Source organism: Pavona decussata, unplaced genomic scaffold (genome assembly GCF_977016875.1).
Source record: "Pavona decussata unplaced genomic scaffold, jaPavDecu1.1 SCAFFOLD_164, whole genome shotgun sequence".
Lineage (NCBI taxonomy): Eukaryota > Metazoa > Cnidaria > Anthozoa > Scleractinia > Agariciidae > Pavona > Pavona decussata.
Window position 1 is genome coordinate 1038967 of NW_028145575.1, and position 71053 is coordinate 1110019.

The 71053-nt window shown below is 38.7% G+C and overlaps 7 protein-coding genes and 1 pseudogene across 8 annotated transcripts in view; 6 read left to right on the plus strand and 2 right to left on the minus strand.

Moving 5' to 3' along the window:
* LOC146464392 (kinesin-like protein KIF1A) overlaps positions 1 to 13711 on the plus strand; it is a 43995-nt gene extending 30284 nt beyond the window's left edge. For both annotated transcript variants that reach the window (XM_085129885.1, XM_085129886.1), the window contains 16 exons: positions 926 to 1010; positions 1094 to 1265; positions 1437 to 1488; positions 1955 to 2037; positions 2220 to 2261; positions 2509 to 2567; positions 3133 to 3278; positions 4495 to 4737; positions 6086 to 6136; positions 6524 to 6627; positions 7056 to 7128; positions 7203 to 7250; positions 7632 to 7691; positions 9075 to 9199; positions 10052 to 10817; positions 10938 to 13711. In XM_085129885.1, coding sequence (XP_084986011.1) covers positions 926 to 1010; positions 1094 to 1265; positions 1437 to 1488; positions 1955 to 2037; positions 2220 to 2261; positions 2509 to 2567; positions 3133 to 3278; positions 4495 to 4737; positions 6086 to 6136; positions 6524 to 6627; positions 7056 to 7128; positions 7203 to 7250; positions 7632 to 7691; positions 9075 to 9199; positions 10052 to 10088 — 1380 coding nt within the window. In that variant the 3' untranslated portion in view covers positions 10089 to 10817; positions 10938 to 13711. The remainder of the gene's footprint in view (positions 1 to 925; positions 1011 to 1093; positions 1266 to 1436; positions 1489 to 1954; positions 2038 to 2219; positions 2262 to 2508; positions 2568 to 3132; positions 3279 to 4494; positions 4738 to 6085; positions 6137 to 6523; positions 6628 to 7055; positions 7129 to 7202; positions 7251 to 7631; positions 7692 to 9074; positions 9200 to 10051; positions 10818 to 10937) is intronic.
* A 2550-nt stretch (positions 13712 to 16261) lies between these two features.
* On the minus strand, positions 16262 to 24500 carry LOC146464393 (protein SET-like). Its single transcript, XM_085129841.1, has 7 exons — positions 24163 to 24500; positions 22310 to 22432; positions 21208 to 21321; positions 20616 to 20780; positions 18351 to 18425; positions 17035 to 17268; positions 16262 to 16561 (listed from the first exon to the last, which is right to left on the minus strand). The coding sequence occupies exons 1-7, from the start codon at positions 24412 to 24414 to the stop codon at positions 16403 to 16405; spliced, it is 1122 nt and encodes a 373-aa protein (XP_084985967.1). The 5' UTR covers positions 24415 to 24500; the 3' UTR covers positions 16262 to 16402.
* Positions 24501 to 25900: 1400 nt separating this feature from the next.
* Positions 25901 to 28975, plus strand: LOC146464394 (grpE protein homolog 1, mitochondrial-like). The gene is made up of 2 exons (XM_085129849.1): positions 25901 to 26261; positions 28448 to 28975. Exons 1-2 carry the CDS (start codon positions 25992 to 25994, stop codon positions 28868 to 28870), a joined length of 693 nt encoding a protein of 230 aa, XP_084985975.1. The 5' UTR covers positions 25901 to 25991; the 3' UTR covers positions 28871 to 28975.
* A 4093-nt stretch (positions 28976 to 33068) lies between these two features.
* LOC146464395 (uncharacterized) lies at positions 33069 to 34588 on the minus strand (annotated as a pseudogene).
* Positions 34589 to 36736: 2148 nt separating this feature from the next.
* LOC146464396 (melanocortin receptor 4-like) lies at positions 36737 to 39501 on the plus strand. The gene has a single exon (XM_085129843.1). The coding sequence runs from the start codon at positions 37235 to 37237 to the stop codon at positions 38171 to 38173; it is 939 nt and encodes a 312-aa protein (XP_084985969.1). The 5' UTR covers positions 36737 to 37234; the 3' UTR covers positions 38174 to 39501.
* Positions 39502 to 46640: 7139 nt separating this feature from the next.
* On the plus strand, positions 46641 to 48620 carry LOC146464397 (adenosine receptor A3-like). Its single transcript, XM_085129871.1, has one exon. The coding sequence runs from the start codon at positions 46952 to 46954 to the stop codon at positions 47903 to 47905; it is 954 nt and encodes a 317-aa protein (XP_084985997.1). The 5' UTR covers positions 46641 to 46951; the 3' UTR covers positions 47906 to 48620.
* Positions 48621 to 61258: 12638 nt separating this feature from the next.
* On the plus strand, positions 61259 to 63435 carry LOC146464398 (histamine H2 receptor-like). The gene has a single exon (XM_085129838.1). It carries the CDS (start codon positions 61312 to 61314, stop codon positions 62251 to 62253), a length of 942 nt encoding a protein of 313 aa, XP_084985964.1. The 5' UTR covers positions 61259 to 61311; the 3' UTR covers positions 62254 to 63435.
* A 5870-nt stretch (positions 63436 to 69305) lies between these two features.
* LOC146464399 (trace amine-associated receptor 1-like) lies at positions 69306 to 70315 on the plus strand. Its single transcript, XM_085129924.1, has one exon. It carries the CDS (start codon positions 69357 to 69359, stop codon positions 70311 to 70313), a length of 957 nt encoding a protein of 318 aa, XP_084986050.1. The 5' UTR covers positions 69306 to 69356; the 3' UTR covers positions 70314 to 70315.
* The last annotated feature ends 738 nt before the right edge of the window (positions 70316 to 71053 follow it).

Sequence of the window (71053 nt, forward strand, 5' to 3'; positions counted from 1 at the left end):
GTAATGTATCATTTCTGTGTCATCTCGTCAGAATTTAACAAAATGGCTGGATTTAGAAATCTGACAAAGGTAGACGATTGAATTGTTTTTTGTTGCGTCGATTTGGAACTAACACATTCTAGATTTGAGCTCCTGTGCAAAAATATACTCATTAGTCATCGACATCGTGATGCTATTAGCTGTGAAGACTCGAAGTAATCATTGACCATCAATTGATAATTCACTATTCAGTTCATCTGTATAACGACTTCAGCTTTTGAAACTCTATCACCAACAGTCTCAGTAGACATATTGTTATTGGAATGTCGATAAAACAACTTGATTGATGCTGGGGAGACGTGAACGGGTTACTACCTACAAGAAGCTCTCTGAAATAAATGTGATGGTATATTTTTAAGCCTGGTAAATAAAGGAAAGTGATGTATTCAGTCAGTTACACAGGCATACTCGGAAAAAAAATCCAAGTTCTCCCAACAGGAGTCGAACCTAAGACCTTCCGATTACTAGTTTGAATGTTCTACCACTGAGCTACCGGAGACTCGTGGGAGCTAAGGCCATTAAACTAGGTACATGGGACAAACATCCTGCATACTGCTAGGATTTGAGTGTCGAACGTGTGGTATATGAAATAAATGTGATGGTATATTTCAAGCCTGGTGAATGAATGAGAATGATGTATTATTCCAGAAAGTGACACAGGCATACTCGGAAAAAAAAATCCGAGTGCTCCTATCAGGAGTCGAACCTAAGACCTTCCGATCACTAGTTCAGATGCTCTACCATTGAGCTACAGGAGACTCGTGGGAGCTAAGGCCATTAAACTAGGTTTATGTGACAAATATCCAAGCTCTCTGTCGAATTTGCCCACAAGAGGCTGGATGTCGAGACCGCTGATATTGCTTACATGTTTTCTGTTTTCTTCCAGGGAATTCAAAGACGACTGGTAGTCACTATGATACACGAGAACTCTCCAGATATTAGAATAAGACGAGTTGTAGACCTGGTTGTCGGTAAGTGCGACACTTACCATTTATTTCAATAAGTTGTAAAGCATTACGGAGTACTTACCATATTCCAATCTGCTTATTCATAGGTCGTGTCCGCACTTCCCTTCTACCTCCCCCCGCGGGGGAAAGCTCGCCCCATACCGTCTCGTTGAACGTGTTGTCGCCTCAGGTCCAGTCCCACCCGGATGAAAACAAATCGGTATTCAGGTTTGAGGCGGCCTGGGACTCGTCTCTTCACAACTCAATCCTGCTGAACAGGTAAGTGCTAAAGACATCGTCGTCGTAATCATCATCATCATCATCATCATCATTATCATCATCATCGCTTTCTTCCCAGCTGGGAAATAAGGCGTTGAAATACTAAAGACATTTGATTATGAATAATCATTTTGATAACAAACTAAACACGTTCTGTATCTCCGTTTCTAGAGTGACACCACCAGGAGAGGTCGTGTTTGTTACCATGTCAGCATATCTTGAGGTTGGTTTGAAACATGTTTATGATATCGAGTGTTTTAGCTTGCGTCACCCACCAACTGTCCACGTTTTCTCCGAGTTATGTACATTTCATTGCTGATCAGGCGACATCTTAAATAGCGTTCACATCGTACATTTTAACGTGAATAATTTGCCAGATACAGTAGATACCACAGACGGGATAAAAGAATTGTGGCCGTGTTAACAGTGTTGGGTTTAACGAGATTTTAAGCTAAGAATTGAAAATTTAAAAATTGTTGTGGTTCAAAACTGGATTTTTAAACCATCACAACAACAAACCAAGGTTAAAAATGTCCGAATTACACGACGTTTCGAGCAGTTTGACTTCCCTTTACCAGGCTCCTTCGATAGTCAAAAGCAGTGATATTCTTCGTATCGTGCTAAAAGGGTCATCGAAAGGTTGGGTTTTACTAAAGTTCTAACGAACGTTTTCAATATTTTTTTTGTAGCTGGAAAACTGTTGCCAAAACTCATGTGTTACTAAGGACATTTCTTTGTGTGTGTTTGGAAGGGACTCCAAAACGTCGTCCAGGTGAGTCCGCAGAAAAGTTGGAAAGCGGTTGGCTTGAACTCTGTTTACACTCGTGTGTTACACAATGTGAATGTTAACAAATGTTCAGGACTGATTGCAGACCTAATCTCGTGCCCAGATCTTCTCACTTTTCGGGAGAGAACATTAATTAATTGCAGACTACATATCGTTACCTTTTGCAGATCTGTTTGGAATTTATTTGGCTCGTCAAGGCGTCCTGAAAAGTAAGTATACAAATTTGAGTTCAAAGTAGTGTCCTTCGAGCCATCTTCCAGAATATTATTTTTATTGACCAATTGTGAGATTATTTTGTATCAAAGAAATAGTGAGACCTACACCCTTTAAACTGTCTTCTTTAGTATTATTGCATGAAATTAATACTTTTTTCACGGTGCAATTGAAAACTGTAACCAGACGTCGTCTTAATCTGCAAATCCCGCTTGATTTCAGTTTTATTTTTCTTTATTCCAGTGATAAACTCAGCGATATATTTGAACTTGTTTTTCATCCTGCTGATGAACATGGCCAACGTAAGTACGATTTCATGCATGCTCGCTGGCGCTAAAGAATAACTGCCTTAAAAAGTGTGCGTTTCTGGATTTGCCGTTGCGTTAATTGTTTAATTGAAAACAAAGTTTATCATGTTACCCCTTGAGGAAATGATGATGCGCGCAGTTAGATTTTATCGTGTGTCCGTAATTGAAATTGTCGTCGTTAGTATTACAGAAGTAAAACCTTTTGTACTTTGTATTTCACGCATTATTAGCGGTAACAAAGTTTAGCGCTGGATACACGCCGCAGTTTAGTAATTTTGGGTTGAGTTTGTTGTTGGTTCTTGTCCCTCCTCCGAGAGGTTTTTCTTGGTTTTCCGGTTTTTCTCCCTCCACAAAATTTAACACTTCCAAATTTCAATTCGACCCGTAACGTCGGACAGCCTTGAAACGAGCTTCGTGGGTAAGCAAATCACGTTTGCGTATTTTTGATGCAAATGCAGAAGAAAAACATACCTTTGTCTCTCTTTTAAGTTATCTAAATCTTGACTCTTTTCCCTTAAATCGAAGGTCTCCTTTTGAATTGAAATGACTTTTATTTTAGTGATGAAGGCAAAAAAGAGGGTAGTCATGGATACGTCAAGTATTTATGTGAGAGGAGAAGAGAACCTGGGAGACTGGAGACCAAGGGGCACGTCACTCATCGACGAACATCAGGCGCATTTAGAAAAAGTGGAGAGAGTCCAAGAGGTGAGAGTACATACAGTACCAGTTGAAAGAAGCTGCTTCCATTTGATTATGCATTGTGATTCCCTGTCGTTAGCTCGCTTGCAATCAATCAATCAATCAATCAATCAATCAATCAATCAATCAATCAATCAATCAATCAATCAATCAATCAACCAACCAACCAACCAACCAACCAACCAACCAACCAACCAACCAACCAACCAACCAACCAACCAACCAACCAACCAACCAACCAACCATTCAATCAATCAATCAATCAATCAATCAATCAATCAATCAATCAATCAATCAATCAATCAATCAATCAATCAATCAATCAATCAATCGATCGACCGATCGATCAATCAATCAATCAATCAAGTAATCAATCAATCAATCAATCAATCAATCAATCAATCAATCAACCAATCAGCCAATCAATCAATCAATCAATCAATCAATTGTTTATTTACCCACTTAACGTGCTGAGTAAAATATAAAAATTACAAGTATAAAGAAAAATATTACAGAGACTTGATATATCAGTAAAAAGTTGAGAATAAAATACAAATAGTGACTGTTATAAGAACTAGGATCACTAAAATAGTTTAAGACTTGTATATAAAATTTAAAATGCTTGTACCCTACTCTCCTGGCCGTTTATAGATACAGTCAGTCTCCATGGAAAAATATTTGACTGATCGTTGTTTTAAGGTGGAGGCCTGGAGTAAAAGAAAAGGGGTGGGGTGGGGCGTAATGTTTGAGAAGAGAAAACAAGTGCCTTCGTTAAATTCAACACTGGTCATGGGGAGGCGTCGCATTCTGGATAGGGAGGGGGTTGTTACAAGATTATTTACCTAAACGATTCGGCGTCGTGACAAAACAGTGGCTGTAAAGCCTACAGACTTGAGGCCCGCTTAAACGGTTTCAACATTTGCCCAACGTTCGTTCAACAAAAGTTGAACGGATGTTGGGCAAATTTTGGTCAAATGTTGAACGGAGTGTTCAAACGGTTTCAACACCATTCAACATTTTAGGGAACAAAAAAATGAAAGTTTAAACCGATTTAAATTGATTCAACACGCTTTCAACAATGTTGAACGACCTGTTCAAACGCCCCCGATATTTGGTTCAACAAAGTGTTGAACGCATGTTGAACCAAACGTTGAAACTGTTTAAACGGGCCTTTAGTGGAGGTTTCTGACTTCTTTGACAACAAATTGGATGCGGATTGCAGGTTGGCAAGGCTCGTCATATCCTGTCCCTTGGGGACAAGCTCATGTCCTCTGACCGCCCTGACACTGTGCTGGTTGATCCGGGCATTTTCTCGGACAGCAGTGCGTATTCTAGCCGAGGTAGCCTGGGCTCTATTTCCCTGTCATCCTCGTTTCTGTCGGTGGCGTCACTTCCGGCTGGAAAGCCTCTGAGATTCACGAGAGATGTGCACCCGGAAAAAGTTAAAGAAAAATTATTAACAAAGGTAGGTGCCTCGTTTAGTTATCAAAGTCTAGTTTGCGCTACCTAAGACGGCGGGTCTAAAACGCAGGTCGCAGGTCGCAGGTTGCAGGTCGCGTTAAATAGTTTAAACAAATAATTTAAACGGCAATTGATTAACAATTAACTTCAACGAAGCATCATTCTCTTCATACTACATCCTGTGATCCAAGGTATGTGATACAAGGTATGCATCTCATTGGGTAACGAAATTAGCTTGACTGCGGTTACAATAGATTATGACTGATTACTCGTTACTTGTACAAAGATAATATAATGCGTATGACGTAAATTACAATTTATCTAACAGGAAAGTTTCATGTTTTGCACCTATATAGGCAGAGAGTCCAGTCCAAGACTTTAATTTACTCTAAACTAAACTAAACTTTTAAATAGAGGTGTCCACTTTACAGCGCGTATTATTTACAATAAATGAGTAGGGAAAATAAATTTTTGGACTTTAGGCTATTTAAGGTGTCCGCTTAATAGCCTTAATACGGTGTCTGATGGGTACAAGATTGACTGTACTTTAATGTTGGATAGCTAAAGCAAATACAAGAAATAATTTCAACATTATGATTACATAAGAACTAATAATCATAAATGAAGATAGCAATGCAGGAAACGGCAAGGCGGGAAAGTGAATATAAAAATAACGAGAGAGAATGGAAAAAAACAACCTCTCCTTATTGTTGATCAATTGCCGTTTAAATTATTTGTGACCTGCGTCCTGCGTTCCCCTATAACTGAATACAACGGCTTGCCACTGCTGCACCTGATCCTGTGGAAAACATAAAAACATGACTCTCCACGCTTTCAAGTATTGAAAATTCAGTCGAAAATTCGCAAATTTATGTGTGTTATGAATAGTTGGATTATAGTATGATTGATTTACTGCAGAAATTCTGAAACTCCTTGTGTGGTTTTCCAATAGACCTTTATCACACGGCGGGCATATTGAGTCTCAGGAGAATAAAAAGCTTTCTTTTTGCACGGCAAGCCTCGCACTGAATTCACGTCTGGCCGAGGCTTGCCGTGCAAAAAGAAAGCTTTGTATTCTCCTGAGACTCAACATGGCCGCCGAGTGAGAAAGGTCTATTGATCCGTTATTGCGAAAAAAAATATCCATCGAAAGTCAGCAGCCGCGTGCAGTGTACGCTTGCCGAGGCTGCAAGATCAATTCTGATTGGGTAATTCCCTACAGTCTCTTTTTTGCCCCTCTATTTGCTGGGAAGTGTATGGACATATCTTGTGATCCGAAGCAAATTAAGAGCAAATTTCTCTGATTGCTGAAAACCCTCTGTCCTTCACTAACTATTTGCGCTGCTCTTTAGTGTCTTCGACTCATGACGTGGAAAAGGGATTTTAGCGAAGGGAAACTTTTGGTGAGTGATAATGATCCTACTTTATGTAAGGAAATCTTTGTGACAGTAATGTCCAACGTATGGCTTTTAAATTCAACCTGAATTATCGAAAATGACGAAATTTACACGCAAAAATTGTGCCGCACACTTTTGGAAAACGTTGGGGAATTCTTTGGCGCCGTTCATTTATTACGCGAAAAAATTGGCTTCAATTGGGGGGAGGGGGTGGGGAGTGACCATATAGAATTATAGGGTGAGTGAGAGTGGTGGGCGAGTAACAATTACTGTTGGATAGATGAAATTCCACCAAACCCTCACCCCCAAAAAAATGAACGGTCCCCAGACGCCCCCGGTGAAAATTAAAGGGGTGGGAGAGATGTTTGATTTTTATCATGTGATTTGTTTCAGAGTCGGACGCCATCATCCGAGGCAAGCATAAACGAGCAGAACAACAAAGAAGAAGAATCAAAGATTGAGTATTATGTACCAGAAGTGACTCAAGTCAGGAAAAAGTAAGTGCTGAGTATTGCCGTTTACGCACGAAAAGAGTGCAAATACGAAAGTTTGTAATCTAGCAAATATCCCCCCAGAAATCAGTAAAGCGTCAACATCCCACGAGCGCTTTCAATGAAATATTTGATAGATGACAAACACAGAACCCTACAGTTTCCTCGAGTTTCTCTCTCGGAAAACAGGTGAGCACACGGCCCACAAATAAACTGTTCTGAATACGTTTCGTTGCCGGACCTCTTGTAGTAGAAATGCACGTACCAGACGTCACTTTACGTGTAAATAAACCAAACTGATTGCAGGGCTAACACTACGGCAAAGGGCTTATTTATTTGGGCCAATATTTCAATTAGTACCTCTGGTCTTCTTCAGGGCCAAAGTTACATAGTTAAAAAGCTTTCATAGTCTAACAACTGTACACTTTTCACAGCCCAGTAATCAGCAAACGAGGCTATCTTCACATCATGGACGACTGCAGCTGCAAATGGAGCAAGTGTTACGTGGTGAGTACATCATGTCTTTCCTCCCTCATCACAGTTTCCTAGCTCATTCCACGTGAATTTTATTTTCCTTGTAGGTTGTTAGAAAGCCCTACGTCTTGCTCTATCGCCACGAAGGTGAACCGGTAAGTTTAATCAGTAAAACGCTTGTAACTTTCTCTAGATCTTGAGGTCTTCACTGCTGCATACAGCCTGCGTACGTTCAAAAAGAAACTTAGATTATTCCTTTTTAAATCATTTCTGGAGGCTAGGAGAGTTACCTATAGATGTGTTTATCAATTATTATGATTTTAACGCTTAGATATTTAATTCGATATTTTAGAATTATAAATTATTTATATGCTTATGTACGTTGGGTCTCAAAAACCCTGACTGGTAGATTCAATAAAGTTTTACTTTACTTTTAACTGATGATAATTCCTGACGGATGTCCTGTAAGTTCCACGGTGCAAACATGCATGTCAAATGTTCTAAAATTCGCCCATTATTTCTTTTGTTTATTTCAGGTTGAGCAGTTCCTAATTAATCTCAAGCATTCCAAAGTGGAGTGTCCAGAGTATTTTGTGGTAAGAATAGCCGGACTCCTGCTACTGAATACATCACTGCTGCTTAGGCGTGTAGTGAAAGTCGGCGCTATCGAAGGGTATTTTACTTCATCCAGTGAACAATGAATATTTCAGGAGATTCGTCCAAACTGGCATGGACATTTCCCGGCATAGTAAATCGAACGTTCGAAAATCGAACCCAATCGAACTCAATCGAACTCAATCCGTGGATTGAGTTCGATTGAGTTCGGCAATCGAACGAAATCGAACACCAGACTTTCAGTGAGTTCGATTTCCGAACAAATCGAATTCAATCGAACAAATCGAACTCAATCGAACTAAATCCATCTGATTGTGTTCGATTGAGTTCGGTTTCCGAACTCAATCGAACACAATTTAATTGATTGAGTTCGATTGGCTCTGGTAAACCTACTCAAAGCAAGCAAAAAGCAAGCCCATCAAAGCAGGTTTTTCTTGTACTTTGTTACAATTTTTCAATAACAGAAACCCCATTTATAAACTGTCCACGGCAGTTAAGAAAACAGAACAGAACAGAACAAAGCTATCATTATTCCCGCGGGCGTATTCCAAAATTGTCGTACCCTTTCCTTTTTTAGCTAACTTACAATTGCTGAATAACAAATCGAAGGGTTACTTTTATGCAAAAATACAAGCAAATTACTAAAAAAATTCGCCATCCTTGACGTCAAAGCGGCATTCCTGGTAGCCTTTTTGCTACGCATTTGAAGCTTACAATCCACAGCGCATCTGAATCCATTTCTGCGTAATTTCTTCGTTTACGTAAAACACGTGCGCTACACTCCGGACTGAAGTAACTCGAGCTTCCAAGATGGTTAGGGATTTTCAATGTTTTCCTGTTTTACACAAATCACGAATTCGTTCGATTTGGTTCGATTGATTTTTTTTCTTTTCGGTGAGTTCGATTTTGTTCGATTGCCGAACTCAATCGAACTCAATCCACGGATTGAGTTCGATTGAGTTCGATTGAGTTCGATTGAAATTTAGTTCGATTGGGTTCGATTTACTATGCCGGGACATTTTGACTGAAACTAATATTGTGGAATCTCCTATGAGTTGGTTTTTAGTTTCCTGAAAAATAACCCAAAACTATGTCGTAACATTTCTTTCACACATACCACTCATCGACATTCAAATCCTAGCAGTATGCAGGATGTTTGTCACTTGAACCTAGTTTAATGGCCTTAGCTCCCACGAGTCTCCTGTAGCTCAGTGGTAGAGTATCCGAACTAGTAATCGGAAGGTTTTAGGTTCAACTCCTGCATTTGGGAAACACTCGGATTTTCTTTTTCCTAGTATTCCTGTGTCACTGACTGAATAATACATCTATCGTGGTATACATTGTTGTTGTGTGTTGTGTTGCAGACGTTCAGCGTATTCTCAATGCGCACCAGACACTGCAGATTCCTTGTACGAACAACAACAGAGAAGGAAGAGGACACGTACGATTGGCTGTACGCACTTGATCCTCTGTTGGTGGGGAGCATGAGGTATGTGGGACTGTCAATAATTTAAACCAATCGGTGTCACTTGTTATTGTTGCCATGGTGATGTTGGTATTAGAGAACTTAATTTAGCAGCGCCGGGCGACTGCAACACCACTGGGAAACATATAAAATTAATGTTATTTGAGCTATTTCGCAATTATTCTAACTTGAACAACTTGCACGATGTGGGCGAACGATCCATTCGCTCTATCTCTTTGCTCTGACGAAGGGCAACGCTCGAAATGCAAGCACTGGAATCTTCCAGGAACTAAATTTGTAGGAACGGTGTTTAAGTTAAGAAAGACAATGAAAAATTCACAATCGTGTGCTCACGTTCTCCGAAATGCCTTGAATTTTGTCATTTCACGTTGTCGTTTTGCAGAGGACAGCAAAGAAAATGTACCAAAAAACTATAGCGTATGTGCAGAGCAATTGAGTTACTTATCGTTTTCTGGCGTTCTCGCTACCGTCGCTGTCGTCGTTTGCTTTAGTCTAGCTTTTTTCTTTTTTCATTCTCCATCTTAACTTGAACGCTGTTCCAGCCAATACAGTCTCTGGGTGTTTGGTCACGTTGTTCAGAGATAGCATTAACGCAGACGTCATGCAGTTTTTTATAACGTCGAAGTTATCTACTTATATTTTTCGCGCATCGGTAAATTAAAGGGAAAAAAAGCATTATGTACTTGTTCAGGAAAGAGCACGCCTTCATTTCCCAGCGCAGCGGCTGTCAGTCGTAACGTATCTTCCCCAGCCTTAACAAGCCTTTTAAAATACCTTGTAACATAAAACAGACAGTAAGGAATATTCCTACTGAGTCAATACCCAGTAACCATTGTCGATCTCCTCTCCTATCAGGTCACGAAAAGGAAGCTTAAAACAGAGTGAAAGATGAAGCGTGGTGAGATGATAGTTGTGTAATCAGCACAGCGACATAACTATGCAGCGAAGAACCATGCAACGGTTACAACATTGCAGACATTCGAATTTAATGACTAGGATATTCTAGCCGGCGAGCAGGCGCTCTTGTTGGTTTCACTCGAACTGCGAAGCCACGAGTTTCAGCGAGCTAGCATAATGGGGGAGGAGAGGGAGGGGAGGGGCAAAACTAACAAGAGCACCTGTTCGCAGATCACGGGCATATATGTAGTCGGGGATGTTTTGTGCAGGCTTACATGATTCACAGCCCTAGCTAGATATCAAGATTTGTTTGGTTTCTGTCCGACGAGGAATGGGAATATTCCTCATTAATTAATACAATTGCTTATAATAGTAATGAATAAATTGAAAATAAATAAGTAAATTAATAGTATAATTATTTAATTAATTAAATAAATTATTGAACCTGACTCATAGTAATAAGCGTAAATTTAAAATTGTACATAAAAGTGAAAATCTTTTTAAATTTTTTTTACACCAGTTGAAGTGACACGCTAGTTCAGATTCGATTAGTTGGTTGAGAAACGAGTGTTAATTGTTTAGTTAATTATATATTATTAATTATTTAGTATTAATTGATTAATCGATTAGTATTAGTTGGCCGATAAACGAGGTTTTTCATCCAGTGATAGTGGTCGTCTTTAGATGAATATTACGTTGAATGTCGTGGTACTATAACACATCAGTGTAGCGACCAGGGCTGAGTTGCTCGAAGCATGGTTAGCGCTAACCATTGGTTAAGAGGTATTAAAACCTATAGGTTGTCATGGTATTTAACCCAGGTTAGCGCTAACCGTGCTTCGAGCAACTGGGCCCAGTATAATCTCAGCAGTCTTGAATGAGGTATTTATACCTTCCAGGTGAAATTAGCGAGCGAGGTAGAGTTTCAAGCTTATTTATTAAAGTAGTTTTCAATTGAGAGCCTTTGATGAAGTTCGATTTACAAATATTTTTGGTTCCGGTAATAATTACATTTGTTGCCAGAGTGACTGGAGGCGTTTCAGTGCGTCATCCACAGTTGGTAGATTTTTGAAGGCTTTTGTAGCTAGGTATTTTTTAACCCTTTAACCCCCAGCATCAAAATGCATCTTCTCCTCACTATTGGCCATACATTTCTTTTGCTATTAGTTGGGAGAATTTGTTGGGAAAACAAGACATTTTTGTTGATCAATTCCTTCATTCTCGTGACCTAGGTGTTTGGTGAAGTATAATATTGTAAAGAGAAATTAGCTGCTGATCGCTATTGGGGCTGGAAGGGTTAACGAAATTTGTGCGCAGTCGACCCCTCTATCCCCATAAGCAGCGTCTCCTCTCCTCCTCGCCTTGTTTGAGCTATGCTTTAGGCGAATTATATGAATAATATCATGGGTGACAAGTTACTCTTTAATTTTGGCGCGAAATTACAAAATTGCTATGGCAACGTTTCTTATTTCTCAGTGCCAAGATGGCGTCCAGGTTAAAGATGTTACGGATGAAGGACGCTGCGGCAAACCTTAATACGCATTTTAAGCACAATTAACTGGGTGAGGGTTTTTGCGAACTGGTGTGATGAAAATGTCCTTGAGAAAAACCCTGAGATGGTTCGTCCTGAGCAGTTTAATAAAGTGCTCGAGCGCTCGAGTGTCTTCGTGTGTAAACAAGACGGAACCGATCACGATTGTGAGCGTAATTTGTCACCCATGATATTAAAAAGTAATCAAATGGTATACTCGTGAAATAAATAATTTCACTCGTGACAATTTGATTACATATACTAAATGAATACACTTAAGGTAATTGAATGCTGATGTGGGGATTAAAAGGGTTAACGTTTGGACATTTTAAATGTTTTTCTACTTAGGTAGCAATCATGTAATAATTTTAAAATAGTTATTGGAATTGACTTTTGTCATTCTGACAGCGCGTATTTAATTGTTCTAATTTAAAGACAATAACGGTCCTTTAAAAGGACCTGCAACTTATTGATATTTCGTGATCAGTCTTGTGAACAAGGATATCGGCAGTTTTAATTTAGGAAAGTATTGTCACATTTTTTATTGTAAGCATTACCAGATGCTTAACTATTTGGTTCATGGAAAAATCTTTTGCTAAAGTCGTTTAATTCTCGGAGTTTGAATATCTCCGAAACTAACTAGTAGAGAAATTATTTGTGATTGCATTTCCATACAAACAGTGAAGCGCCACGCTTGCCTCAATTCAAAATGGCGGCAATCCGTGTAAGATGGTAACAGGTTGGTTATTATTTTCTTTTGCTGTTGCTGTTTTTTGGATACTTTTCTTTTATAAAGTAGAGCAGCCTGTGTACTCAATTACAAAAAAAAGGTCTTTTCGTAAAACATGTATATATTTATTTCTGCTACGTCATTCATTGGTTTAAAGCATGTATTTTATAAAAGTGTAAAAAAAAGCACTTCATTTTGCATTGTTAACTTTTTGTTTATTTGATAGGCGCAGTTTATGTGTCTCATTTCAGTCTCCTCGAATACAATTCAAGTCGCCCAAAAACTCGAAAAATCACAGTGAATCAGCCCAATAGTGTCGAAACTCGAATGTAATTTTGCGTTTTGATCGGTTAGCAGACCTCGTGCCATCAATCAATGAGAATCAATACAAAACCAATCGTGACTTCAATCGCATGCGTTTTCCCGCGCTTGGCGCCGGTTACATGCATTTGCTTCGATCTCTGATTGGTTAATTGGGCTGTTTTCGCTTGTTGTGATTGGTTGGAAAGATCACTTTGGTTTCACGACACTCAGTTGAAAACGATTCTAAACAACACACAATACACTTGCTTTCTGAGGTTAATGGTCTGATAGCCGAACAGAATGTATTTTACTTTACGCTACAGAAATGGGATGCATAGATTAAGCGTTCAGTTAGTATGAAATGGGTTAAGTAGACAATGCTAGTGAATTGTAAAGGTACTAAATCATGATAATTAAAATGAAAAATCCTTCAACGAACACTTCGTGCAGTTTGTAATTGTTTGACGATATTTTGCAGTATACTCTTTCCTTTTTATAAGAACGTCTCGTTTTGGAGCTGAGGTGAACGTTCTTGTGCTTTTGGCAATTTGAGCCCGGAAAATGTAAGATGTTCTTAAGTTATCTGTTATGTTATTTTCATAAATCAATGCGCACTTGAGACCAGGGACGAGTTTCATAAAACTTAACGGCGGGCGTAAATGCTATCGTCAGACGTTAAATACTGAATGTGACTGGGCTGAAGGTCTGGCGTTAGCAGTTACGCCCGACGTTAAATTTTATGCAACTCACCCCAGGAACCTACCAAAGAACATTATTTAATGTAATGTGTTATCAAGTTACCTGAGACATGTTTGCACGGCTTACTCTAGCGCTGCGTACAAGATATCGCGCCAGCCAACTCTCTGCATTTGGTTTAATTGGACTAATATAATCTTGAGTCTTACATTTTATTTTCCCTGTATTCATTTAAAAATAACGAATGGTCAAAATAACTCTCCACTTTGTGTATGTTCTTGGATGTTCTTAAAATTTTGGTTAATGTCAGCCACAACGTTTTATATAAAAAGTGTAGTAACAACATACCAGAAAACGACCTACCAGTAGTTTCTCATTTCCTTGTTAAAAAATGGAACATCCTCTGTGGCTTTACCCAATGCAAATAATACAGAGTGCACAAACCTTTAGTATCCTTGTCTGATGTTTGTCCACAAATCTGGGGTCAATTTAATAAAGCGTTTACACTTCTAGCTAACCATCCGAGCCCTTGTTTTCACACGCGTGCGCATGCAGAGAGCCTGTTCAATAAACATCTTTAGAAGTCTCCCTTTTTTAACAATGATTACTGAAATTGTTTTTGAACTCTTGAGTTCGATTTTGTGTCCGCAATTAAAAGCAATGCCCAGTTTGTAAACTACGAGTGTAAAAGTTTTATTAAATTGATCCCAGGATATTTTGTCTCCATGGAATTTAGGTGTGGGTTATGGAAAGTCATGGAAAATGATGTTTATTAAAACGTACAAAATAAATTGTTTTTTTTTTTTTTTTTTTTGCGAAGAAAATAGTAAAAACATTCCCAAAATGAAAGATGATTTCCAAGAAAAGGGTCAAATTTAGGTCATGGAAAACTTGGAGAAGTCATGGAAAAGGTCATGGAAAGTCATTGAATTTCAAAAGCTCAAAAGAGAACGAACCCTGCTGAAATATTTAATCCACCTTTAATTGCTGTTGTAAATCACGTTATTTCTCATCAGTCATTGTCGCTTGTTTCCCCGAGTATTCAAGTTCATTCTGTCGACAAGGGACGGACCATTAGTAAAGTGATACAGAAGGTGAAGACAGTACAAAAAAATCATGCGAGTGATTGCAGTCCCCACCCACTAAAATTCTTACGGGGAGGAAGTAAAAGGGAAAAAAACATGCAGAAGGACAGTTCAACTTCAAGCCGAGAAGTACATGTAAGTCAAGTAAAGCTGACGGTTTGGTTTGCGTAAATTCAAAATTTTACCTCTGGAGCCGTGAAAACGAGCCACGAAGCGAATGGGGAGGAAGCAAGTTGTATTTTCCTTCCTTGCAGCTCCTGCGTTCACACTAAATGATCCTAGTTATTTCACCATGTCATTCAGAATCTCCTGGCTATCGTGTGTAAGCTAACACGAATAGTCACGGTAGGCTGGAAACCAGGGTTTCAACGCACTGAGACGTAGGAGTTGAACAGAATGCAGAAGGGGTTCCTATCTGTTACTTGAGACTTGAGTTGAAGCAAAACCAAAGCAAAATTACCTTCGACACATAATTGAAAACTGCTCTAAATTAAAATGAACACATCACAGAGCAAATCAAACTGCCCCTGCAAAACGTCCCCCTCCCCTTAACAAGCTACAGACTTTTTTTTGGGAGATCTCCTTTTGTGTGTCCCGGCTTTTATCATAAAGACACCCACTGCTTCAATTAAAAGGTTTTTATTCAAATGAGTTTGTAGTATACAATAAGTTAACAATCACATGACGCCAATGCACAAGTGTTATTGGTTGGACTATACATGCTTGTTAAGAGAGAGAACCCACCACACCAACCCTTCAAATATGGATGAAAATTGTCGGTTCAAAATTGTGCTCCTTATAATTTTAGTCGTGGCCTGTATCATACGATAGAACCTTTTCTCTTTTAGAATCAACACAAGAACTATGTTTTGGGGGTTCTATTTGTTTTACTGTACAAGGCAGTTCTGACGTTTTGAGTCTTTAGATACAACTCAAGTGTAAGCAGTCAAAACGCAAAATACAAAAGCTTGCATTCTAGCTACTTTAGCAGGGCAAATAGCACGACTAATCTAAGTGATGCGTGAATTAGAGCGTTTGGCCAAGAGGCAACAAAAATAACCTTTGGCCAAGGCTTTTGTTAAGGCCCAATTTGTCGAAGAAACGCGAGCAACATGCTCGTACCGATGACGATCAGTAAGGTTAAAACTGTAACCAATAGCAACGTTAAGCGTGTTTCCCGCTCCTTTAATGTAGGCAGCTGTATGCCGTTGCTCTAAGTCATGATTGGTTTATCTTATTATTGGCGGACTGCAGTAATTTTGCACAATAATTGTGGTTATCTCCTGGTATAGTGGTGGGGGAGGCTCGATCGGTGAAAGTTCGTAACATTAGAGAAGTTGATTGTGCTTTCATTTTGGTTTAACAAGTCACTAATATCCCTCTGCCAAGTCAGTGCACATAACTTCAGACTGGCACAACCACACGAACGTGTTGGAAAACACACAGACACGCATATGACGGGATCAAAGAGCATTCCTGAATCCTTCAGGTGTTGCTGGCGTAAACCCTCAAAAAATGTTCAAGGCTAAAGACTATTACGTCCCACCCATGGGGTGAGCAAAAATCACTTTCTATCTACAAGAATTTGCAGATGAATGGTTAACACTAATAAACACTTCAACTGACATTTGGCCAAATTTTTTGTTCGCAAATCAACGGATTCTTGCATTAGAGGAACGGTCAGCCTTTGACACAAATGTTTGCGTGACTCGTGACTATTAAATACAACTACACTAAAGTCACGCAAGGCGGGTCACGCAAACCTTTTTGTCAAAAATCAAACTCATATAAAAATAGCACTTTATAAAACATCGACTCGCGGTTTGTCACCTCGAAGACAAACCAAAAGCACCAGCACTAGTGAAAATTAAAGATGGTTGGAATAACGCGCGAAAGCGTCAAGTTTTCTGAGTGTTCAAGATATATTACGGTTAGTAACTACACTGGTCTAAAATGGTATTTGGTTATTCAGCTGGTGTCTGGTCTTCATCTGGCTCGTCCTCCTCATCTCCTTCCTCTTCCTCCTCCTCTTCCTCTTCTTCTTGCTCAACTCCTTCATCTTCATCATCATCGTCATCATCCTCCTCCTCCTCACCCTCGAGTTGTAAACCAATGGGGAGACGCTAAGTAGAAGACGATAGAGGACTGAGATTGCTTCTTGACAGTTAAGTTTAGTGCATACTTTTACTCTTTATTCAGTCTTATTTTCGTTATAAATCCTTCCACTTATGTGTTGCTCAGGGAACAATTCATGCTTCTCCCATTTCTTTCCCATTTTTTCTTCAACCCATCCTACTTAATAATCATCCTTAATAACCTATTTCCTTTTAATCTTCTTAATCATGCATAATACACATGCGCACACAATTTGCTACATATTCTTTTGATTTATTATAATTATTATTTTTTTTTGTAAATTTGTAGTTTACTTTCGGCAGGTACACATCAGCCTTTGGCTGACAGATTGTAAACCTGCAGTTGGTCGACTCCTGATAGGATGCCTGATGCCTTGTGTCACTTACTGAATAATGCATCATTCTCGTTTATTCACCAGACTTAGAATATTCTATCACATTTATTCCATTCATTCTCTTACCCCTTGCTGCTCGGCATCGTCGTCAGCATCTGCATCCTCCTCCTCTTCCTCTTCTTCTTCCAGCTCATACACGACTGGTGTTTCCTCCTCATCTCCTTCAGCGAGATCTTCTTCTTCTCCCTCCTCGACCACCACTTCTTCCTCCTCTTCCTCCTCCTCCTCATCATCGTCATCATCCTCCTCTAGTCCATCCTCGTCATCATCCTCTCCATCGTCTACTTCAACTATGTCATCCTGTAGATACACACCAGATAATTGAACAGCAGTACAGACAATTGTCACACGATGCCACTATTGTCTGTTCCGGGTTCAAATGGAGACTGGGGACGAGTTTTTAAATTTTCATTTCATCAGAAATTGGAGTCCATCACAAGAAAGATCAAATCAATTAAAACTAGTCAGTTTACCAAGTTTGGGTTTCTGTCTTAGCTTGCAACCATGTAGAAAGCTTTCAAAAATCGGAAGAATTGAAGAGTGTACGGATTTAGGGGATGCCATCTCAGAATTAGAGACATTTGTATGGAATTTGGGCAACCTTTGACAGGACACAGCCTGGTTACTAAGCAATGAAACAAACCAAACTTGGTAAACTTGCTAATTGTTATGTGATCTTTCTGGTGATGGGATTCATTTCTTGAACACTGTGTTTAACTAGGGCCCAGTCCCTTACGAACTTCGGAACAGGCAAATTATTAACCTTAGTTGCTTCACATTACCAAAGCATGTGCTCTGGGCTTAAATTTGTTTAACAGATTTCTTGGGTGCTTATTCATGGGAAAGGATTATTACTCAGGTGAGAGCTTTGAGCAGAAAAACCAGATTTGTCATCAACATCGCACATCTGCATTCTTCTGCAATCCTGTGATACAATCCCAGTGTGCTTTGCTAGCTCATGAGCCGATGCATGAGGCTATCGCAGTGCTAGGTGCTCAGTGCTTTTCACTAACTGTATAATTATATCAAAATAACTGGAACACTTTAACTCCAACCTCTAATTCCAACAGAAAACTAGATACCCAATCCCCAAAAAGCCATAGTACATGTATGCACTAAGCGGTCCTGTTATCAGCAGGAATTTTGCATGTCAAAATGGTCTGAGCTTGAAACACTAAGCCAACAGCCTGTAACAACTTCTTATTAAATAAAAAAAAGCTCAACCTAACCATTAGAAAGATGTTTGCATCTGAAATGTCTGTGGAGGGCCAGGTTTATTAAAGTGAATTTAAGGTATGTTATTTCTTTGTCGCCTGGGTGTGCTTTGAATCACAAGATATAAACAACATGCCAGAAATGACTGCCGTGTACATGAACATCACCTGATCCTCTGATTCATCTTCATCAATATCTTCTTCATCTTCCTCATTCTCATCCTGAATTCCACTTGTTGAGCCCTGAAAATGTTGTTGAAACGATAACCTTTAAAAATATATAAAAACTGTTCAATTGAGGCCTTACACTGCTGTTTAAAAACTAAAAACTGAAATCCAAGCTTTCGCCGATCAACGGCATCATCAGGGATCCCTGATGATGCCGTTGATCGGCGAAAGCTTGGATTTCAGTTTTCAGTTTTTAAACAGCAGTGTAAGGCCTCAATTGAACAGTTTTTATATATTTTTAACCATGCTGCTGAAGGACAACATGAACAGATTATTAATAACCTTTAAAATAACCTGTATTCAGTTAGTGTAGTAAATAAGCATAGGACAACAACAACAACAAAAACAAAACACAATGATCATATGACCTGTATGACCAAGTATGAAGGCTATACGCATTAATGTGGGGCCAGGAAAAGCAGTATACCAGCGCAGATGGCTTGAAATAATATGATTTGAAACAATCTTGTTGCCTGTCACTGTATATTGACAGCAACCTTCAGAAATTCATAGCTTGATTTAATCATACCTTTTGAACCAATTATGAACAGTTTTAAATTTGATAATATTATAAAAAAAAATCTTATTGACCTTGCAACGACTGCAAACCAAATATCCCCCCCCCCAAATCAGTCAATAAGTACACAATATGTCCCCAACAGAACATGATTCAAACACTCTATCCACTGAACTACAGAGAGGCTTGTTGCATCGAGTCATTGTGCTAGCTTCATACAGGACACATTCAAGTGTACCAATAAACAATGACGGTGACAGTATTAATTTTAGCAACATAGTAGGCAGTGTTAATGTGTCCTTTGCTGAGCTTTATTTTCTATTTTGGATTTTTAACCTTATGTACCTTTCTGGAAATGCAGTGATCATTCAGTGAAGTCTCTGCTAATGTTGTAGCATTGTTACATGTATACACAGGGTCCACAGAGTGGTTTTTGGAGTCGGGGTGTAAAGCCAACACGTTAGCACGAGACAACTACGGGGGTTCGGGGGCATGCACCCCCAGAAAAATTTTAAACTTAAGTCTTCTAAAATGGCAAGAAATGCATCAAAAACTATCAACACTGAGTAAATTTTTAATCGTATCAACTAAATTATGTTTTCTTTTTTTTTTTTGAAGCAAGGAGTCAATGCTTCAGCCTGGCCCTTACATTTGACCAACACAACAGGCTGATGAGGCAGAAATTTTTGACTTGCTTTCTTGCGAAAGCCAGTAGCTTCTGAAGACCCAGTTTCGTTGTTCATGTTTCCGCAAATTACATGTGCTTCTTTGTTCATTATGACAGCCCGATTGAATGATACAGGATGACCGTAGCTGTACATAATTCTCCGTTTCAAATATTTACGTGTAATGGCGATAAGTAACTTTCAAAAATGAATGCCTTTGTGCAAAAACTGCCTCGAATGTTACTTAGTGATGAAACTTTATCTTCGTGAAACACCAATCAAAGAATGAATGAAAATAGAAACAACAGCTGAAATTCAATTATTTCATGGTGGGTCAGTTCAGCAGCAAAACTAACGACAAACTGTCTGAAATTGTTGGGTTTACTTGGGTACTTCTTTACACAATAGGGTGCTTAAGTAACGACGACAGCGGCGGCGACGGCAACAACAACGTCGCAAAACAATAGGTCTAATGAGCAAAAACAATCGCTCTGCACGCGTGTTTTACAGTTTGGTACATTTCTTTGTCGTCCTCTGCAAAACAACAACTTGAAATGACCACATTTAAGGTTTTGTGGAGAACGGGAATGAACAACGGTGAATTTTTCATTTCCTTTCTTAACTTGTAAGCCACTCCTACCAATTTGGTTCCTGGATAGTTCGCCATTTTTGTAAAAGTCGAGCAAGTTGAAATAATCACAAAGTAGCACAAATGAAATAAAGATTTATTTTCAGGTAACATTTTCGTTGCCGTTGCCGTCATCGTTACTTAAGCTCCCTAATATTAGTCTTCAAGCAGCCTTACTTCATTTGGTTTTTGGAAACATTATGAGCTACAGAGCCATGAGAAGAGAGCCACTGAGGAGAAAAGAATGGAGAGAGGGATGGGAACTTTTCCCTCACCCCTAAATCTCATCATGGCTCATAAATGGCAGATTCACCACCAAGAGACTCACAAAAAAACCCAACAAAGAGAACACACTTGCAAGCTAAGAAAATATAGTGCCATAAAACTCAACCTACCAAGAAGTATTGGAGGGGGTTTGGCCATATGTCATCTTTAATCACCTCGCCCAGCTCATCACCAGACTCCTGCTCTGTGAACCAGCAGAAGAAACTCTGTGGTTCCCCAAGGACTCGTTTTCTTCCTTTTAACATGTTTTGTTGACTGTATCGCTGAGTAAGGTCCTAACATACGGGAAAAAAATAGAGGGCTTGGTCACAAACTATGCCAAGTGGAAATTTGCACTTCAAATGTGCATTGCTCAAAATTATTTTTAATTTGATGCCGAGAATGGTTACCAAGGAAGAAAAATAGTCCTAGATTTCATTTTATCTTCAGGCATAAAAAATAATTTACACTACGACACTGATTCAAACATCCACTCATGTTACCAACTCTTGAAGAATGATCAAATAATTAACAAATCAATGGCAAATTTCTATGCTCTGTACTCTTATGGACCATAAAATGATGTCATAACATTTTCAAAAATCAATTATTGTACAAACGAAATAAGCATTCCAAAAATTTGCAGTGAAGGGAGCAGAGTTTAATCAACATTTCAAGCATCTGTTCAAGAACTTGACACAAACACACACAGAGTCATCTTACCATTCCTCCTTTCCACTTGATGGGAGTGGCCCGGGAAGACTGGTCACCATGTTCATTAAGAATGAACTCCTTATACAGCACATCATTTGTGAAATATGGATTTTCCGTGAAACCCTTCAAAGTTAAGACAAGAACACTGATTACAGAGGTTTTATGGGTGCAGTTCCATACTCCCCCTACAGAAGGTTTTTGGTTTTACACCTCCCATCCCCCCAGGAAGTTCCAGTTTAGCTATATACTTTGCTTCTAAAATTTTGACTTTTAAGACCCCCCTTCGCCTAAGAAATCCCAATGACGTTCCATGGGGTGGGTATGGATTTTTTCTGGAACTGCACAATCAAGAAAACATTCAATAATCTGTAAAATGGTGAATTTGAGGCAAGACTGGCCAAATGGTTAGAGACACTACAATGAGTTCGACTTTCTTGAACATTAACAAGCTGGATTTGTAACATATTAGCCAGAGTTCAACTCCCTGGGCAAATTATTTAACTAGCAACTGGTCAATTCCCAACAAGCTGGGATTCTTAGCAAGTTGATATTCAACTTATAATAATTTTCTTCTTGTGGACCTTCACAGTTTCCACTTTACAGCCAGGATTTTTATTGATGGCCAGGTACTGGGTAAATTGGCTAGCCTTGAACATAATCTTGTTCAGCCATTTTGAGAACCTCAGCAAGTGCGAAGGGAGAAGGGGGGATTCCCCCCCTCATAACTTCGCAAGTGTAAAAGCTATGATAATGAGACTTGGAGAAGAGATAGTACATCCAAAGATGTTTCCTTTCGAGGTCTGCAACAAGAAGTGATGACATCATATGATTTTGTAACAACATCAGGATAACCAAATGGCTGCCATCTTGGATCTGCCATCTTGGATTTCTGGATTTCCCCAAAACTTCAGGAAAGTGCCGAAATTGAACAAAAAACAATCAGAACCAAATAATGTGGGCTAAAAACATAAAAGTCACTGAAACAAAAGAAATTTTTCTTCATTTTAAAAAGGAACTTTCCATTGGCATTACTTTACAATGAATTTCAATGGTGGTGATTTGTGATTTAACAGTCCCTCCATTTAATCAGAGCAAGAGCTTTACTACTTACAAATTTTATTCTGTATCCTGACTTGATGTCTTCAAATTCTTCAACTTCTAGGAAAGTCATGTAGTGTAAGGCCTCTTCATCTTCTTCGTCAATCAGCATCTGTAGCTGAGGGTGATTTATAAACTGGAAACAAACTCAGGTCAAGGAAATAACTATAAATTTGAGTTTATACAGTAATTTGCAGTCTGCAGGTAAGCATACAAAATAAAAAAGCCAAAACCCAAGCTCTTACACTCCATGTATTGTTGAATCCCCCAGGACCTGAAAAGGTGGTCACCATTTGTGAAATAAAAAAGGCAGGAGTATCTCTTTAAACATTTAGTCAAAATTTCAAGGGTCTTGCAATTTAAATCCTCCACAAAGCCATCTCAGAGTCTCAATGTCTTTTGCATGGGTAAAAATGTCTTGGGTTCTTAGAAATAATGCTACTTTTGTGACCTTGCAAAGTCTTACGTTTTCTATCTGCCACCTCTACAAACCAAGGCTCAAAAACATTCTACCTGAAAAGCATGATATATTCACCTGTAGTGATGCTGAGCTCTTGAACAAAAAATAAACATACATTTGAAAAGGAAAGCTATATTTACCTTGTGCTTCTACTTATCACATGCAGGTGCCACTCAAATTTTCTTATGCTTTATTAAAATAATATTAATAAATTATCAATTTATATTGCGCTTTTTGACATGCACTGATCAAAAGTGCATTACAATATAAATTATACTTGTAGTAATTAATAAAATAATATCATGCAAGTGAAAATCACAGACCTAAGGGTGATTTTTATTGTTTATTTGAGTTAGAGATACAGCTGTAAGTCAGTAGAGTTGAATGTGTCCAAAATAAAAAATAAACAAGTAAACACATCTAGTATATTTACGTACAAATTTGTAAAATTGCTCTTATCAATTTCAGTTTTGAAGTGCAAAATGTTTTAATCATTACCATAATTTTACATGTTTTTCAAGTGAATTGTAAAATTTTAATGATAACTTCACTTCTCTATTAATTCATTTTCAAGTGCCAATTTAAGAATTTTCCTCTGTTTAAAATTCCAGTGATTCAAAGAACCATTGTCTTTTCATACACTGGATCTGTGAATGGCTAGCGGGGACTGGGAACTAGTATCGGCGTTGTTCCATTTACCTCCATTTTGTTTTGTTGGAGGAAGATGTCTTCAACAAAGATCACTAATTTTTATTTTTCTTCTCTAATTTGACAAGTCGAAAACTTAATCATAGGGGGAATTTACTTGGTTTATGAAGGTCAATCACAGTTTTGCCGGCGAAAATCCCAGATGATTGTGTCCTCTAAAAAATTTAATTAGTTATCAAATGGGTTAATAGCTCGCGCGAGCCCAAAATGAAAACGCATAAACTTTAAGATTACGGAAAAACTAATCGCTTAATTAACCGCTTTGCTTGCTTTAAATATCAGAACTTTTTTTAAATAAAATGAAAGTTCTCTTTCGCGGAAGTTGTAGCTTAGTAATGAGAAGCGATCAAATCTTGATTTGAATAATAACCCATTACAAACGAGACTTATTGCGTTACTCGCTTAGTACAAATATAAACTGAACCCGCGCGTTATATTGTTCACCTGGCGAACAACCCACGAACGATCTTCTGTTGAAACAAATCTCTAATGTTGGGAAAAAAATAAAAAATAAGTTAATTCCTTTAAAAGAGGAACTTGTGAACGAATACAATCCAATAGTAAATAAAAATCACTCCACTTCAATTCACCTCTTGACGCGAAAAAGTACCAGGCAACGGGTGAGAGGCCAGGTTTTCAGCTTCACATAGGCGCAGATTGAACCCTTACTTATGGCTGTAAATAAAACAAAAGGATACGACCGTCATCCAGAAGTTTGGTATCCTCCTTGTAAGGTCTGTTCTCTGTTCAAAGTGCGGTTTTCGAAGTCGGTTGTATTTCTGTTCAACCTTCAAAATCTCCTCGGAGGCCTGCTCATTTAGTGTATCTATTTGATTCTGCACGGCGTGGATTTCTTCGATTATTTCCTGCTGATCCGTATGGGAATTTTGTGCTCCATCAACAGGGTCGACTTTCCTGATCTTATTCGGAGTTACACTTGGATTAGACATGATAAAATGCACGGCTATTTCTCCAAGCTCTCTCCAAGTTTTCGAACTTTCTTCAGTTCGGAGATGCCCGCGTTCTTCTTTCTCGATTGGGGCTGTCCGCTGACACGTGGAACTGTAAACCTGTTTTGGCGCTCTTTTTCTTTGTTCTCTCTTCCACGTAAACAAAGTACTCGTCTTAGTGGGGAGGGGAGGGGATTGCGAACCATTTATCAGTCTCCATCCCAAAAAATGGAATCTCGTTGCTTTCGCTATTTCTGTTATCAAAACCCATTCTCTTATTAATACTCTCCAAAGTAAGGATGGTGGCTCCTGAGAAACAAGGCCAGCGCTTTAAGAAAATTTGGGGGAGCCATGCATTTTTCCGAGATAAGCAACAATCAATATAAAAAGCCTCAAAGTATAAACAAAGCAATGCATGGCATTTTTTTTTTTCAAAAATGAAGCGTTATTATCCCTGATAAATGCGCCGATAGCCCTATAATTTTCTTTGGATTCAGCCCAGGTTTCTAAGATCTCAGTGACTCTCCCAGTTTCCCGCATAGTCATCAGTAGACCGCGTAAAAATACATCGGCATAGGTAGGCAACGTCAGGAGCCAACAAGCAACAAGGAACAAGTTGATTTTATTAGACTCATTACAAATTACTAGGAGCCTCCGTCTGTATTAATTCCTTCAAGCCGGCCCGTTCCCGAGTAGATTTATTTTTAGACATGCGAAAGGTATGATGTGTGACAATTTAATTGTGAAACTTTTGAATGCAGGTGACACACGAAGCACAAATAAACTGTTTTGATTGCGTTTCGTTGCCGGATCTCTTGTAGTAGAAATGAACGTACCAGACGTCACTTTCAGGGACCGCGGAGGGGGAGGGGCTAGGGGGCTTCAGCCCCCACCCCCCCCCCCCCATTTTTTGGATGATTAAAAATGTTTTATTTTATTTAACTTAACCATATACATCACTTTAACATAGAAACAACTTACCTTGCAGATAATTATTAAGAGGCAGGATATATCATAACTGATAATAGTACTTGTGGTGAGTGGGACCAACTGGGTAAGAGCAAACACGGAGCGTAATTTATCCTTTAATGAAAAATAGCACAAATGGGAGGATAATGTAACGCCATAACCGACTGCATCTTTATCGCCAGTTCAGATCATATTCAGAAACAGAAATTCTAAACAGATAATCACGACCCGGGAATCACAATTAGTCGTCCGTTCACATATTAGGGGAAGGAAGAAAGAAAGGACTTTCAAGCCAGTTGTCACTAATTAATTATTCAAACTGGTGCGAATGTCAGTTGTCAGTATTGTTTTAAGCTAGATGTATAAATCTAACAGATTCTCCCCGGAGATTCTCCAACCCGCGTAATAAGAGAAAAAGATCTCTCCACGGCCGAACCAAACAATTCGTAGAGTGGTTGGCCTGTGGTACCCAGAAACTCTAGCCCGAGTTGCAAAGGAGCGGTTACTCAGCTTTCTGTCTCGGTTCTGACAAAACGCACGTGAGGTGATGCAATTAAAATTACCGTAAGTTTTACGGTTATTTCATCAGTTAAAATCAATCAAAAGAGATGCTAAGATCTGCCTTAACAGCCGTTAGAAGTGCGGCTTTACATCCAGAGTATTGCAAGCAACTGAATATAGTTCAGTTGTCGCGTTTGTTGGGCACGAATTTTCGATTCTACACCGCTCAATCTAGCCCTGATGCGGCGAATTCTTCTAAAGGCGACGCAAGTACAGAACAGAAAACTACTGAACCGGAGAAAAAAGCCGAGGAAACAAAAGAAAGTGAACATGATCGTCTTCTCAAGGAAAAGGATGCTTTACTACAAGATCTTCAGGTACGGAGTGGCTGGGTTTTAACTTTAAGCTGAGGCTTATATTTTGCGTGTTGAGGCTTACAGCTGTTTGTGCGACCCTTACCCCCTGTGCCTCTCTCAACCCATACTGTAACGTTCGTATCTCATAGGCCGAAGTTTTACGCCACGATTTTAGCATAAAATTTGCTACGCCAACTTCACAATAATTTTTCTTTTGCGCCACGCCGGTCGTACGACAGACTCATAACTTGGTCCCACTCCTCTAATGGCCATGTAGCCAAATACTTGACCTACTTTGTTTTTTCTTTGATTATTTGACATTTTTGGCATCGCCGTTAAAAATTTTATATTTTTCTGTTCCGACTTTCGCCTACTTGCAGCTCATCTTAGTCTTCAAAGCCAGAATACCCTAAATACCTCATCTCATTTGAATATATGTATTTTAGAGGGAAATGTTGGATAAAGTATGTTGAACATGGTGTTGAAATACTGGTATTTTTAGTTGGCTCTCAACTTTGCATTAAATGGTTTTCTACACGTTAGCTTGATCCAACATTTCATTACAAACCTGTGTCTGGTCATTTTGTTATTCCTAGCAACAAGGCTGATGCAGGGTCCACGCAGTGGGTTTTGGAGTGGGGGGGCCAATGGGAATGCTTCACCAAGAGTTTTGAGTTCTGTGCCAAGTGGTCACAACAGCCAACCACTCCAAAGGCTTTAAGCAATTTTAAAAAATTCAAAATGAATTGAAAATTAGAAGGAAAAAATGTGTTCAAAATTACAGCAAATTCCATGGCGTGCGAAGTAAGCTCAGAGAAAAGGTAATCAGGTGGCCACAATTGTGAAGGTCATCTTTTTTAGGTCACTCTGGAACCTTTTTAACTATGCGAGATGAAAATAATTTTGGCTAAAAAAAATTGAAAGCAGGGAAGGGGGGACCTGATCCCAGATTAGCGACCATGACCCCAGACTATTCAATTCGCTCTCTGGGGGAAAGGTTGAAAAGTCTAGGGGGCATACAGTAAAGCAAAAAAAAAAAAAAATGTGGCTGCTTAATAAGCCTTTAAGGCTTTCTTGTTTGGTTCCATGAAAGAAGTCATGGAAACCCAATATTTTTTTATTATTATATTTTATTATTATTTTTTTTTTTTATATCACTGATTTTTTTATATCAATTTGGTAATTTGAAGGTAGTGGGTTCAACAACTTTCCCTCCTCCTTCCCCCACCCACTGACTTAGAATCCAAATTTCTCTAAATATGCAATAATGTGGTAAACAGATTCAGGGTTCTTCTTAGGAGCAGGTAACCGGTTATTTTTACCGTCTATTCACGTAAATGTTACCGGCTATTGTGAAAAAAAAAATGTTTCAGTTATCTGAAATTACATGAAATTATTGACACCGCTTTCAAAATTTGTCCTATTTTAAAAAATCATTGTCCTTGTTTTGGGAATTTCCTTTCCACAAGTAATGTAGAAACATCCGGCAGATAATATCAAGTTGAAAATTCAATCACCCAAAAGAAATTGTTCTTGGTTTGAGCATTTTCTTTGGTCAAAAACAACGCTGACTTTAAGTTCCACCACCTTTGGTTTCCATTCTTCCCGTGATCGTGTTACTCCAATCACCTGCTATTGCAAGTTTATTGCTGGTACCTCCTTTTACAAATCTTAATAAGAACCCTGCAGATTGGTGATCACATCAGAAACATATGTGTACAGCTGTAGTTCTGTATCTATTTTGTGAATTTCAGGCTTGAATTCAATGAATTAGCTGGTGACTTTTGCCTAAAAGCTGAACCAACTCAAACAAAGCATTGCTTGTCAGTTCTTGTAAAAGCCAAGTAAAAGGGCTCAACCAATTATTGGGTCTAGTTTTGCTTTAGTATTCTGAGTTTTTAGCAAAAGTCATGGATTTCTTTTTTTCCGAATATGCTCATGTCACTGACTGAAAAAATACATGTACATCATTCTCGTGATTGTAATATATGGAAATGTTGTTAACTTATTCTCAGCCTTTGGCTATGATTCCCAAACTAAATGTTCTTATCAAAAGACTTGTAAAAAAACAACCTTATTGTAAGGGTCAAAGTGACACTTGATTTACATGAGATTCTGATTAGTTCCTTCTTCTTGCATGAGGTACAAGGCAGGACAACGGTGGGACTCTAGGAGTCGATGATTTTAATCGGTTATCCTTTTTTTAGGACAAATACAAGCGATCCCTAGCTGACAATGAAAACATCTTGACCCGCACCAGGAAGCAAATAGATGAAGCCAAGTTGTTTGGAATCCAATCCTTCTCAAAGGACTTGCTTGAAGTCGCAGACATTTTGGGGAAGGCAACAGAGACTGTTCCAAAGGAAGAGATTGAAGGAAATGTTACACTGAAGAACTTGTATGAAGGTCTTCTCATGACAGAAACTCAATTACAGAAGGTTTTCAAAAAGAATGGTCTGGAGAAAGTCAACCCAGTAGATGAAAAATTTGATCCCTACAGTCATGAAGCTCTGTTCCAGATTCCATCCCCGGATAAAGAGGCGGGTACGGTGGCTGTAGTGGAAAAAGTTGGATACAAATTGCATGGAAGGACACTGAGGCCCGCTCTTGTGGGTGTTGTGAAAGAATGATAAAAGATTTTAATATACTATTATAGTAATAATATTATTGTCATGGTTCATTGAAGTTTTTGTACCAAGTAAAGAAGAATTAAACAATCTTTCATTTGCATCAGTGCAGGAAGGCATACCTTCAATATGCATTCCATTCCTTGACAACTGCATTCAACCATGTTCTTTGGTTTATTTGACAATGTGTACATTTTCTTCCAATGGTTTCATTAGAATACCTGCTACTAGTGGAACTCTGATGCCTAAATGCAATCAAGTTGCTGCCTGGTACTCTTTCCTGACATTTATTCTAATGCTGTATTTTGTTAAAATGCTGAGGGCCCAGTTTCAAAGCCTGATTAAACTAATCCTGGATTAACCTGAACTTTGATTCAAGTTTAATTACTAACAATAAAGATTTTTCGAAAAGATTTTTGTCCTTCAGCTTTGACTTTGCCTTTTCTTTGCCTTCAGCTAAAAATTTGCTATCTAAGACATTTTTAAAGAGTGAAATGAAAACCTCGGTTAACTTTTGATCGGGGATTAGCGTTAATCGGCTTTCGAAAAACCGGGCCCAGATGTTCAGAACCAAAACCCCCTTACCCTTTATCTCCTTACCCCTTATGTTTTGAGTCTGTAGACAAAGCCTTAGCGTGCTGCCAGTCAAGTTTAATCTGATGAACAATTTTCTTGTTTTCTTGTCATTTTTGATAGGGAAGGGAGGGGCTAAATAAATGGAATTTTATATATCCCCTCCCTTCAATTTCCATGTCTTTTATACACCCCTCCCCCCTCCCCCCACTTAACAAAGAAGAATGTGTTACATTTTATTCTAAAATAAAGTTGTTGTTTTTTTTGTTTTTTTTTTTTGCATTGCTGCTGACAGTTGTTTTATTGCCATGGTCAGTACATCGGGCTCCTATATTTTGTAGTTGAGCAACCTTAAAGATGATTTATTATCATTTTTGTTTAACCCCCCCTCCCCACCCCGCGTCCTCTTACCTCGTCCTTCTACAGTCAAGCCTCCCGCAGGTGGACACCCTTGGGACCAGAAAAATTGCCCACCTAAGAGAGGTGTCTGCTTATAGAAGGTTAAAAATGTAGTGTTTGTATGTAGCAGAGAACATGACCAAGTGTCCGCTTACAAGAGGTGTCCGCCTGCGGGAGGTGTCCGTTAGCGAAGGTTCGATTGTAATTCCATGAGTTCTCTTTTTCTCAAAAAACAAATTAACAACAATAATAATTGAACAGTCCCCAACACAAAATTAATTTGAAATTGGGTTTTCAATTTGGGACTGGGGCACTCTGCAAGGATTGAAAAAAAAAGAAGGGGCAATTTGTTAATAACCGTGTGTTATTTTATATGTATAGTGTATGGTACTGTATCATATTTAATTAACAATAAAATTATAGTATGAGCTTGAGATATCTATTGTATGATAGTTGACGGGGGTTCACTTGCGATGTTGGACATGAAAATAGAATAATGATATTTAGTGTTCATTTTCAGTTTATTCCATGTCATGTCTGTAATGTTAGTTGCACAATCGGGGACATTGTTGACATACTGTGGGGCTGGGTGCCTTGTGCTTGCACTGCCAAATAATTTTACCTGCTCCTGCCTGTGTTGTTTTCTCTCTTGGTTGATGATGATGATGATGATGATAGCCTTTATTTTAAAACGATGAGTATTAAAGCTACATGAGCTTGTGGGGTCGTTTGCAATTAACTAATTACAAGTAAACTAAAGAAGCTAAAAACTAGGGGTATATACAGACAAAATGCTTGAACTAAATTAACGCTTACAAATATGAAATCATGAGCATAAAATTAAGTATATACAAAGTCATCTTTTCTAAAATTACAAGTGGATGCAGACGTTATCTTAAAGCTGAATTCATTAAAATTAGCTTGAGATTTAAGCTTTAGCCTGAGGTCACGATAAGGAATGTTTTTTTGTCAGGGCACTACAGTTGTTGGTCACTGCATTCCACAGGACTGAGCCTCTAAACGCGGCAGTCTTTCATGTAACGCGTGTTGAAGCGTGGAACAATTAAAGAAGCGCAAGTCCGGGTTGAATAGTTTGTGGCCCGTTTCGTAGAAATCAGGTCGATTAATGTGACAGGTAACCTATCGTGGAAAGCTTTATGAAGACAGATAAAAATGGCTAATTTATAATAAATAGACAGAGTCGGCCATTGGGCGGCCAGTTGTAGGACATCAGCAGATGCCACGTCTTTCGGCAAATGAAAGATAAGTCTCGCAGCCCTGCAGTGAAGTCTTTCCAGGGACTGCTAAGACTGGTTGTCTTAGCACTGGGAATGTGGTTGTCATCTCTTGTGATTTATGTTGATCAAGCCTTTTTGATTAGTAATCATGTCCTTTTTAGTGATTTATCGCCTATTCCAAGAGTCGAACTTACAGTTGCTGTGAAATTTTGAAGGGTGACCACCGAACAGTACATTTATTCATTCATTCATTTGTTTGATTTTATACAATCAAATTTGGAATGGCAACATAATGTATACCATCAGGCAGGGAGGGGAGGAAGATCTGAGAAGGAAATACCCTTTCACCGTTGGGAGGTGGTGTAAGTTCAAACCTTTCAGGTCTTCTCCAATTGCCTGAGAATTAACACTCCCTTAAAAATCTCAGTCTTTGAAGTTACTATATAAGCTGTTTAGTTGCACTTTGAGAATCTGAAAATCACATTTTCACCAATAAAAACCCATAAAACCTTTAATAATTGTCTAGTTTTAATAGTTTTTAATAACTTTTATTGACTAACAGCGGAAAAGAAAACGTTATAGACAGCACGCGATGCAATGGGAAAACAAAGAGACTGATCTGTTTACATATGAATATCACTATATCGATAATTTACACCACCAATACATCATTAATAAAAGTTACTATTCTGGTACACTGAAACTATTATAGATCTTTTGTTGGGTGTCTTTGGTTACGAATGATCAGGATGTAAATGGATGCATCTTTAAAATTGATCAGTGTTTTCAAGTTCTGTTTACGCATCATGCTAAGATCGGTGAAAACGTATTAATATAGAAGCCTTGTTCTTTCTTCAAAGATTCACTTTGATTCACTTTTGTCATTGAATGAGCATTTCGCTCTCTAGAGGGGCTACACAATTTCAGAGTAATTTTGACACTACACCAGCAAGATCTACGTGAGACGGCCCCTTTACCCCAGTGAGTAAAGAAGAGAGTAATGCAATATTTTTACTTACACTGTACATTTACTCGATACCTATACATTGTATAAAGAAATTTGCATAGTAAATGGGGCAAATCATCCTCATGCGAAAGAGGGATATGTTGACACACGCACTTCATTTTTCCTTTCAATTTTACAACTGTAATGTTAAAAAATAGGCCCGCGATGCGTGCGTGTAGCTACTGCATTCTTGTTTCCATTGTTATGTGAATACGGTGCTGTTTAGTATGGACAGCTATTTTAGAAAAGGTTGTCGTACGCGTACGCTTGGGTACTCATAGAGCGACAACCTTTTTTGAATTAGCTGTATACAGCTACTTCATCTAAGGTTGTCGCGGCTCAAGTGTACACACCCAGACTGCAAAGGAGCATGTGAGGTAAAAAGTAAAAATAGGTGGTTATTCGACAATGACTGACATACTGCAAGATAGAAATTGGTCGGGGCTCAGCCCAAACAATTGCTTTGTATGAGTCGACAATATCTTTTCGAAATTTTATTTTCAATGGATTTTTCTCAGAACGCTCAGATGCAGCTAACAATGACATAAACATGAGGCATTGTTTTCTCATCAAGAGATAAAAGTCCTTGTGTAAGTGGCGTCTGATTTGCTGTCCATGAGGCCGCTAACAATAATATAAACATGAGACATTGTTTTCTCATCAAGATATAACTCTTGTGTAACTGGTGTCTGGTTTGCTTTAAATAGATATGTTAAAAGGGTTAATTACTACATTAGTTTCCGTAATGGATATCTCTGTAATGCGTGTCTTCAGATAAGACCTTTAGATGTCGTGCGCGTCAAAGATCATTCATTCCTGTGTTATCCTTTGTGAAAGCAAGAGCAACCCACCCACCTCACCCGGGTTTAGGGTGTTGTCTCTTCAGTAGTATCACATTTGAATAAGCATTCGTTTACCCCATCTGCTGAGTCTGTTTGTGATAGTAATTACACTAGTATTTGTATTTGAGACAAAAAGACGTACTACCCAGGGTCCCAAAGGGGTTTAGGGCTCCAGGGCTCCAGCCTTAAAAATGCAGGGCTCCAGGGCTCCAAGGCGAAAATTTCAGGGCTCTAGGGCTCCACATCATCTGCTTTAGGGCTCCGGGCTCCACTCTGGTCTACAATCTTGATGTGTAAAAATTCTATTTTTAACGCTAAATCGAATACGCAAATAAAAAAGTCAGCAATTTCGATCAATTTTTTAAGCCCAAGCAGCCAGTTATATTATCTCCTATTATTTAAAAGTGGATTAAATATTAAACTTGTTTAAATGGGGTTGACAGACCTGCACGACTCCCGTTGTGTGCCTATTGTGTTGATAAAAGCTTTTATAGTTTTGCTTTAACAAGCGACTTCCCTTTTCTATAAGAGATCAAGGGAGGTTCCTTGTATAACTCTCTTAGTAGTGGCTGGTTTTGTATTAAATACCATTTGTCCATTAGAATATTTTTCAAACATGGCAGTGATGGTTGAAATGGTGTCACGAAGGGTATAATTTTCTTGTGCGCTTTCTGTTTTTGTGTAAGAGCGTTCTTTCTTTCTGCGAAGTTAACTTCAGAGAGGATTTTGTCCACCAGGTTACTAAAAAAACCTCTCGATGCCAGGCGTGTTTTAAAGTTTTTAATGTTTTCCTCAAACACTACTTTAGAAGAGTTTGTCCTCAGAAGCCTAAGCGCTTCTCCTTTAACGAAGTCTTTTTTGACGCCTGCTGGGTTGCAACTGTTGTAGTTTGTGTACTGAAATGTTTCAGTAGGTTTGTAATGTGTGCGCACGTCGAGAATCGATTCTTTCTCGAATCTCTCTCCCTTATAGACTGTTGTATCCAAGAATGTTGTTTCTAATTGTGAGACTTAAGCGGTAAACTTTATGGTAGGGTGGTACAAATTTGCTTGCTCAATGAAATGTTCTATTTCCTCTTTGTTTGTATCCCACAAGCAAAATACACCGTCAATGAGCCTTTTCCACGTTAGTGGTTTGTTAACGCTCTGCCTTAAGATCTCCTTTTCTATAGATGCCATAAAGATGTTGGCAAAAGCTCCTGCCATTTTAGTGGCCATGGCAGTTCCGAGTGTTTGGAGATAGTCTTTCCCATTAAATTGGAAGGTGTTCTCCTTCAGTATAAGGCTGAGCATTTCTCTGAGGAAATTTGAAGCTATAGGAGGGTTATTGGCATGAAAGTTCTCGTATGCGTTGCATACTATAGTGATTCCTTCATCCTGTGGGATATTCGTGTAAAGGTTAGTGACATCCATTGAGACTAGAAAAGCGTTTCTAGGCACCCTAGTGCTGTCAATAAACCTTAGGAAATGTGTCGTATCTTTTTAAGACACGAGTCCTGAATTTGTGTATACTGGCTGAAGTAGTTTGTCTACGAATGATGATAGGCGTTCTGTTGGGCCATCACACCCTGATATGATAGGTCTTCAGACTAATGTCGGTTTGTGAATTTTTGTGAGGGTATAAAACACTGGGATTCGAGGCGGATTTGGTGTTAGGTTAAACCATTCAAGTTTTTTTTTTAATTTGTTGTAACTGATACCTGCGAGCAAACTGCTAAGGGAACGTCCGGTTACTGTAAAGTTGTTTTTATCGCGCTCACTATAATTATGACTAATTTTTCATTAAATCCCTAAATAAGTTGTTGCATATCATTGTTAACTGAGATAACCGCGTATACTTGTACAGTGTATTATATACTGTCCTCTCTTCAGATTCTGTTTCTTTATGCCTGTTAACACGCACAAACAAACACAAAAAGGCAGTAATCAAGAATCAATGCAATCTGGGAACTCGAATGACCAAACTTGAAAATGCTGGGCTCCGCGCTCCGCGCAAAATGTCTTTGGGCTCCGGGCTCCACAGCCAAAAAAGGATCAGGGCTCCAGTCAGTAAAATGATAGGGCTCCGGGCTCTACAGCAGAAATTTCAGGGCTCCAGGGCTCCAGGGACCCCCCCTTTGGGACCCTGACTACCAGATTCAAAGTAAGAAAAGTTCTAAACAATAAGTTTGTTCGTATAACCTGTAAAGTCTATCGAAATTGGACGCTTATCAAATTTACTACCGGCGTTATCGTGCGCCAAGAAAATCAATCGTGATCCCAAGGTCTCCGAAAGCCGCTTCGGCATGCTTGTAAAATCACAAGCGCGGACCACCCTCTGTTTGTGTCGTGTAATGACTGTTTGCATCTCGAGACCATATATTCACGCGACACGATCGTCGGTTGAAATTATTACTGAGTAGAGATATTTAAAGACGCCTTTTACCTTAATGTTGAAAAAACGTTTTAAGGAAATGTTGATTGAGTAACGCGTGGTGTTTTTATTTTGCCATTCCGAGCCGTAGAAACCCTTCTCTGGAACGTTTCAAGGAAATGTTGATTGAGCCACGCGTGGTGTTTTTTTTGCCATTCCGAGCCGTAGAAACCCTTCTCTGGCGCGTTTACTGTTCAACAGTGTTGCCGGCGCCAAGAAAATCGATCGTGATCCCAAGGTCTCCGAAAGCCGCTTCGGCAAGCTTGTAAAATCACAAGCGGACCACCCTCTGTTTGTGTCGCGTAATGACTGTTTGAAACTCGATACTTTCTGATTCACGCGACACGATCGGTTGAAATTTTTACTGAGTAGAGATATTTAAAGACGAATTTTACCTTTATGTTGAAAAAACGTTTCAAGGAAAGGAAATGTTGATTTAATCACGCGTGGTCTTTTTTTGCCGTTCCGAGCCGTAGAAACCCTTTTCTGGCGCGTTTACTGTTCAACAGTGTTGCCGGCTCTAGTTCGGCCGGAACTAGAGTCTCAAGTCTCAAGTTGCAAACAGTCATTACACCACACAAACAGAGGGTGGTTAGCCTGTGGTAAAATCGACTCTATCCATCAAACCGATAACATAGTAGCTACTCGCACATGCGCAGTAGCTACAAAAATGAAAATAGTAGTATATTGAAAACATGATTGCCAAATGCCATCTGAAAGCAGATACAACGTACATGAGAGCTGGGCATGTGAGGCCAACCATTTCCCTAGACAAAACGTTTGTCTGGGATTCCTCACTCGTGACAAATATTTCCTTTTCATTTGACTAGAGTTATACCTTTTAATCTATGAATAGCTTTTTGAGTTCTTAGCGTTTTTGAGTTGTGCAGAATGGTCATCGATATTTTTAGTTTCACGGCAACTGGTGGCATCAATACCCCTATCATTGCTGCTAATGAGTTTATGACATGTGCATAAAAAAGAAGCCGTATCACAAGAATACGAAGGAAGATCGATGGCAGAAATGGATTTTCGTGCGAGGCTCAATATACCCAATTTTAAGTTTCACGGCAAAGGGTGGCATCGATACCCTTATCATTGCCGCTAATGAGTTTATGACATCTGCATAAAAAAAAAAGCCGTATCACAAGAATACAAAGGACGATCGATGGCAGAAATGGATTTTCGTGCAAGGCTCAATATACCCAATTTTAAGTTTCACGACAACTGGTGGCATCAATACCCTTATCATTGCCGCTAATGAGTTTATGACATCTGCATAAAACAAAAGAAAGCCGTATCACAAGAATACGAAGGACGATCGATGGCAGAAATGGATTTTACCTAATTGCACTAGCACTATTACTTCCTGTATGGTGCTATTTCCTTAATGGCCCGTTCAACAGGTGTAATTTCAGTGTTGATGCCTCATTTTCCCCAATATTAGTCAAATATCTACCAAGCGAAATAAAAAGCAATCTGATCTTAAACTATGTGGACGAGGCATTGCCTTGGTGAAATGTGAAATATTTCATTGCTTTAATTTAAGACTAGGTTTTGCTGGGGACGAAATAATCTATGATAATGTATCCTAAGAAGTTTAGTTAGCATAATAACACTAATAAATGGAAAAGCCAACAGGCCTGACAACCTTGAGGGAAAACGGCGGCGGCTTTGATTATTTACTTTAATTTATTTTTCGCCTTTTCGGCAACTGACAAAAATATTGAACTGGCCATCAAAAATGGAACTTGCTAACCGGTCGGACCAATACTGGTATCATATCATTGTATAATTTCCGGGGTATCCGGGTTTAAATAATTGCATGCGCTGATCAGTCTGTTATATCACAAAACACTGAGATTCTTGACTGTTCAATGTGAAGACTGGAGTCATTATGAACCATACGATTGAAAACCCTGGTCTTGAAATAGTTCAATATTCCACTTGCTCGCGTGTGAGGACGATTTACCAGAAGACCCCAGAGTTTGCCTCTACTTCAAGCTGGGTATCCTCTTCTATAAACATTCCCCTCTCGCTCACTGCCTTTTTGGGAAACCTGGTTATTGTGATCGCCCTCCGAAATGCAAAGTCCATCAATGGGCCAACAAAGCTTCTGTTTCTGAATCTAGCGTTTACGGATCTGTTAGTTGGCCTCGTTGCCCAGCCATTGTTCTGTCTCCATTTGATGTCCATAGCTCAGAAGCGTTGGGATCTTTGTCAGTTCACCGAAAAATCTGGCTACATCCCTACGGTTACCTTATGCACTCTGTCTCTCTGGACAGTGACTGCAATAAGTGTGGACAGACTGCTTGTGCTGCTGAAGGGAATGAGATACAGGAATGTTGTAACCCTGACACGAGTCCGTATCTTGCTGATTATGATGTGGTCATCAAGCCTTTGCATTGGCGTGTCGTTTTTATGGAGTGTTCGCGTTTTCTTTGGAATCACTTGCGTATCCACAGTTTTTTCCGTGGTGGTGTCATCGACGTCTTACGCCAAAATATTCCTTACTCTTCGCTGCGAGAAGAACAAAGTACAGGATGGATGTCATAATCGGCAGCCTAATCAGATACCTCCCTTATTTGCTGTGAAACGATATAGGCAGTCCGTGTCTGCGGCATTGTGGATCCACCTTGCGCTGATCGCCTGTTACATGCCGTACGCCACAGTTAAAGTTGCCACAACTTTTGGTGTTGTGACACCTTCTCTTCTGATAGTTGAGGCGTTCATGGCGACGTTTATTTACCTGAACTCAACGCTGAATCCTGCGCTATACTGCTGGCGAATAAAGGAAGTGAGATATCGCGTGAAAGACACATTATGTAATGTCTAGTTAAAAATCGCGAAGTTTATTTCTTAAGAAACGTATACAAAAAGGGTTGCATTAAGTAGACTTAGATAAAAATCTACCACTATTCTACCGTGAGATGCTAGATTATTTTAATGAACTACGTAGTAGTTACACGAATATGTATAAAAGTGAATTTATTCTTTGGAATAACAAACATATAACAAATAGAGAATACGTCTATTTTTTTGGCGAAATCTTTTTGAACGGGGAATATTCTTCGTAAGTGACCTGCTTGATGAAAATGGAAAATTTTTATCTCTAGAAAAGTTCCAACTTAAATACAATGTTTAAATTACTTGCAATATTTTCAACTTATTGCAGCCATCCCAAAGATGCTATTGAGAATGTTATACCTGTCAGAAGTATTCTTTAGGAACGCGATATATTTCATCTCTCTGATAACAAGACAATCTTACTGACTAAAATGCGTTGCAAAGACTACTACAAGTTTTTCCAGTAAAAAAGCCGGGTTATAACAGAACCTACAGCTGTGAAGTCTTGGTCTAAGCGGGGTTTTGATCTAACCCACCATTCGAGTAAATTATTTAAAAACATCTATAAAATCTCCATTAACAATAAGCTAAGAGAATTTGCCTTTAAATTTTTCCATAGAATCTTAGTAACTAATGAAGAACTTAAGAGATTTAAACAAATGAAGATACCTGCTTACAGTGTCAAAACGCTGATTCATTGGAACAAATTTTTTTTGGAATGCCCCGTAAGCATTAAGTTCTATCAAGAAGTATTATCCCAGTTCAATGGATCAGAAAATGCACAAATAAATTTGACGAACGAGCAATTCCTATTTCAAAACTATACAATCCCTCCCGCTGTGTAACTAAACCTGCGCCCCGAACTAGATTTGTTGCTTCTTTTCTCGAAAAAATATTTATATGCATGCAAAATGACTGAATCACACCCTACCTTTTTGTTGTTTTTAACGAACCTAAAATTACAATGGAAAAGTGAGAATCTTATATAACTTTCCTTTCTCTATATACATGTATATATTTGCTACAAAGACCTCATCTTAAGTTGTTTAGCATATTTGGCTATTAATTTATTTCTTATAAAATTATCTATCTTTTGGCTTCTTTTCCTCTATTAAATGTATGTGTAATGTTGTAAGCGCTGTAAATATCATTAGTCAAGCGTGATATTGTAAGCCGGATATTGTAAGTATTGCGAACCTGTAAGTATTGTAACTTTGTAAGTACTATAAGTAGTGCGTAGTACTGTAAATATTGTATTGTGTGTCTTAGGCTAATAAAAATCTAAAACAAAGGAAAAAATTAATTGGAAGATTTGAACTGTGCGATATTGGGGGACAAGTATTTTTGTTTTATTCACATTTTGCAACCACAAGAAAATATGCCAATATTTGGAAGAACTGTTTAAGAAGAGTCTTTCTCTTCACAAAGGCCAGGTTTTAGTATTTGGGGGATTCCTGATTATAATAGTCTCCATAGACCGGGGCCCAGTTGTTCAAAGTCCGATTAAGTTAATCCTGGGTTAACGTGAACTTTGATTCGAGTTTATTTACTTACCCATACGAATTCTTCCAAAGTATTTTAATCCCTCAGTTTTGCCTTAAACTTTTCTTTACCAGTAGCTTAAAACTAGCCTTAAAAGCATTCTCAACGAGCGAGAAGAGAACGTCGGTTAACTTTTAATCGTGGATTAGCGTTAATTGGCTTTCGAACAAACGGGCCTCGGGGAAGAGGAGAGTATAACTGTATTGACGCACGAAATAAGCACTAAGCCCTTTCCACTTATAAGCTAAGTAAGAAAAAAAGTGCATGATATAAACCATAAGCGGAGCTGAAGATCATGGTGCATATATATCTGGGCAAGTTCATCGCGAAGTTGCTTAAACGGTCCAAAACTTGCGCTGGTTTATTAAGGTTTAAAAGGGGAAATTTGAAGTTAGCAGAACAGCATTGGGTGGAGAAAATATTTGCGTTGGGTAATCTATGTAAACAAGCGTTTTATGTTGCCTTCACTGAACAACATCAAATAACAAATATCCAAACATTCTTTTTCTTTTAATATTCTAACGTAACATTGCCTTGGATGTCTTAGGTGTGCTTCATTTATCCAGTTAAACAAACCTTAAAATTGTCAACTAAGAAATGAAATCCGTAACTCTAATATTATTTGCCGAGATGATGTCATTTGTTTTAGTATAAATTGCTTCTACTAAGAATGTCAATTCTATTGTCTGTGTTTACCGTGCATGTGTATGTAAATGGCTACCGGCATATATTTTCAAAAGCCCTCGTTTAACTACCAGTTCTCAGGTTAGGCCCTTCTATCGAATTTTTTTAACCTTTAGCAAAAAAAAAATTGTGTCACCATTCTGTCAACATGCTGACCACAGTTCCATAATAAAATGGGGATCAACTAGCTTGTTTTCGAGCTACAACCCCTTGGCGCTAAAATTAGGTTATACTGTTGCTATGATTACCTATTTTGTCGATAAAAACGACCATAACTTGTTCACCAATGATTAGGCAACTGCTTGATACCATTTTGTGGAATCAACTGATAAAAACGTGGTAGTATTGATCCGTCGAAGCGTAAATGCTGGAAACTGGTCCCCTGGGAGCAATGCATACTGCGTAACCCTTTATTATATGTTTGGCTGATCCCAGATAAAAACGAGCATTCTGATTGGTTCGCTGAACACTCACACAGGAAGCGGTATTCCCGTGCTTCTATTGGTTGTAATTGGCTTCTTTCAGCCTTTCCCCATTGCAACACGACTCAGCCAAATAGCGAACAATGATCGCAGGTAATGCCATAATATTATGGTATCACCATCGTTTCTGAGGATCTGTTTTCATTTTGAGTCACACCCTAGCTTTTTGCAGTTTTTAACGAACCTAAAATTACAATGGAAAAGTGAGAATCTTATATAACTTTCCTCTCTCTCTCTCTCTCTCTCTCTCTCTCTCTCTCTCTCTCTCTCTCTCTCTCTCTCTCTCTCTCTCTCTCTCTCTCTCTCTCTCTCTCTCTCTCTCTATATATATATATATATATATATTTGCTACAAAGACCTCCTCTTTAGTTGTTTAACTTCCCTCAACGCTTTTTTTCTTTCATTTAGTATATTTAGCTATTTATTTATTTATTTATTTATTTATTATATAATTATCTATCTTTTGGCTTCTTTTCCTTTATTAAATGTATGTGTAATGTTGTAAGCACTGTAAATATTATAAGTATAGCGAGATATTGTAAGATATTGTACGTAAGTATATTGCGAACACTGTAAGCATTGTAACTTTGTAAGTACTATAAGTAGTGCGTAGTACTGTAAATATTGTATTGTGTGTCTTAAATTAATAAAAATCTAACAAAAAAAATTAAGGACCAAATGTCCATGGTTGCATAATACGCGAATTTAAATCTCATTCTTTACGTAATATATCAAACACGAGGAAGAGTGTTTCATCAGATATCCAAACACTGAGAGGTAGGTTGAAAAAACAAGGCGCAGCCGAGTTTTTTTTTAAACAACTTCGAGGTGTTTGGATATCTGATGAAACACACTTTCGAGTGTTTGATATGGCTTCTCAAATGATCGATAATTCTTGGAGAAATTCAAGGCTAAAGTTGGCAAAATTTTATGGTAATTGGGATCACATATCCAAACAGCGGTCACGGCAGTGATTTTCTTTGTTTTCTCTTGATGAATTAAAAATGAGTTTGAGAATGTCAGTTCTACAATCGGCCGGAATTCAAAGCTTCAAGAGTTTAAAGCATGTTCGCGGAACATGCTCTCTCTTGATGAGAATTCACAATGGTCTACCAGTAGAGTTACTTTGATGTCAAGGAGATCTGTTAGTACTCGTTTTTAAATAATTGTTGATCTTGACCAACAATAAGAACCGATAAAACAATCCAGAAGTAAGGGTAAAATGGATGGAGAACATGCTGTAAGTATAACATCGTTGCGCACTCTGCGAGCAAAGCCTCTGTTTTCCCTCCCTTCGAGCCCACACCAAAACGTCCAAGGGACACCGGTGTATTGTTCAGAAACTATACTAAGGATATACTCATTGGAGGATTTTGAGATGCCATGGTGCTCACTTGTTAATTAGACAAATCACATAGACGATTTCTTTGTCATCATACGGCCATGAAAGTGGCATGATTGCCATACGAAAGCGTCACATGTCAAAGTACTTCATGGAAGGTCTTTCACTGAGTCTCTTGAGACCACAGTTGGCTTAAGACAGAGCTGCCTTGTTTTGACTGTACTTTAACTCCTTAATTGCACTTGATTGGGTGCCCAAGACTGCTTTAACGACGGTGAATCAGAGAAAATAAGCTAGCACTTATAGGACCTGTTTTCGCACCCCTCGTACCAACATAAACTCTTCCTTTTCATTCATTAGAAGCAAATATGTTAACTTGTCTAATTGTAGCCTTCACCGCTTGTCTTACTTCCCTTATCTTCCAACAGTAAAGCACTGGGTTAAGAGTTGAGTTGAAGTAAACCAGTATTCCAGCAACATTCCAGGCGGTAGCAGTAGAAGAAGAAATGCCACTTACTGCGCCTAGAGCAGTTACAACAGTGTAAGGAATATAGCAAGCTAGCAAAGCCAAATGCACCCACAATGCACTGGAAATTGTCTTTTTGAAGCGTTGCATGTGTATCCCGGATGTACTATTGTTTTTATGAAGATGGTCCTTAATTTGTGCCTGTTGATGACGTAGAGTCAAGTAAATTTTTGCATAAGTACAAGTAGAGATACTCAAACACAACAAAATCCATCCCACGCACCATATAAAGAAGATATGCCTGTTCCAAATATAGGCGTTAACAAAAATAAAGTTTATCATCCATGAAATAATCACAAATCGGCGCATGCGTGTTAAAGTAACAACCTGCCGGTATCTTAACCTCAACAACAGGGCCAAAAGTCTGTCAATGCTTATTGCGGTCAATGTGGCGATAGACTGTCCACACAAAATAGCACTTGCCATTATTGAAAGACCTCCAGTTATTTTGCACATACTCCAGATCTTCTTTGTAAATGTTGTGAGATGAGCAATAAACAGTGGCTGAGCGATAAGTCCTACACAGAGATCCGTGAACGAAAGACATCGAAATAAAAGTTTTGATGGCGAATGAAGGGATGAGTCTTTCTGAAGAGCGATGAGAATCAACACGTTTCCTAACAGTGAAGAAACGGATAAAATCACATTTACAGGCACAAAGAAGTGAGGATTAAACACAAATTTGGATCCTCCACTTTCCTCCGTACTCCTCAATATAAATTGCGAACACATAGATAAATGGTTCTCAGGAGAAGTAAAGTTGGTCATCTGGGTTCGAGTCTCTGCCTTCGAAATCAGATTCTTCGCTTGGCTTGTAAATAGGTTGTTAATTTGAGTCGTAAATGGTCGGCTTTTAACTTGGAAACTTTAAACCCGGAACAGTGATTGAAGGCTGGTAAAATCGAGAAATCCCATGAGGAATTTGCTCTTTGATTGTCATGGATATTAAAGAAGCTACCTTTTTTCCGTTTCTTCAATCTTCATTAGTAAAAAAAACACGAAATCAAAAGATGCATTTCAATTGCGCATTTAAAAAAGTAATTAAGTTAACTCCGCCCAGACCAGCAGAAAAATTATAGTTGTTGAAAGGGTTATCTAAATGAACGATGTTTTAATTATTGTACAGTGTGTTTTAATTCTTTGAATAATGCATTAAAATAAAATCAACTTAAACTAAAATAAATATAATCATTGGCTCGTAAAGTCTACATCAGTCAGTTTTGACAACGTTGTCAAGAGATATAAACAAAATAAAAATCATTTTCAACTAAAATAAATAGAGTCGGCGGCTCGTAAATCTACATCATGTGATCAGTTTTGGCAGCGTTGTCAAAAGATTCCTCGTCAAATAGACGATAGACGCATAAAGACGGACCATGATGCATTGCCAAGCTCACCTCTATTATTTAAAATCGTGAAGGAAGACGTGTTACTGTAACCCGGGGGGGGGGGGGGGGGTACTCCCGCGAATTTTGGATAGGGGTGTGCCGCGAAGTTTCTTGAACCCTTACACTATTTTAAGGACTGCGAAGGCGAAAACTGATACCCTTTTTTAGGCCCAAACCCGGAAAATGACATTCTATTAGGCGGGCGTTTTCACACTTCATTATTAGATAATACAATTTAGCTACCCTATCTAAAGACCACACCAGGAATACCGTAACAAAAGGTTTAAAAAAATACCTTACGTAGGGACCGAGAACCTCAAAAATCATACCCTATTCCTCGGCACGTACCTATACGTGGCTGTAAGGAGCACTATCCAGGACATTTTGCTGCTAATATGTGTTCAAAACGGCTCAGATATTTTACCAAGAACCTCAGACTTTTCTAACATGAAATTACTCTTATAACACCGAGAGGAAAACATGGAATGATTTCTCCAAGGAAGTATAAACCATCATCAGTTTCAGCAATTTTTCCAAAAAACGCAGGTCATTTTTTTTAAATTATCCCAGTCAACCATAGCCAAAGATGAATGATATTGGTTTCTGTACGCTTGAAGGGTCATTGTTGACAATAGTGACCCCTTAATTATTTTAACGTTTACATCCATACAAACATGCTTTTTGGCCATTTAAAGGGACATAAAATATTAGGTGGCACTGTGCTTTTAACACCTGCTGTTAGAACAAAGCTTTTCAATCTGCGAAAAGTGATTCCTTTAGAATTTCCTCCATTTGCTAAGTTTACGCAAGTGAAATTATACTGTCGAAATTATAGGCTGGGACTCGTAAATGGCTATCCTCGATCTTTATGTAAAAGCTTTTGACTTCTGCCTGAAACTGAATAAGTAAAGATCGTTAATTAACGTCATGTTCATGAATCAAGCTGGCCCTAATTTACCCATCCTCGTAGTCCCAAGAGTAGAGAGCGGGGACAAGACAATGATTTCACGGGCGAAATAGGGACGAGAGAAAGTTTGAAAGACGAGCCTGGTGAACTTTATGAGCTACCCGACGAAGAAAAATCCTTTAAAACTAACTGGCACCCTTGTTTGCGTTATTTCCATTGGCGATGCTGAGGGTATCCAGCTTGTTAACGTAGATTTCAGATTTTTACGTAGTTTAGGCAAATAGAAATAGGTTATTTCTTCAAAACGTTCCGGTTGTTTGCATTTGGTACTTTATAATGAACCACCTTTGAGGTCTTGACGTTCCTTACGATAGTCTTGAGGTTCGATCGCTTCAAATTTCTTTTTTCAGAGATTTATCTAAAATAATGCAGGTTTACTTGTTAGTAAACTGAAGAAGTCAAAATTAGGCCAAACCCGCAGGAGCCAAAATCATCATCATCATTTTTAATATTTATTTATGAACAGTTTTTTAACTTCTATTTCTTGATTATGATTGCAAATTGTCACTGAAAAATCCCCATGGGGAGTGTCAATAAAGTATTGTATTGTATCAGTTATTGTATTGTATCATCATCATTCGTTGACCAAGCTACGATGTCATGGACGTTTAAAAGGTGGCTCACTAGAGTACAGTTTTTTGGGACCATACCTCACTTTTTAACCGGCTTTTCAGCTGTCTTGTTCGCGTCGGATTGACGTAAAATTTACCAAAAATGTTGGTCTTTGATGGAAGTTTTGCAAAATCGATATTTTGGTTCAATCCGGATATTACCATAACAGCGATAATTAACACAACTGAAAAACAGTTAAACTTGAATTGTGTGCAATCTAGATTTCATATAAAAGATCATCACCAGCATAATAAGTTGAACTGAAACTTTGAACTTGTCGTCGCTTAGAATGACAGTTCCTAATTGATACGTGCTCCGTTTTGGCTGATTGAAATCTCACCGACATACGCCTTATGAAATAACTGACGTTGTCAAATCAAAAAGACCAAAGTCAAATAGGAATTAATTAGGAACGCAAGCTTAATTCCTGGTTTTAATAATTATTTAAGCAAACATGTGATGACAAACTATCGCAAAATCAGCTATTCAAAATTTTATAGTGATATGAAAACAAACTTCTGTAACACAAGTAAATGGAGTCCTTTATGCTGGGAATAAGTCGCTTCCTTGTTCACAACCACTGCTGAATGGTGAAAAGACTGCCAAAAAGAAAAAATTCCATGCGCAGATTAACGTTAAGAGAAGTCCCCAATCTGTTATTATACCGTAGTGCAAAACTGCTTTTCAGATCTATTTTAAAAAATTCTAGGATGAACGTATGACAACCTCATTGCAATGAGGTGTAGCGTATTTGCATCAATAAAATAAATTTTAATATACCTTTCATCCGGTGACGATAATACGTATTATCTAAATGTATTTATTTCATTCCTTATCATCATAAAAGTCCTTTTACATCCACTTTTAATTTTTACCTTGTTAAGTAAACACTACGACAACTATAGACCCCCAAAATATTTCTGTTCAGTTTAAATGAATCTCCTTATTTATTTTTGATAGAGTTTCAAAGTGGTTATTTTTCTTTATTAAGCGAAATTCATAACTTTCGTTCGTTTGGATTTCTACATTATCAATGCTGTGTAAACAAACAAAAAACTTCTACGTCAATCTAAATCAATAACCGTCGAATTTAACGGCAAAAGAATAAAATCTTGCCACTGTAATTACATTTGCAATTTTTACGTGCTTTGCGTTCAGTTTTCGGTCAAACGGGATATTTAGAAACAAGTTGAATTTAATTGTGAAGAAAAAGCCGGCTCTGAAATGATTAACTCAACCGGGCATAAAATCCATGGAGGGACAATTGTTTTGTCTCTGTGCTCTGAAGCGATACGCATTGAGGAAAATGGATGGACCAAGTTCGTGTTTAATCCTAATTTCCTTCTTTCTATATTTGCGGTTTTATCGCTGTCTACACTGTGTGGAAATGCCTTGATTCTCATCACTCTTCAGAAAGATTCGTCCCTTCATCCGCCATCCAAACTTCTGTTTCGCTGTCTATCGTTCACAGACCTCTGCGTTGGTCTTATTTCCCAACCGGTATATGTTGTCTATCTCGTGGCGGTCTCAAAGAGAAACTGGCACATCTGTGGAATAACTGAAGCCCTCGCGTACGTGACAAGCATTACCTTGTGTGGGGAATCTATCAGTGTGCTGACTGCAATAAGCGTGGATAGACTCCTGGCTCTGTTGTTGAGATTAAGATACAGGCAGGTTGTTACTTTATCACGAATGCGATTGTTCCTAGTCGTTTCGTGGTTTATAAACTTTGCCTTTTCCTTAACTTGTTTGTGGAACAAGCATTTCTTCTTTTTAGGGGCCTGCGGATGGATTCTGCTCTGTTTAAGTATCTCTACTTGCTGTTACACTAAAATTTATCTGACCCTTCGTCTTCATCGGGCACAAATACACGACAGGCATCTTCATGGAGAGAATTTTGGTGCATCCGGGATAAACATGACGCGCTATGAAAAGACAGTTTCCAGTGCACTTTGGATACATTCCATTTTGCTCCTTTGTTATCTGCCATACACTTTTGCTACTGCTGTCACCGTAGGACGTGGCTTGTCTCCAATGATTATTGGTGTTTGGAATGCTACTGGAATACTCGTTTTCTTCAACTCCACGCTCAATCCAATTCTTTACTGCTGGAAGATGCGGGAAGTGAGACACGCAGTGAACCAGACAATTAGGAATATTTTTGCTGCTCATAACTGATGAATCACAACAGCAAACGTTTTCTCTAAGCAAGTTTTACAACGAGTCTCACAGGGATGAAGCTACTAGATTTATTAGAAATGTGATTTGTTTTTAGTAACACTTTGAAAATCCATAGAACACTTGTTAATCAATAGCATTTGAATAATTAACGTACAAATTTACTTTAAAACGGCTAGACTAATGCACGAAAACTATCCATACACGTTTTTAGCTTCGGATGGCCATGATGAAAATGGACACCAACTTGAAAAGGCTCAGCGCCGACGTTTTCAAGTTCATCTTTTGTGTCTTAGGTAAGATGACTTAATTAGCCGAAAACGTTTGGTTTCTTAATTTTTTTTTTTTAACCTTTTAGCCTGGTAAAATAGTATTTTAGCGTGAATCCTTATGCAAATTCTTTGACAGTTTACTTGTTTTCATCTCATTTGTGATCTAGAAGCAACTCATGTATGAGCAAAGTAATTAAATATGAACATAGAAAATTTAACCAAAAATTAAACGGGATAATCCCCCACGACACCGTGTTTTTGATTGACTACCCACAATACTAATAGACTCAAATTTCTGCAAGGCTGATAGGACTGCGTAGAAAACTTAACACGACAGCGACATGATAGAGACCAAACCGAGAATCAACAGAATGCCGCAACCGTGAACAGCTGTTTCGAGCTGGTTGGCTCTCGTCAGCACGGTGTAGCACAGCAAAAAGTAGAACAACCAACTCGAGTCGAGTGCTTATTGTTTACTTAATAATAATAATAATAATAATAATAATAATAATAATAATAATAATAATAATATATATATTTATTTACTTCTATTGCGCGTGTTACATAGTAAGATGCTCAAACGCGCATAAAAACAATTTACAATTTAACGTGATAATACTAATTACAATAAGCATATTTAAAATCGATATAGGTAGATAAATGATAATAGTAGCTTATACTAATACTAATTATAACAATAATAATAATAATAATAATAGGTAATAGACTAACTCTAATATATGATAAGTAGACTAACAGTAAAAGGTATGATTACAATTATGTAAAAATACTAGCTGTAGTGACTATAGACCTTAATCAGCCAATAGATCGGTTCACTGAGATGCCAAACACACTGCAAAATGTTACGAACTGAACTCTTTCACAGACATCAGAAGCATTTCACGTTGACAACGTGATATACTTCAGCGGATATTTAGCCTGAGTAGCAAGCGTTTCTGTGGGATTTTGAGTGTTTATAGCTTTTTGACCGCGCGGAAGCTGGGACGAGAGCGATTAAGGACTCTCTCGTTCCAACTTCTGCGCGGTCAAAAAACGGAAAACGCCCAAATTCCCGCGGAGACGCTACTACGCAGGCTAGAAAAGACATTTGATACAACGGAAAGTTGAAAACCTTGTGAATACTCGACCTGATTTCGCATCCCTCAATTCTCAATGTGGGTGCGCGTGCGGTGTGTGTTCTGTCGCACTTTGTAATAATCATCGCACTTTGTAATACCTGTCGCACTTTGTAATACCTGTCACACTTTGTAATAACACTTGTCGCACTTTGTAATAAAATAGCTGTCACACTTTGTAATAACAAGTTGTCGCACTTTGTAATAAATTAAGCTGTCACACTTTGTAATAACCAATTGTCGCACTTTGTAATAAGCCTTTAAATTACTTTTGAATAGGATGTTCAGTGGAAAAAAATTTAATTAACTGATCACCCAGGGCACAAATACGTTCTTCTTTGATATTTTACTTTGCATACTAAACTGAGGGTATGAAAAAGAAACACGTTCTCCTCCACGCTTCTCGCAATTGTTATTTGTCTTGACCACGATGTATCTTGACAGAAACACTTTGTCACCACAAATGATGAATTTTAAAAATCGGTTTTGTTAAGCCGCTCCATTGCTAGGTACTAGTTTAATTGTAAATGATAGCTTAATTCAGGTATTAAGAAAGGTAGTTATCATGGGGTCTTTAAAAGAACTGAAATAAAGATTCGAATTTGAAATATACTGGCATCTCCTGCGGATGAAAATAAAAAAAAGGCTTTTTTCCGTGGAGTTTAAGAGAGGAGGAAAATGAAAAGCAACTTGCAGGGACATGCTGTATCAGTAAAAGAGCAGAGGGTACATTTTGCTGGTATTGAGAACAGCTGTACAAAATGGTACGATCCGGAAATAAAGGCTTTGACTGGGAGTCTTCTAAGAAGGTACCGTTGACTATAATTGAATAGAATAATTGTGAAATAGTATCGTATTTTAATTTAAAAAATTGCATAGCTTAACGTAAGCCAGAACATGCAACAGCAACCATCATAGCGTAATCAGTTTATGTGATATTAGTACTAGTGCATTGAATCAGAGTAATATCAAAATTGTTTTTTCAACCTTAAATAAACAACAACGAACTATAACATGAAACGGAATTAACTAGTTGTTTTCAAAAACTTCATAAACAACTGAACAAACAGAATGTTTCTCTCTCCTCAGTTTAAGGAACTGTTTTTCCTTTCAAGCTGGGTGATTCTATTCTAGATGGGTTGTGATAAAGCAGATTTCAACAACTTGCTACTTTTGATTTTTTCGCTAGAATATGGATAGTAAATGAATATAATTTCTCCTTCTTGAAAAAGCTTCGCTTTGCAAACAAAAGGCAGAGTTTCAGATAAAAGGAACTTTACAAGGAAATGACTGTAAAGGCCTTTATTATCAAAACTTTTTTTTTTCATGTTCATTGTTTTCATGTTTCATTCCTGTGACTCCCCTCCCCCCCTCGTTCCCTCCAAAAAACTCATATACAGAAGTCTTTATCTCCCTTACAAACCCTTTGACTCAACCCTCTCGAGCATCTTTTCATTTTAATCAAGAGTTATCTCCCCTCTGTTCACTTATTGCATTCCATCATTGCTAAGCAAGCTGTGTGATCTCCAAAATAAAAATTGCGAGGAGAAAGCGTGAAGGAGAACGCGTTTCTTTTTCATACCCTCAGTTCAGCATGCAAAGTAAAATATCAAAGAAGAACGTGTTTGTGTCCTGGGTGATCAGTTAATTCACTTATTTTCCACAGGACATCCTATTCAAAAGTAATTTAAAAGCTTGTTACAAAGTGCGACAATTTGTTATTACAAAGTGTGACAGCTTAATTTATTACAAAGTGCGACAACTTGTTATTACAAAGTGTGACAGCTATTTTATTACAAAGTGCGACAAGTGTTATTACAAAGTGTGACAGGTATTACAAAGTGCGACAGTTTTATTACAAAGTGCGACAGCTATTACAAAGTGCGATGATTATTACAAAGTGCGACAGAACAGTGTGTTAGTGTATGATCACTGTATGGTTTCCGAGTTTATAATATATATGTTAAAGCTAGAATATTCTCACGCTGCTGGAGCCACTGTTGGTAAGTTTTTTTTGTATCGTTTTATGTAAGTAATATTAATATTGTTGTAAGTATTATGTAAGTAGAATTATTGTATTGTAGTAGCGTATCTTGTAATTTCTGACATCGGTTACTGTCCATTATTATAATTAAAGTATTAATGAAAACAACAAAGTGAACGAACACAACTAGCGTGATCAAATGTTTAGGCCGGGCAGCAGAACATGGTTTGTTTGACTGTAAACCGTCTTGTTGAAGTTCTCTTGCCTTGCTGTCAGCAAGGCTACGGATATAGCTATAGCAATGAAGTGACCAACGTTTTATGGGTGATTTCGCAAAGTGTAGTCATAACATCTTTACTTTTCCTTGGCGGGTCAGTCAATATGTTCTTGGTTTCTGTTCTCGTAAATTTCAAGCCAGGTGTTTTTCTATTTATAATCTAATAATTAATAATAATTTAATAATTAATTTAATAATGCATTTTATCTATTTTCTCACTGCAGAAAACCTGAGGCATGTTTACTACCTTTTTGAGAAACCGTGAACCAGATGACAATTGACCGTATTTTTGTTGTTATAACAACACAGGTTTCAACCAATCACAGATGCGCATACATCCTAAGTTCATTACAGTAAAAGCCCGAGTGTAAGAACCGACAGTTTTTTTAGTCTGGCAAAAAACGTTCTTGTAAATTGGGATAGTTATTGGCAATTTAGGGTAACTAGGTTCTTAATTAGGTTGATTCTTAATTTCTATGAAGGAGATTTGATAGTTGTTGATAACCAGAAAAATATATAAACTTGCGTCTTGTCCTTAAATATACAGTATTTATTCACAACTGTACTTTATACTGGTTCACACTGTGATTCTTGTCGGGTTTTTTGGGCTGTTATGGGAAAGCAAAATTTATTTGTGGTCAACTGAACGAAGTTCCCTTGCACCAGGAGCACCTAATGGCCCGTTTCGGCGCGGAAATATCTGTTCGGAAAAACATCACCCGCCTAAGAAATTCGGATTACATTGTGAAGGAAAACAAGCGTTTTCTTTACCAAAAGATCACCTTAAACTCTCGCAACAATGACTTAAAACCTAAATGGCACTGTTGTTTTCGGGGAGAAAAACGCGTCGTTAAAAGTGAAGAAAAAAGACCAGCTTGCATTTTCGTCAACCCAACAGCAGCTCGTAAGTTCAGGGGAATAACTTTCCGTTCCCTAAAATGTTCGGCAATTTAAGTTTTCAGCTAAAGAAGCCAAACAGATCAACTGTTTTAGCTTGCACAAATTTCCCTTTTGAAAGACCGTTACATTATGTGCGAATACAGAAACAACATCCTAACCATTTTGCCGATTTGTTGTTCTTGTGACTCTCTTGTTGGAAGAATGTGTTCCATTTTATTCTAAAATAAAGTTGTTTTGTTTTGGCATTGCTGCTGACAGTTGTTTTATTGCCATGATCAGTACATCGGGCTTCTATATTTTGTAGTTGGGCAACCTTAAAGATGATTTATTATCACTTTTGTTTAAACCCTCACCCCACGTCCTCTTAACCCGTCCTTCTACAGTGAAGCCTCCTATAGGTGGACCCCCTTGGGACAAGAAAAAGTGCCCACTTAAGAGAGGTGTCTGCTTATAGGAGGTTAAAAATGTAGTGCTTGTAAGTAGCAGACAACATGACCAAGTGTCCGCCTGTGGGATGTGTCTGTTAGCGAAGGTTCGACTGTAATTCCATAAGTTCTGTTTTTCTCAATAAACTTATTAACAACAATAATTATAATTATTGAACAGTCCCCAACACAAAATTAATTTGAAATTGGGTTTTCAATTTGGGACTGGGGCACTCTGCAAGGATTGAAAAAAAGGAGGGGCAATTTGTTAATAACCGTGTGTTTTATTTCATATGTATAGTGTATGGTACTGTATCATATTTAATTAACAATAAAATTATAGTATGAGCTTGAGATATCTATTGTATGTTAGTTGACGGGGGTGTACTTGTGATGTTGGACATGAAAATAGAATAATGATATTTAGTGTTCATTTTCAGTTTATTCCATGTCATGTCTGTAATGTTAGTTGCACAATCAGGGACACTTAAATCAACATCTAATGGGCAAACATTACCAGGGAATATGGACAGTAGGTGTTAGCTCGGTGATCACACTGCTCTTATTGCCATACTGTGGGGCCGGGTGCCTTGTGCTTGCACTGCCAAATAATTTTACCTGCTCCTGCCTGTGTTGGTTACTCTCTTGGTTGTCTTAGCACTGGAAATGTGGTTGTCATCTCTTGTGACTTATGTTGATCAAGCCTTTTTGATTAGTAATCATGTCCTTTTTAGTGATTTATCACCTATTCCAAGAGTCGAACTTACAGTTGCTGTGAAATTTTGAAGGGTGACCACCGAACAGTACATTCATTCATTCGTTCATTTGTTTGATTTTATACAATCAAATTTGGAATGGAAACATAATATATACCCATCAGGCAGTGAGGGGAGGAAGACCTGAGGAGGAAATACCCTTTCACCCTTGGTAGGTAGTGTACTTTCAAACCTTTCAGGTCTTCTCCAGTTGCCTTAGAATTGACACTCCCTTAAAGATCTCAGTCTTTGAAGGTACTATATAAGCTGTTTTTAGTTGCACTTTGAGAACCTGAAAATCCAATTTTCACTAAATGAAACCCACAAAACCTTTAATAATTGTCCAGCTTTCAAGTAATGTTTAAAGCAAGAGCAGCAGTGTTTTATCGGGATTTAAAACCACGAGGCGCAACCGGGTGGTTTTAAATCCCGATAAAACACGTGCTGCGAGTTTGTTGAACGGCTTCAAAAACATTCCTGGAAAAGCGTGTGTCAAGAGAGTTCATAACAATGATGCTTTTGTAAACGTTGGAAATGAGCATACGAGAAAAACATTAATCACCGCATACTGATAAGGAGGAGGTTTTATCGGGTTTTAAAACCACTGCAGGTGATGTTTTATCGACCATTGGCTTATGAATCATTAATGAGTTTTTGAATAGTTTTTTTGATAACTTTTATTGACTAACAATGCAAAGGAAAACGTTATAGACAGTGTTAGATTCACTAAACCATGTGGTCCTTTGCTCGTCCCCGGTCCCTTAACAGACAACACCCTATCTCCCTTCCCCACCCAGAGTTGGCCATGCAACATCTTTTCTCCTCCCCTACAGGAGATAAAGCAGTACAATTTGAGCAAAAGGGGTAAGTTAAAGAACAACACTGTCAGTGTGCAGGCCTCAAGTATCTTCTATTCCGGATGAGAACTGAACCTTGGTCAGTTTGGACCAAGAAGGTACGGTGGGGATGGAGTTCAAGAATGGTCCCGAGGAGGGACCAGTCAGTGTCAGTGCGAAAGCGGATCGCCACGCGAGATCCTGGGTGTAGCGGAGAAAGACCTTTTCTCTGTTGATCATAGTTGCGTTTCTCTTTACTCTTGTTACGTAAGATTCTTCGCCTTGTGTCGGGAGTTAGAAATTCTTCCTTGTAGGATTTGGTAAACGTGGAAGAGAACCACGCAAGGAACGCCCAAATAACAACTGAGCAGGGCTCTTTCCGCTAGAAAGTGGTGTATTACGGATTGCCAGCATTCCTTTCCAGAGCTCGTCATTAAGGGCTCCACATTTCTTGAGCAGCTTTTTCACATACTTTACAGCTGCCTCAGCCTTACCATTGGACTGGGCATGCGTAGGAGATGAGAGGGTGTGTTGGAAACCCCATTCTTTGGCAAAGTCTTGGAAGGCCTTACAACTGAACTGGGGGCCTCCATCCGAGACGACCTCTACAGGACTACCGAATCGAGAAAATACTTCCTTCAGTTCTTTGATAACGATTGGGGCCTTAGTGTTTTTCCTTAAATCACGTACTTCAGTGAAGAATGAGAAATAATTGGTGATGATGAAGTACTCTTTTCCATGAAGAGAACAAAGGTCAAGACCAAGCTTATCCCAAGGTCTTGTTGGCAATGGTGGCTGTTGAAGTGGTTCCTTGCAATTTGCTGGAAGAAGTGACTAACACTGGTGGCAGCGTTTGATCATGTCCTCGATTTCCCGATCAATACCAGGCCAAAAGACGAAATCACGGGCACGGCGTCGAGTTTTGTCAATGCCTTGATGCCCTTCATGTAGGGTCAAGAGGATCTTCTTCTGAAGGGACGACGGGATGACACTGCGGCCATTCATTAAGAGACGAGAATGATCAGTCAGTGGATTAGCGAGGTAAAGTTGATGGGGAGTGGGACAGAAGGGTTCAGCAAGATCATCCACTTCTTCTAGGGAGTCGGGCCATCCACAGTGGACATAGTCTGCGACTCGAGAAGGCTGAGGGTCGGTGTGTTGGGCGTTAGAAACTTCATGTAGCTGCAGGTCTTCAGTCGACTTATCAGCAAAGCGGGCGTGCACAGCTACTTCAGCATGAGCTTCACACAATTCATCATCAAGTGAGGGCTGGTCTACAGGAAAGCGCGAAAGGGCGTCTGCTGCCAAATGATCTTTTGCTTTTACCCATTGCACTGTGAAAGAGTAAGGCAGCATTTTCATCATGAGTCGCTGGAGTCTGGGATTCTCAACGTCTGCGATCCAAATAGAATTCAAGATTGGGATGAGAGGTTGATGGTCAGTGAGCAGGGTGAAGTGGTGTAAGCCCTGAAGGTACGTGTTGCACTCCTTCATAGCCCAACAAGCAGCAAGAGCCTCAAGCTCTATCATGGCATAACGGCTTTCGGTAGGAGTCAAGAAACGTGAACCGGCTTGTACAGGTCTCCACACATCATCTACCAGCTGAAGGAGAACAAAACCCAGTCCCTTAAGACGAGACGCATCAGTAGCAAGATTAGTTTGTCGATCAACCCCAAAATATGTTAGGACAGGCGTGGTACTCAGGCGAGATTTTGCTTCAACGAAGGCATAATCGTGTTCAGAGAGCCACTGGAAGACTGCATCCTGTGTGAGAAGAGGGTGAAAGGGGACCATAATTTCAGTAAGTTCTTTGGAGAAATTACCAAGCTGGTTCACCAGACCAAACCATGAGCGAAGATCTGTGAGGTTCCTTGGTCGAGGAAAACCCCTAATTGACTTTAGGAGGTCAGGACTGGTTTGGATTCCTGTTGTTGACAGGCGAAAGCCACCGAAATCCACTTCAGTGACAGCAAACTGTGACTTTGCTTTCTTGAGGGTGACACCATGCTGACGGCACTGATCGAGGAAGGCACGGCTACGCTTCTTCAGAATAGTGAGAGTTGGGGCATAGATCAAAATATCGTCAACAATCTTACGAACGCCTTCTAGGCCGGCAACGACCTTGTCCATTCGACGGTTGTACCATTCAGAGATGCTGTTGATGCCAAATGCAGCCCTATTGCACACAAAGCGACCAAAGGGTGTAATGTAGCAGGTTAGAGGGCGTGACTCGGGAGCAAGTAGGACTTGCCAGTAACCATGGCGAGCATCAAATTTGCAAAAGAACGCAAGTTCCTACTGCGGGATACTTGTAACGGCCTCAAAAGGAGAATTACTCAGATGATACTCACGTTGGATAAAACGGTTTAAACGAGTAAAGTCAATACACTAATTCGGAGTTCATCGGTGTCCTTCTTTGGGGTGATTACGATCGGGTGACACCAAGGACTTGGCTCTTTACACGCTGAGACTACTCCAAGTTGTTCCATCTCATTAAGCTGCTTCTTTAGCTGATCCAGATAAGGGATAGGAGTTTTCCGTGCTTTTAGTTGAGCACAGGCTGTGGCATCAGGTTTAAGGTTGATCTTAAAGGGGTCACCTGACATTGCAGGTACAACAGTCCCATCAAAGACGTCTTTATATTCTTGCAAGAGAGAAGAAACAGAAGTCTCATCATCATTGGAAACAACTGGCTGCTCTGAGGAGGCTTGAAGAACATGGACCTGGGAACACACTTTAGTTGCTGAATGGTGGATCCACTTCAATTTAGACAATAGCTCGTCTTCTGAAAGTGGATGCTCCTGGGTGTGGACTTCCGAGACAGAACAGTTAGGCAGAAAGCATTCAGCTGGAGCATGAACAGTGTCAGCATGAGCTGTCTTGACAGTTGAAGAAGAAAACTGCCCTCTTTCCTTCAGAGTAGACAAGGGCCACTGCTCGTCTATGGCTCCAAGAGCTCGCCAAGCAGGGGTGCCAAGTACAACCCCATCTTCACCATGGACGATGTAGAACCAATGGTTAGCTGAGAGAACTGGGTGCTGTGGGGGCCAGGAAATCTTCAGAAGGACACGTGCTTCAACTTCGAGCTTATAGCCACCCGCAGTCTTAACAGGGCCACACTCAAGATTATAGTTCCATTCAGGAGTTTCAAAGTGAGTGATCCAATCATAACCAACACAGTTTATGTTAGCACCAGGATCAATCATGCAACTCTGGATCCAGTTGTTATTTCCAATGAGAAAATCAACATGGCAGTGACTTCCTACACTGGGAATAGGAGAAACGTTGACGGACTTCACAGATACAGTTGCACTTATCTGAGATTCCCCAAGGGCCGAAATCGACTTGAGGGAGGCATTACTGGATGGTTTGTATTGAATCGGACCAGAATCTGGTTTGCTCTCTTCACTGGATCGCTCCGCACTAGGCCTAGAGGTGCTAGGGCACATGATGGAGTTAGCCCAATGGCCTCTGTTGTGACACACCTTGCAAAAAGAATCTTTAGCAGGGCACAATTCCTTTCTGAAGGTATGAAATTTCATGCAAAATTTGCATCTTCTAGGAGTTTCGTCCGGAGTTTCACTGTGAGGGGGGCTCTGTTTGTAAGAGGTTTTAGTTCCCTTTCCTTGTTTGTAAGTAGATGCACCTGCTTTCTTTACTTGAGTAGAAAACTGAGTAGCCTGAATTGAGGTAGCCTCATCAACTTGAATATGTTGCACAGCTTTTTCAAGGGTTAGGTCTTGCATACACAAAAGACTTTTTCGGAGATCATTAGACCTTATACCAGCTACTAGTCTGGCAAGAAGTACGCGTTCCTTACAAGACACCTTGGTTGCCGTCTTGCAACAATCCTTATACTGGCATTTACTCAAGAGGGACTGCAAATCGGTGTAAAATTCTTGAAAAGATTCATTTGACCCTCGGATTCTATTGTGAAACTCATATTCGTGAACAAAGACACTTGTGCTCCCACATACCTGGGTCTGGAAAGCTTCAATGATAGCATTGACACCCGGAGGGGGGGGGGGGGGGTACTCCCCGGAATTCTTGGTGGGGGTTTGCCGCCCGGGTCTTCAAATCCCGACCCTATTTCAGACCTAGACATGCCATTTTCCAGACCCGTTTTCAGACCTGACCTCTAAAATTCATACCCGTTTCGATCAGACCTGATAATTATGCATCAGTACCGAACGGAAGTTGACGTAAGGAGTAAAAGTAAGCTGGAATGACATAGTTTATCTATTTCTTTTTCTCGCTATCAGTTAGTCGTTCCAGTTACGTACTGAGAAGAAAAATATGTTTGTAAGCTTTCGTAAATGTTCGCCGCCCAAAAAAACCCGACCCGATTTCAGACCGTAATTGTCAAAATCTATACCCGTTTTCAGACCAAAACGGCTCAAAAACCATACTCTTCGGGGCGGCACATACCTATATACCTTGTATAGGGGAGTACCTCCCCCCGGGCATTGACATCAGGGAGGGCCAATAGGTTCATCTCAGTATAATCGCTAAGGACATTTGTAAATAGAGCTAGTTGGGTTTCTTGTGGGAGTGCAGAGAAACCAGTGATAGTTACTGCAGAGCTCCATCGCTGCTTCCAAATTTGAAATCCGTCGGGAGTAGAAGAAGCGACGTCCAGGTGGGGGACTCGTGCAATTTCAGAAGAAATAAACTGAAGACTTGGACTGTTTGTTGTTGTTGAACTAGCACTGGCCTCATCAGGAGGTTCAGGACTTGGCTTGAGAGGCATATCCTGTACAACGGGAGTAAACTGTGTCAAGGCTGCCCTCGACCGAAGAAAGTATGGCTTCAGTTTTGTCTCGATAGCGAGCAGTAACGATAAGACCGGTAGCGAGCGTATAAAATGGCCGCCAAAAGGGCCGCTTCGATGAGTTCAGAACAGTGTCCACAGAGTAAATTCCGTAGGTATTTCCCAAGATGAACAAGGATGGTCACTGCTAAAGTGCAAAACTGCTGGAATTTGTGCCGATTAAGCAGACGGCGAGGCAAAAAGAAGAAATTGGCACGGTATTTATCCTTGCGACTACGCCATGTTAGATTCACTAGACCATGTGGTCCTTTGCTCGTCCCCAGTCCCTTAACAGACAATACCACAGACAGCACGCGATGCAATGGGAAAACAAAGAGACTGATTTGTTTACAGTATGAATAACACTATATCGATAATTTACACAACCAATATATCGTTAATAAAAGTTAATATTCTGGTGCACTGAAACTATTATAGATCTTTTGTTAGAGGATTCTTAGAAGTGTCTTTGGTTACGAGTGATCAGGATGTAAATGAATGCATCTTTAAAATTGATCAGTGTTTTCAAGTTCTGTCTACGCATCATGCTAAGATCGGTTAAAAACGTATTAATATAGAAGGCTTGCTCTTCCTTCAAGGATTCACTTTGATTTACTTTTGTCATTGAATGAGCATTTCGCTCTCTAGAGAGGCTACACAAATTCAGAGTAATTTTGACACCACACTAGCAAGATCTCCGTGACATGGCCCCTTTACCCCAGTGAGTAAAGAAGAGAGTAATGCAATATTTGTACCCACACTGTACATTCACTCGATACCTATACATTGTATAAAGAAATTTTGCATAGTAAAGGTCAGTAAATGGAGCAAATCGTCCTCATGTTAAAGAGGGATATGTCGACACACGCACTTCATTTTTCCTTTCAGTTTTACAACTGTAATGTTAAAAAATGAAAATAGTAGTATTTTGAAAACATGATTGCCAAATGCCATCTGAAAGCGGTTACAGCGTACATGTGAGCTGGGCATGTGAGGCCAACCATTTCCCTGGACAAAACGTTTGTCTGGGATTCCTCACTCGTGACAAATATTTCCTTTTCAGTTTACTAGAGTTATACCTTTTAATCTATGAATAGCTTTTTGAGTTCTTAGCTTTTTTGAGTTTCGCAAAATGGTCGTCGATATTTTTAGTTTCACGGCAACTGGTGGCATCAATACCCCTATCATTGCCGCTAATGAGTTTATGACATCATGAATAAAAAAAAAAGCCGTATCACAAGAATACGAACGACGATCGATGACAGAAATGGATTTTCGTGCAAAGCTCAATATACCTAATTTTACGTTTCACGGCAACTGGTGTCATCAATACCCCTATCATTGCCGCTAATGAGTTTATGAAATCATCTGAATAAAAAAAAAAGCCGTATCACAAGAATACGAACGACGATCGATGGCAGAAATGGATTCAGTTCGTGCAAGGCTCAATATACCTAATTGCACTAGCATCATTACTTCCTGCCTGGTGTTATTTTCTTAATGGCCTGCTCAAACAGGTGTTATTTCAGTATTGATGCCTTAATTTGCCCCAATTTTAGTCAAATATCTACCAAGCGAAATAAAAGCAAAGTCTGATCTTAAACTATGTGGACGAGGCATTGCCTTGGTGAAATGTGAAATTCATTGCTTTAATTTAAGACTAGGTTTTGCTGGGGACGAAATAATCTATGATAATGTATCCTAAGAAGTTTAGTTAGCATAATAACACTAATAAATGGAAAAGCCAACAGGCCAGACAACCTTGACGGAGAACGGCGGCGGCTTTGATTATTTACTTTAATATATTTTTTGCCTTTTTGGCAACTGACAAAAATATTGAACTGGCCGTCAAAAATGGAACTTAATAGCTAACCGGTCGGACCAATACTGGTATCATACCATTGTATAATTTCCGGGGCATCTGGGTTTAAATAATTGCATGCGCTGATCAGTCAGTTATATCACGAAACACTGAGATTCTTGACTGTTCAATGTGAAGACTGGAGTAATTATGAACCATACGATTGAAAACCCTGGTCTTGAAATAGTTCAATATTCCACTTGCTCGCGTGTGAGGACGATTTACCAGAAGACCGCAGAGTTTGCCTCTACTTCAAGCTGGGTATCATCTTCTATAAACATTCCCCTCTCGCTTACTGCCTTTTTGGGAAACCTGGTTATTGTGATCGCCCTCCGAAAGGCTAGGTCCATCAATGGGCCAACAAAGCTTCTGTTTCTGAATCTAGCGTTTACGGATCTGTTCGTTGGCCTTGTTGCCCAGCCATTGTTCTGTTTCCATTTGATGTCCGTAGCTCAGAAACGTTGGGATCTTTGTCAGTTCACCGAAAAATCTGGCTACATCCCTACGGTTACCTTATGCGCTGTGTCTCTCCTGACAGTGACTGCAATAAGTGTGGACAGACTGCTTGTGCTGCTCAAGGGAATGAGATACAGGAAAGTTGTAACCCTGACACGAGTCCGCATCTTGCTAATTATCATGTGGTCATCAAGCCTTTGCACTGGCGTGTCGTTTTTATGGAACGTTCGCGTTTTCTTTGGAATCAGTTGCATATCTATAGTTTTTTGCGTGGTGGTATCAACGACTTCTTACGCCAAAATATTCCTTACTCTTCGCTGCGAGAAGAAGAAAGTACAGGATGGATGTCATAATCGGCAGCCTAATCAGATACCTCCCTTATTTGCTGTGAAACGATATAGGCAGTCCGTGTCCGCGGCATTGTGGATCCACCTTGCGCTGATCGCCTGTTACATGCCGTACGCCACAGTTAAAGTTGCCACAACTTTTGGTGTTGTGGCACCTTCTCTTCTGATAGTTGAGGCGTTCATGGCAACGTTTGTTTACCTGAACTCCACGCTGAATCCTGCGCTATACTGCTGGCGAATAAAGGAAGTGAGATATCGTGTGAAAGACACATTATGTAATATTATGTGAGATGCTAGATTATTTAAATAAACTACGTAGTAGTTACACGAATATGTATAAAAGTGAATTTATTCTTTGGAATAACAAACATATAACAATAGAGGATACGTCTATTTTTTGGCGAAATCGTTTTGAACGGGGAATATTCTTCGTAAGTGACCTGCTTGATGAAAATGGAAAATTCTTATCTCTAGAAAAGTTCCAACTTAAATGCAATGTTTAAATTACTTGCAATATTTTCAAGTTATTGCAGCCATCCCAAATAATTTAAAGAAAGATGCTATTGAGAATGACCTGACAGAAGTATTCTTGAGGAACGCGATATATTTCATCTCTCTGATAATAAAACAATCTTACTGACTAAAATGCGTTGCAAAGACTACTACAAGTTTTCCCAGTAAAAAAGCCGGGTTATAACAGAACCTACAGCTGTGAAGTCTTGGTCTAAGCAGGGTTTTGATCTAACCCACCATTGTAGTAAATTATTTAAAAACATCTATAAAATCTCCATTGACAATAAGTTAAGAGAATTTGCCTTTAATTTATTTCATAGAATCTTAGTAACTATTAAAGAACTTAAGAGATTTAAAATTAGAAATGACGATGCCTACTTACAGTGTCAAAACGCTGATTCATTGCAACACACTTTTCTTGGAATGCCCTGTAAGCATTAAGTTCTATCAAGAAGTATTATCCTAGTTCAATTTATCAGAAAATGCACAAATAAATTTGTCGAACGAGCAATTCCTATTTCAAAACTATACAATCCCTCCCGCTGTGTACCGAAACCTGCGCCGCGAACTAGATTTGTTGCTTCTTTTCTCGAAAAAATATTTATATGCATGCAAAATGACTGAATCACACCCTACCTTTTTGTTGTTTTTAACGAACCTAAAATTACAATGGAAAAGTAAGAATCTTATATAACTTTCCTTTCTCTATATACTGTATATATTTGCTAGAAAGACCTCATCTTAAGTTGTTTAGTATATTTAGCTATTAATTTATTTCTTATATAATAATCTATCTTTTGGCTTCTTTTAATCTATTAAATGTATGTGTAATGTTGTAAGTACTGTAAATATTATTAGTAAAGCGTGATCTTGTAAGCCGGATATTGCAAGTATTGCGAGCCTGTAAGTATTGTAACTTTGCAAGTACTATAAGTAGTGTGTACTAGTACTGTAAATATTGTATTGTGTGTCTTAAGCTAATAAAAATCTAAAAAAAAAGGAAAAAAATTAATTGGAAGATTTGAACTGTGCAATATTGGGTGACGAGTATTTTTGTTTTATTCACATTTTGCAACCACAAGAAAATATGCCAATATTTGGAAGAACTGTTTATGAAGAGTCTTTCTCTTCACAAAGGCCAGGTTTTAGTATTTGGGGGATTCCTGATTATGATCAAGTTACAACCCCTTAAAGGTAAAATTAGGTTATACTGTTGCTATGATTACCTATTTTGTCGGAAAAAACGACCATAACTTGTTCACCAATGATTAGGCATTTGCTTGATATCATTTTGTGGAATCAACTGGTAAAAACGTTGTAGTATTGATCGGTCGAAGTGTAAGTGCTGGAAACTGGTCCCCTGGGAGCAATGCATACTGCGTAACCTTTTATTATATGGTTGGCTGATCCCAGATGAAAACGAGCATTCTGATTGGTTCCCTGAACACTCACACAGGAAGCGGTATTCCCGTGTTTCAATTGGTCGTATTTGGCTTCCTTTAGCCTTTTCCCATTTGGACTGCAACGCGACTCAACCAAATAGCGAACAATGATCGCAGGTCCATAAAACAAAATGCCATAATATTATGGTACCATCATTGCCTATACAGACTTTTCTGAGGATCTGTTTTCATTTTGAGTCTCACCCTAGCTTTTTGCAGTTTTTAACGAATCTAAAATTACAATGAGAAAGTGAGAATAAAATATAATTTGTTTCCTCTCTCTATATATATATATTTGCTACAAAGACCTCCTCTTCAGTTGTTTAACTTCCCTTAACGTTTTTTTCTTTCATTTATATTAGTATATTTAGCTATTTATTTATTTATTTATTCATTTATTTATTATATAATTATCTATCTTTTGGCTTCTTTTCCTTTAATAAATGTATGTGTAATGTTGTAAGTACTGTAAATATTATAAGTAAAGCGAGATATTGTACGTAAGTATTGCGAACACTGTAAGCATTGTAACTTTGTAAGTACTATAAGTAGTACGTAGTCCTGTAAATATTGTATTGTGTGTCTTAGGCTAGTAAAAATCTGACAAAAAAAAAATTAAGGACCAAATGACCATGGTTGCATAATACGCGAATTTAAATCCCATTGTTTACTGTCAGTTCTAGAATCGGCCGAAGTTCAAAGCTTCAAGAGTTTAAAGCATGTTCGCGGAACATGCTTTCTCTTGATGAGAATTCATAATGGTCTACCAGTAGAGTTACTTTGATGTCAAGGAGATCTGTTAGGACTCGTTTTTAAATAATTGTTGATCTTGACCAACAATAAGAACCGATAAAACAATCCAGAAGTGAGGGTAAAATGGATGGAGAACATGTTGTAAGTATAACATCGTTGCGCACTCTGCGAGCAAAGCCTCTCTTTTCCCTCTCTTCGAGCCCACACCAAAAAGTCCAAGGAACAACGGTGTATTGTTCAGAAACTATACTAAGGATATACGCATTGGAGGATTTTGAGATGCCATGGTGCTCACTTGTTAATTAGACAAATCACATAGACGATTTCTTTGTCATCATACGGTGCCATATGAGACCATGAAAGTGGCATGATTGCCATACGAAAGCGTCACATGTCAAAGTTCTTCATGGAAGGTCTTTCACCGAGTCTCTTGAGACCACAGTTGGCTTAAGACAGAGCTGCCTTGTTTTGACTGTACTTTAACTCCTTAATTGCACTTGATTGGGTGTCCAAGACCGCTTTAACGACGGTGAATCAGAGAAAATAAGCTAGCACTTATAGGACCTGTTTTCGTACCCCTCGTACCAACATAAACTCTTCCTTTTCAGCCATTAGAAGCAAATATGTTAACTTGTCTAATTGTAGCCTTCACCGCTTGTCTTACTTCCCTTATCTTCCAACAGTAAAGCACTGGGTTAAGAGTTGAGTTGAAGTAAACCAGTATTCCAGCAACATTCCAGGCGGTAGCAGTAGAAGAAGAAATGCCACTTACTGCGCCTAGAGCAGTAACAACAGTGTAAGGAATATAGCAAGCTAGCAAAGCTAAATGCACCCACAATGCACTGGAAATTGTCTTTTTGAAGCGTTGCACGTGTATCCCGGATGTACTATTGTTTTTATGAAGATGGTCCTTAATTTGTGCCTGTTGATGACGTAGAGTCAAGTAAATTTTTGCATAAGTACAAGTAGAGATACTCAAACACAACAAAATCCATCCCACGCACCATATAAAGAAGATATGCCTGTTCCAAATATAGGCGTTAACAAAAATTAACTTTATTATCCACGAAATGATCACAAATCGGCGCATGCGTGTTAAGGTAACAACCTGCCGGTATCTTAACCTCAACAACAGGGCCAAAAGTCTGTCCACGCTTATTGCGGTCAATGTGGTGATAGACTGTCCACACAAAATAGCACTTGCCATTAGTGAAAGACCTCCAGTTATTTTGCACATACTCCAGATCTTCTTTGTAAATGTTGTGAGATAAGCAATAAACAGCGGCTGAGCGATAAGTCCAACACAGAGATCCGTGAACGAAAGACATCGAAATAAAAGTTTTGATGGCGAATGAAGGGATGAATCTTTCTCAAGAGCGATGAGAATCAACACGTTTCCTAACAGTGAAGAAACGGATAAAATCACATTTACAGGCACAAAGAAGTGAGGATTAAATACCAATTTGGATCCTCCACTTTCCTCCGTACTCCTCAATATAAATTGCGAACACATAGATAATTGGTTCTCAGGTGAAGTAAAGTTGGTCATCTGGGTTTGAGTCTCTGCCTTCGAAATCAGAATCTTCGCTTGGCTGGTAAATAGGTTGTTAATTTGAGTCGTAAATGGCCGGCTTTTAACTTGGAAACTTTAAACACGGAACAGTGATTGAAAGCTGGTAAAATAGAGAAAGCCCATGAGGATTTTGCTCTCTGGTTGTCAAGGATATTAAAAAGCTACCTTTCCTTCCGTTTCTTCATTCTTCATTAGTAAAAACCACGAAATCAAAAAGGTGCATTTCAATTCTGTATTTAAAAAAAGTAATTACGTTAACTCCGATCAGACCAGCATTCGGATAAAATCAATATCATCAACGGTTGTTGAAAGGGTTATCTAAATGAACTATGTTTTAATTATTGTACACCGTATTTTATTCCTTTGGATAATGCATTAAAATAAAATCAACCTAAACTAAAATAAATATAATCATTGGCTCGTAAAGTCTACATCAATCAGTTTTGACAATGTTGTCAAAAGATATAAACAAAATAAAAATCATTCTAAACTAAAATAAATAGAATCAGCGACTCGTAAATCTACATCATTTAATCCGTTTTGACAGCGCTGTCAAAAGATTCCTGGTCAAATAGACGATAGACGCATAAAGACGGACCTTGATGCATTATCAAGCTCACCTCTATTATTACGAGTTATTTTACGAGTCATTTTAAAATCGTTAAGGAAGACATGTGGCTGTAAGGAGCACTATCCAGGACATTTTGCTGCTGGTATGTGTTCAAAACGGCTCAGACATTTTACCAAGAACCTCAGACTTTTCTAACATGAAATTACTCTTATAAAACCGAGAGGAAAATATGGAATGATTTGTCCAAGGAAGTATAAACCATCATCAGTTTCAGCAATTTTTCCAAAATACGCAGGGGAAACTTGAAAAAAATTGGCCATTTTTTTTTCAAATTATCCCAGTCAACCATAGCCAAAGATGAATGATATTGGTTTCTGTACACTTGAAGGGTCATTGTTGACAATAGTGACCCCTTAATTATTTTAACGTGTATATCGATACAAACATGTTTTTTGGCTATTTAAAGGAACATAAAATATAGGTGGCATTGCGCTTTTAACACCTGCTGTTAGAGCAAAGCCTTTCAATTTGCGAAAAGTCATTCCATTATGGGAATTTCATCCATTTGCTAAGTTTACGCAAGTGAAATTATGCTGTCGAAATTATAGGTTGGGACTCGTAAATGGCCATCCTCGATCTTTATGTAAAAGCTTTTGACTTCTGCCTGAAACTGAATAAGTAAAGATCATTAATTAACGTCATGTTCTTGAATCAAGCTGGCTCTAATTTACCCAAGAGTAGAGAGCGGGGACAAGACAATGATTTCACGGGCGAAATAGGGACGAGTGAAAGTTTGAAAGACGAGCCTGGTGAACTTTATGAGCTACCCGACGAAGAAAAATCCTTTAAAACTAACTGGCACCCTTGTTTACGTTATTTCTATTGGCGATGCTGGGGGTATCCAGCTTGTTAACATAGATTTCAGATTTTTACGCAGTTTAGGCAAATAGAAAAAGGTTATTTCCTCAAAACGTTCCGGTTGTTTGCTTTTGGTACTTTATAATGAACCACCTCTGAGGTCTTGACGTTCCGTACGATAGTCTTGAAGTTCGATCGCTTCAAATTTCTTATTTCAGAGATTTATCTAAAATAATGCAGGTTGCTTCGAATATTTGCTTGTTAGCAAACTGAAGAAGTCAAAATGAGGCCAAACCCGCAGGAGCCAAAATCATCATCATCATTTTTAATATTTATTTATGTACAGTTTTTTAACTTCTATTTCTTGATTATGATTGTAAATTGTCACTGAAAAATCCCCGTGGGGAGTGTCAATAAAGTATTGTATTGTATTTTATTGTATTGTGTCATCATCATTCGTTGACCAAGCTACGATGTCATGGACTTTTAAAAGGTGGCTCAATACAGTTTTTTGGGACCATACCTCACTTTTTAACCGGCTTTTCAGCTGTCTTGTTCTCGTCGGATCGACGTAAAATTTACCACAAATGTTGGCTTTTGATGGAAGTTTTGCAAAATCGATATTTTGGTTCAATCCGGATATTACCATAACAGCGATAATTAACACAACTGAAAAACAGTTAAACTTGAATTGTGTGCAATCTAGATTTCATATAAAAGATCATCACCAGCATAATAAGTTGAACTGAAACTTTGAACTTGTCGTCGCTTAGAATGACAGTTCCTGATTGATACGTGCTCCGTTTTGGCTGATTGAAATCTCACCGACATACGCCTTATGAAATAACTGACGTTGTCAAATCAAAAAGACCAAAGTCAAATAGGAATTAATTAGGAACGCAAACTTAATTCCTGGTTTTAACAATTATTTAAGCAGACATGTGATGACAAACTATCGCAAAATCAGCTATTCAAAATTTTATAGTGATATGAAAACAAACTCCTGTAACACAAGTTAATGGAGTCCTTCATGCTGGGAATAGGTCGCTTACTTGTTCACAACCACTGCTGAATGGTGAAAAGGCTGTCAAAAAGAAAAAATTCCATGCGCAGATTAACGTTAAGAGAAGTCCCCAATCTGTTATTATACCGTAGTGCAAAACTGCTTTTCAGATCTATTTTAAAAAATTCTAGGATGAACGTATGACAACCTCATTGCAATGAGGTGTAGCGTATTTGCATCAATAAAATAAATTTTAATATACCTTTCATCCGGTGACGATAATACGTATTATCTAAATGTATTTATTTCATTCCTTATCATCATAAAAGTCCTTTGACATCCACTTTTAATTTTTACCTTGTTAAGTAAACACTACGACAACTATAGACCCCCAAAATATTTCTGTTCAGTTTTAATGAATCTCCTTATTTATTTTTGATAGAGTTTCAAAGTGGTTATTTTTCTTTATTAAGCGAAATTCATAACTTTCGTTCGTTTGGATTTCTACATTATCAATGCTGTGTAAACAAACAAAAAACTTCTACGTCAATCTAAATCAATAACCGTCGAATTTAACAGCAAAAGGCTAAAATCTTGCCACTGTAATTACATTTCAGTTCTTGGTCAAACGGAATATTTAGAAACAAGTTGAATTTAATTGTGAAGAAAAAGCTCTGAAATGATTAACTCAACCGGGCATAAAATCCATGGAGGGACAATTGTTTTGTCTCTGTGCTCTGAAGCGATGAGCATTGAGGAAAATGTATGGACCAAGTTCGTGTTTAATCCTCCTTTCCTTCTTTCTATATTTGCGGTTTTATCGCTGTCTACACTGTGTGGAAATGCCTTGATTCTCATCGCTCTTCAGAAAGATTCGTCCCTTCATCCGCCATCCAAACTTCTGTTTCGCTGTCTATCGTTCACAGACCTCTGCGTTGGTCTTATTTCCCAACCGGTATATGTTGTCTATCTCGTGGCGGTCTCAAAGAGAAACTGGCACATCTGTGGAATAGCTGAAGCCCTAGCGTACGTAACAAGCATTATCTTGAGTGGGGAATCTATCAGTGTGCTGACTGCAATAAGCGTGGATAGACTCCTGGCTCTGTTGTTGAGATTAAGATACAGGCAGGTTGTTACTTTATCACGAGTGCGATTGTTCCTAGTCATTTCGTGGTTTATACACTTTGCCTTTTCCTTCACTTATTTCTGGAACAAGCATTTCTTTTTTTTAGGGGCCTGCGGATCAATTCTGCTCTGTTTAAGTATCTCTACTTGCTGTTACACCAAAATTTATCTGACCCTTCGTCTTCATCAGGCACAAACACATGACAGGCATCTTCATGGAGAAAATTTTGGTACATCGGGGATAAACATGACGCGCTATAAAAAGACAGTATCCAATGCATTATGGATACATTCCGTTTTGCTCCTTTGTTATCTGCCATACACGTTTGCTACTGCTGTCGCTGTAGGACGTGGCTTGTCTCCAACGAATATTAGTGTTTGGAATGCTACTGGGATACTCGTCTTCTTCAACTCGACGCTCAATCCAATTCTTTACTGCTGGAAGATGCGTGAAGTGAGACACGCAGTGAAACAGACAGTTAGGAATATTTTTGCTGCTCATAACGGATGAATCACAACTGCCATCAAACGTTTTCTCTAAGCAAGCTTTACAGTGATGAAGCTACTAGATTTATTAGAAATGTCATTTTATTTTTAGTTTTAGTATTGTTGTAAGTATTATGTAAGTAGAATTATTGTAATGCAAAAGCGTATCTTGTAATTTCTGACATCGGTTGCTGTCCGTTATTATGATTAAAGTACTAATAAAAACAAATTCAACTAGCATGATCAGATGTTTAGAGCATGGCAACGCCTATGAAAGTGGCCGGGTAGCAGAACATGGTTTGCTTGACCGTAATCAGTCTCGTTAAAGTTCCTCTTGCCTTGCTGTCAGCAAGGCTGCGGATATAGCTATAGCAATAAAGTGACCGACGTTTTATGGATGATTTTGCGAAGTGTAGTCATAACCTCTTTACTTTTCCTTGGGGGGTCAGTCAATATGTTCTTGCTTTCTGTTCTCGTAAATTTCTAACCAAGTGTTTTTCTATTTATAATTTTCTCGGTGTAGAAAAGCTGAGACATTACTACCTTTTTGAGAAACCGTGAACCAGATGACAATTGATCGTCTTTCTGTTTTTATAACAACACAGGCTTCAACCAATCAGAGATGCGCATACATTCTAAGTTCACTACAGTAAAACCCAAGTGTAAGAACCGACATTTTTTGAAGTCTGGCAAAAAAATTTCTTGTATTTTGGGGTAGTTATTGGCAATTTAGGGTAACTAGGTTCTTAATTAGGTTGATTCTTA

Excerpts from the sequence above, each read along its gene's own strand:
- LOC146464397 (XM_085129871.1), top strand. The coding sequence starts at position 46,952 with ATGATTAACTCAACCGGGCATAAAATCCATGGAGGGACAATTGTTTTG.
- LOC146464396 (XM_085129843.1), top strand. The coding sequence starts at position 37,235 with ATGAACCATACGATTGAAAACCCTGGTCTTGAAATAGTTCAATATTCC.
- LOC146464399 (XM_085129924.1), top strand. The coding sequence starts at position 69,357 with ATGATTAACTCAACCGGGCATAAAATCCATGGAGGGACAATTGTTTTG.
- LOC146464398 (XM_085129838.1), top strand. The coding sequence starts at position 61,312 with ATGAACCATACGATTGAAAACCCTGGTCTTGAAATAGTTCAATATTCC.
- LOC146464393 (XM_085129841.1), bottom strand. The coding sequence starts at position 24,414 with ATGTCTAATCCAAGTGTAACTCCGAATAAGATCAGGAAAGTCGACCCT. Across the intron at positions 20,781-21,207 it reads TCAAGTGGAAAGGAGGAATG|GACCTTACTCAGCGATACAG; the intron begins GTAAGATGACTC and ends CCCGTATGTTAG. Across the intron at positions 16,562-17,034 it reads ACGATGCCGAGCAGCAAGGG|CGTCTCCCCATTGGTTTACA; the intron begins GTAAGAGAATGA and ends TCTTCTACTTAG.
- LOC146464394 (XM_085129849.1), top strand. The coding sequence starts at position 25,992 with ATGCTAAGATCTGCCTTAACAGCCGTTAGAAGTGCGGCTTTACATCCA. Across the intron at positions 26,262-28,447 it reads CTTTACTACAAGATCTTCAG|GACAAATACAAGCGATCCCT; the intron begins GTACGGAGTGGC and ends TCCTTTTTTTAG.